A 69526-nucleotide genomic window follows, 5' to 3' on the forward strand; every position below is an offset into this window, starting at 1 on the left:
GCGCCTAAGCTACATAATATCTAAACTATTTCACATTTTACCTTTTTCTAAATCATTGTTTTTATTATATATTAAGGCATATAAGTTATCTATCTAGAAAAGTTAAAATGTTTTATAATTTGCAATGAATGGAGTTTTGATTTCTTCTCTCTTTTCAAATCTCTAGCCACACGTGCTGAATGTGTCACATGGCACTGACCATGGAATCATTGAGGTCAGCCGGGGTTTAGTGTTGAAAGTCAGTCAAGGCCGTGGGGCTAGGATCTCCACTGTTTGTGCCCTGGTTGATTCTCACTGCTCTATTATGGTCAAACAACGCGGCGGCACCGGATTATTATTCCTCCTTTTCGTTGATGGCAACTGCATGCGAACGCACCGAATCCATTCATATGCAACTTGATCCGGCAGGCGGCAGCGGATCCTTGTTTGTGACCGGATCCTCGACCTTATCTTGGCAGTTCCTCCGTCCTGCCCTGCAGCGATCAACCACAAGTGCACGAAGATATTTTTTTCTCTGTACACCACGGATGACCACACGAATAGCAGATATCAACACAGGAGTACAGGACACGCTCCAATCAGCCAAATCAGGCTCGGAGACTGCTGATTGCTGAACCCTGAAGACCAACCCCCTAACGAAATGCGGGCTGCTGATACCTGAAAACCCATCCTAACGAACAGTGATGGTTCTGATCTTCACAACCGAACATGGCTAAGTAACTGCACAGAATAAGTATGATGAAATCACCATCCCATCAGCCAAACTGGGTTACATGGCGTTTGCTTGCCTAAAAAGTTATGGCTAAAAAGTTATGGCTGAAAATATTGTTCAGTAATTTATGATTTATTGTGAGAAAAAACACTAAACAGAAAAAAAAAATAGCTTATAAGACAAACGAATTGAGGCCAGATATCCCCTCTGCCAAACTGAGCCGCACCGAGTAGCAACGGCAACAATGGTATGTACATCCAACAAAACGGTGTGAAACAAAAGAGGCGGCGCCGCGGCCTCAGGAACTCGCTACAAAATTGCTGGCCGTGTAAGCACAGCCGTACTAGACGTACGAACAACATCAGCGCAGAAATATTTACACAGCCACAGCACAGAAACACAGGCCTCTCTCTACAGCAGCGTCTAATGGTCAGACTCAAGCCATCTCCTCAGCTTGCAGAGTGCCTCCGGCGACAGGCTCTTGCAGCACCTGATCCTTCCAGCGGGAGCCGGAGCCTGCTCTGAAGAAGGCGCAGCTGCTGAGGCAGCCCCCGCGAGGTCAGGGACAAAGCACACGATGATCACAGTGAGGTTGTCAAAGGTCTCAAGCCTCTTCGCTTCCATGGCAAGCTCCCGAGCACACCGCTCAGGGTCATCGTGCCTCCGGAGCCCCTTTCGGACCGTGCTCACCGCGTGCTGGCTGCTCATCACGTCCCATATGCCATCGCAGCCAATGATGAGGAACTCATCTTCCTCTGTCAGGGTGGTCCAGTGTATCTCTGGCTCAGCGATAAGAGGCGATGGAGAGCCTTGGGGCAGTTTCATATCCCAGTCCCCTAAAGCCCGGGTCACAGAGAGTACACCGTTGAGGTAGCCATCCTCAATGTATCCACCACACTCGATAACCCTTTGACGCTCTGCGTCATATGTCGGCCTGTGATCCTTTGAAATCTCCACCGCTGTTCCTTTCCTACACAGGACTGCACGGCAATCCCCAACATTTGCTACTAACAATTGCCTGCAAGATAGGAACCACAGATTAGAATGGTTTACCACACCACATCACATCACTGAAACGACAATTAAGATCTCTACTAGAGGTTTGGGTTCCATTTTCAACTTACCTCCCGAGGACCAATGCTGTCAGCGCTGTGGTGCCAGAAGAACGGTTGATGACGGAATCATCAGCAAGAGCAAGGTCAGCCCGCAAGAAAGCTTTGCGGACTGAATCCTCAACAGATCCAGCATATATTTCATCTTCTTGTGATGTTTGAGGGAAGTCAGCATCTTCAAAGAACAACCTCATTGCATGTGTTTTCATGTAGGCTGCTGCATCTGAACCCCCATGACCATCAAACACCTAAATGGCAAAAGAGAAATCACTTTCAATTGGGTTCAGAAATTTAGGTCGTGAACTTATGATTATAATAATTAGCCTAACATCATTCACAGTACATACCCCATAGAAGGCGCTAGGTGCAGAGACCATCAACAGTGAGCCAAGATGACCAGAAAGATCATCAATTCTAATATGTTCGTCTTCCATGAACCGCCTAGGCCCAATATCAGCAAAGCTACCAGATCTAATGCTAGGGACAAATTGCAGTTGTTCTGCAGATACACTACTCCCAGCATTAGAAGCTCTCTTGAACTCCTGCATCAAGCACAAAACTGTTAGCTATGCTGGCGTCTTTGTAGTCACATATAATGTGATATAAACCTAGAATTTGCTTCTCTGATATGTTTAATTAACACAAAACACATCATGAACTTTTGTTCTGGTTCTAATTAAGAGCCACCAACTATGACGTATTGAATTGACCAAACAACTATCCTTTTTTGTTCTACACGCATAACAATCAATTGATTAAGTAGCACAACCAATTACAAAGACGAAGCCAGCAATACGTCACAAGAGGGTAGAATCTAAGATAACTTCAGCAACGAATTTAGGAGGCAGCTACACATTTCAAATATACAACTTATCAATATATATGCTACACAAATCGATATGAACAAACAGAAACAGCAACCCCCCCCCCCCCCCAAAAAAAAAGAGAGGAAAGAAAGCCCTGCTCCTTGGAAATTTAAGCAATTATCAATTCCTGCAATTCACCATATTATCGTACTCGAGAAGACATATTCGAAAGCAGAGCAAATACTACACGAAGTATAATTTCCTTTGGTGATCCAAGTAAAATTTGACCAAACCACAACATTAATTAATTAACAGAAGAAAAAAAAACCGAAACTTCTGCTCAGCTGAAATCGAAAACTCACCAGATCGGGCACCTCTACGGCAACCTCCACCACCGCCTTCGGCGACGTCGCCGGCTGCACCTGCCCAGGCGCCACGGTGACCACCTCCTCCATGACATCGACGCTCTTAACGACGCACCGGTGGAACGGCGGCTCCAGCAGCGGCACGACCTGATGCATGACCTCAGCCCCGGCTCCCATCTCCGCCTCTAATCCGCTCAACAAACCGATTTTTTTCCCCTCAAACAAGAAATCCTCCCAAAAATCCCTCGCTTTTTTTCCCGCAACCTCGGACCACAAGAACTCCCGATCCGATTCCGACTCTCTTCTTGTCTTGGCCTCAAAATTCCTCCACCCCAAACAGCTCGATCCGAACACCGGACGACTAATCTCGACGAGAAGCGCGCAAATCTCCTAAAGGAGCGGCCTTTCGACAATCCGAGAGAAGGACGACCCGAAAGAAACTCTCCTTTTTCTTTTCTTCTTTCTTCTTGTTAGGGGACGCAACACGGAGCACTGACCTGACCCGATCCGAACAGGAAAGAAATGGCGGAGAAGCAGAGAGGTGCTTTGCTATTTATCCGCGCGTGAGGTAAGAGACGCGAGAGGACGGCGGCTGCCGGTGGGCGACGCGGGTCTGTGACCGGCAGGTGGCCGTTGCGGGGGGCGGAGCCTAGGTACCGTGCGCGGGCAGGAGTGCTGGGCTACCGCCACGCGTGCGCGGTGCGAGGGTGGTCGCCGACCTCGTTTTGGGTAGGGCAGAATAAGCGATGATGCTTCAGATTTCACACCTTTGGCGTGTGGGAAACGGAGACGCGAGCGCCCGTTTTGGAATCTACACGGATATACTCCTATTTACGATACAATTTATTGGACGTTGTTTTCCATAAAGTGTATCGCAATTCAGATACCTTGTTTAGTTCACCCGAAATTCAAAAAGTTTTCAAGATTTCTTGTCACATCAAATCTTTCGACACATGCATGAAGTATTAAATATAGACGAAAATAAAAACTAATCACACAGTTTGACTGTAAATCACAAGACGAATCTTTTGACCCTAGTTAGTCTATCATTGAACAATATTTACCACAAACAAACGAAAGTGCTACAGTAGCGAAATCCAAAAGTTTTTCACATCTAAACAAGACCCAATTGTACCGTATGGTTGAGCATCTCTAAGATAACTCAGCCTTGTTTAGGCCTTGTTTAGTTCCTTTCTAAAATCTAAATTTTTTTAGAATTCTCTATTATATTAAAATTTTAGACACACGTATTTGGACATATGCATGGAGCATTAAATATAAATAAAAATAAAAACTAATTACACAGTTTATTTGTAATTTGCAAGACAAATCTTTTAAGCCTAGTTAGTCTATAATTAGACAATATTTGTCACATACAAACAAAATTGCTACAGTGCCCGTTCCCTAAAAAAATTTGGAACTAAACAAGGTCTTAGGCCGTGTTTAGTTCCTCAACAAAAAAATTTCGCGACACTATAGCATTTTCGTTTGTTTCTGGTAATTATTGTCCAACCATGGACTAACTAGATTCAAAAGATTTGTCTCGTCAATACAAATCAAACTGTGCAATTAGTCTTTATTTTCGTCTATATTTAATACTCCATGCATACGTCTAAAGATTCGATGTGACGGGAAATTTTGAAAAATTTTGGATTTTTGAGTGGAAGTAAACGAGGCCTTAGTTGTAAAAACCTTTTAGATTTCGCTACTGTAGCACTTTTATTTTTATTTGACAAACATTGTCCAAACATAGAGTAACTAGGCTTAAAAGATTCGTCTCGTGATTTACAGGCAAACTGTGCAATTAGTTTTTGTTTTTGTCTATATTTAATGCTCCATGCGTATGCCGTAAGATTCGATGTAACGGAGAATCTTAAAAAGTTTTTAGTTTTTGGTGGGATCTAAACAAGGCCTCACTATCTTAATATTTTAGTAAAAAGAGAAAAAAACTTTATTCAACAGTTTGGTAAAATAGCTCCTTAAAAATAAAAAATTATCAAATATCCTCCTTGTCGACGAAAGCTGGTCGGCAGTCTACCTTGGGGTATACCCACGGTAGTAGTTTATCGGTAGACGGTGCGCAAACTACGAACTCGATGGTGACGCAAGACACGGGCGAGCTTTTTATCCAGGTTCGGCCGCCGAGTTGACGTAATACCTACGTCCTGCGTCTGGTTGTATTGATTTGTGTTGAGAGAATAATCGTGTATGATCTTCTAGGGGGGTCCCTTGCCCCTCCTTATATAGTCCGGAGGGCAAGGTTACAGATCTGGAAACTAATCCTAGTCGGTTACAATTGTCATAGATAGTTCGATATCAATTCGAAACTAATCCTAGTCGGTTACAATTGCCATAGATAGTTCGATATCAATTCCTATTCTAACCGACTAGAATCCTGCTTGATCTTCACGGCTTGTTCCCTTGCGCGAAACTCTAAGCTGTCGGATCAAGCTTTGAGCTTGTCTCGTAATGGGCCAAGCCTCCTGGCCCAAGTCTAGCCGTAAGGGTATAGGAGTTTATACCCCCACAGCTAGTCCCCGAGCACCATGTATTGTGAAGTAACACGCCGTCTTGAGCTTCTTCGACCAGTGAAACTTGACGTCTTCAATCAACATGAAAGTTGCCCAAACAATTGCAACAGTATTTTGACCAAATCTAAAGATATTTGATCAACATCATCATCGGAGAAGCCAATTGTTCGAAGAATGCATGGTGCTCTTGAGAAAAAATATTTCTTTTTCAGTGAAGTGTGCCCACTTTACTTTTCTGAAAAGTACAGACCTTCAAAAAAGCAAGCAAGTTCACCGCAAGGTGAAGTGTGCCCACTTAGTCTCCGAGCCTGGTAGTAGGTGACGTAGGCACGTGGTGCCAGGGTCTAAAAAGAAAATCATCTTGAAATTTCTGATACTAACATGCATCGCTAGATGCATCGTACCGATTTAGTCCCCGAGCTTGCTGGAAGGCGAAGTATGAGCCTTGTAGCAAGGTCTAAAAAATTAAAATTACCTAGTCCAATTCATATGTAACTGAGAAAAGCAGTCCCCAGGCTGCGGTCGGAGAGTGATCGAAGCAAGTCTCGAGCACAGCGCAGGGAGTGATTGATGAGTCTCCGAGCACGATCGGTAGTCAGCACAGTCCCCGAGCACGACATAGAGACTGATCGGCCAGTCCCCGAGCGTGGTTGGGAATGTAAACGTGCTCGGTGGTCGGCACAGTCCCCGAGCACGGCGTAGAGACTGGTAGACAAGTCCCCAAGCGTGTTTGGGAACGTAAACGTGCTCGGTGGTCGGCACAGTCCCCGAGCACGGCGTAGGGACCGGTGGACAAGTCCCCGAGCGTGGTTGGGAACGTAAACGTGCTCGGTGGTCGGCACAGTCTTCGAGCACAGCATAGAGACTAGTCGACAAGTCCCCGAGCGTGGTTTGTCGACTGGGCCAAACTCCTGAAAAATAAATATAGAGAAAATAGGTAGTACATGATGTATAAATAAACTCTAGATAAAAAATCAGCACTGAGATAAGTTTTAGATTTTTTATTATAAAATTAGCACGAGTAGTTAATTCATCCTATAGCTTGTACCAGCTCTGGTCTAGCCAACAATCAGCATGAGGTGCGAAACCTAGGCACGCGTAGGATTGTCAGCCACGTCAGAGAGCTACTGCCGACCACCCGGAACGCAGAGGGCGGATCTCGTGCACGTGTAGGGAGGAGTCGGAGACAGTACCGGCTCTGGAAAGCTCGTGTAGGAGAAAAAACTAGTCGGCTAAAAAAGTTGTTTTGAAGAATAATAATATTAAAAATATTATGCCAAAAATAAATAAGATATTAGAAGTGTACTTATCTTTGGATGAAAGTCTGGTCGGTGACGACAAAATTGTCTGGCCCTCGAGCTTTTGGACTTGTTATCGTGACGGAGGTCGCGGTTGTCGTAGCGACGTTCTTTGCGGCGATTATTATTGCGACTCATGGTCAGAGCAAGTAGGCCAAACAACTTGGTTGATAGGCTGAGCAGGTCGGTGTCGTCGATCTGCCTCCCTTTGTAGCAGAGAAGCGGCGACGCGTTGTCGGCGTGGTCGGAGACGCTGCTGGTGTGGTCGAAACCGTAGCCAGCGTGGTTGGAGCCGCAGCCGACGTCGGTGAAGAAGTGATCGGCACAGATCAGATCTACGCCTCCTCTGCGGTCATGGCGGTGAAGCTGTTGAAGCCGACGATGAACGTGAAGCCGCCCGCCATGACCGCGAAGTCGGGGATGATGGCCATCTTGTTCGTCGGGAGGGCTGTACGCACAACCCCTACCTGGCGCGCCACTGTCGACGAAAGCTGGTCGGCAGTCTACCTTGGGGTATACCCACGGTAGTAGTTTATCGGTAGACGGTGCGCAAACTACGAACTCGATGGTGACGCAAGACACGGGCGAGCTTTTTATCCAGGTTCGGCCGCCGAGTTGGCGTAATACCTACGTCCTGCGTCTGGTTGTATTGATTTGTGTTGAGAGAATAATCGTGTATGATCTTCTAGGGGGGTCCCTTGCCCCTCCTTATATAGTCCGGAGGGCAAGGTTACAGATCTGGAAACTAATCCTAGTCGGTTACAATTGCCATAGATAGTTCGATATCAATTCCTATTCTAACCGACTAGAATCCTGCTTGATCTTCATGGCTTGTTCCCTTGCGCGAAACTCTAAGCTGTCGGATCAAGCTTTGAGCTTGTCTCGTAATGGGCCAAGCCTCCTGACCCAAGTCTAGCCGTAAGGGTATAGGGGTTTATACCCCCACACTCCTTAACTCATAAATTTTGAAAGTCAAGAAAACTTCCTATCTCTCCTTGAATCTATTTTTATGTCATTTCTCGTACAGTCCTTTGATCCGACCACCGCTAGTATATACCGACCTCTATTGCCACTGCTCTATAGGCCAATGTTATCACTCTATGCTTGCCTCTGTGGGTGTTACGTATGCTCATTGCTTGCATTGGCCGGAAGGCATGGATGCTAGACACGCCTTGCTGGTCATACAGATCTAGTACTCGCGTCAGTGCAGTGCCAATAAAAGATGCAATTTTCTTTTCAATTTTTTATAAACAACATAATAAACCAAAAAATTATTAAATGTGGGTCCTATTATAACTTTTAGAAAGTTATTATAGGAGAGATAGGACCAGCCCAACGTCGTGTCGTGCCATGTCGTGTCGCACATATATCGTGGGGCCGCCACGGGCCATCATGGCTAGCGGGCCACGCCTCTACGGGCTTCGTGCTTGGTCTTCGGCCCAAGGCACGGCCAGCGGGCCGTTTTTTGTGCCATGCTGGCCCATCAAGCACACCGTGTCGTGCCGGCCCACGGCCTATTAAATCGAGAATAGCTTATTTTCATCAATATTTTCACCAAATACTGAAATATTTTATCATTTTCACCAATTATTCATCATTTCCACCAATATAACAATTAACAGTACATATATACAAGTCATAATTACACCAACAGTTCATGTTCACCGGGCCGATTGCTGGATCGGGCCGTGTCCGTGCCATGTCGCGTGTCTGGGTGGCGGCCTAGGCACGGCCTGGTCCCTCGGGCCCGCTCGGCCCCACCCGGGCGCGGTGGCCACCGTGTCGTGCCGTGCTTGGGTCAAACCAAATCACCGGGCCATGGGTCGGGCCATTGGGCTGCGGGCCACATGGCCATGTATATAGGAGACTGTTGGAGAAGAACAAAGACTAGCTGGTAAAAAAATACGGCTTATAAAACAAGCGAATGGCTACGGTCCCGTTTGGCTTCTTACACAATGGCGGATATAAGACTAGGGCCAGTATGGTCTGGCCCTAGACATAAGAAAAGATACTAGAGCAATCCTTTTTGTTTTTTCTTGCTAAATCTACGTACTAATATTAATTGTCTATTAATATATAATCTGATATTGGTGGTTTATAGTATTGGCCTTAGTCATAAAAGTTCGTTAGCTCTGCCACTGTTCTTTCCTGTGGCTACGGAAGCGGTAAGAAAGCACAGCCAAATAGGGCTCATATGTAACCAAAAATTTTAAGTGCAGCCATAACTTCAAAGATTGACAATAGCTAGAACTTATAAAAATATTGGTTAAAAAGTTCTAACTGAAAATAGTTTTACTTTAAGTCTTGTTTAACACAGCCTCACCACTAGCTCCTAAGTTGTTTGAAGCTGTTTTTTTTCAAACATATCTTTTAAAAATAGCTTCGCCTATAAAGCTTCTTAAATCATACTCTACATTAAAATGGATAAGATCTCACATCCGTAGGTTCCAGCATGCCAAATATACGGCTTTGCCTCCGCTCGGGGAGAGAGCATATACACGCTCGCGACCACCGAGGCTCGTGACCATCAGGGCTCGCGGCCACCGGGCATTGTAATCATTTTGATATTTTGGATACCGCGTATGAAGCTGTTTTATTAAATGGGTCTCCAAACAGTTTTAGTTTTATGCCCTGTTTAGATTGTAGATGAAAAATTTTCGGACGTCATATCAAATGTGTCGGAAGGATATCGGAAGGGTATTTAGAAACTAATAAAATAACAAATTGCATAGCTCGTCTGAAAACTGCAAAACAAATTTATTAAGCATAATTAATCTGTCATTAGCACATGTGGATTACTATAGCACTTAAGGCTAATCATGGACTAACTAGGCTTAAAAGATTCGTATCGTGATTTTCAACCAAACTGTCGACGAAAGCTAGTCGGCAGTCTACCTTGGGGTATACCCACGGTAGTAGTTTATCGGTAGACGGTGCGCAAACTACGAACTCGATGGTGACGCAAGACACGGACAAGCTTTTTATCCAGGTTCGGCCGCCGAGTTGGCGTAATACCTACGTCCTGCGTCTGGTCGTATTGATTTGTGTTGAGAGGATATGATGTGTCCTAGGGGGGTCCCTTGCCCCTCCTTATATAGTCTGGAGGGCAGGGTTACAGATCTGGAAACTAATCCTAGTCGGTTATAATTGCCATGGATAATTCGATATCAATTCCTATTCTAACCGAGCAGAATCCTGCTTGATCTCCACATCTTGTTTCCTTGCGCGGAACTTCAGGTTGTCGGATCAAGCTTTGGACTCGTCTCGTAATGGGCCAAGCCTCCTGGCCCAAGTCCAGCCGTAAGGGTATAGGGGTTTATACCCCCACAGCTAGTCCCCGAGCACCATGTATTATGGTGTAACACGCCGTCTTGAGCTTCTTCGATCAGTGAGGCTTGACGTCTTCAGGAAAGTTGCCCGAACAGTTGCAACAGTATTTTGACCAACTCAAAAGACAGTTGATCAACATTGACATTGAAGAAGCAGGTTCAAAGAAGCAGGTTGTTCGAAGAATGCATGGTGCTCTAAATCAAAAAAGATTTCTTTCCTGGTGAAGTGTGCCCACTTTACTTTTTTGAAAGGTATAAACATCAAAAAAGCAAGCAAATTCACCGCAAGGTGAAGTGTGCCCACTTAGTCCCCGAGCCTGGTAGTAGGTGACGCAGGCACGTGGTGCCAGGGTCAAAACAAAAGTCCTCAAAGAAATTCTATAACTGAGATGCATCGCCAGATGCATCGTACCGATGTAGTCCCCGAGCTTGCTGGAAGGCGAAGTATGAACCTTGTAGCAAGGTCTAAAAAGTGGAATTTACCAGTCTGACTGCAATTGAATAGATTAATCGACCAGTCACCAAGCACCAAGTGCTTTTTAGAATTCTGTGTCGCTGTACTGTACGACCAGTCCCCGAGCATCGAGTGCTCGGTGGTCGGTGCAGTTTTTTAAAGCGTCTAGCTGATAGACTGGGCGACCAGTCCCCGGGCGTCGAGTGCTCGGTGGTCGGTGCAGTCCTTTAAAGCTTCCAGCTGATAGACTGGACGACCAGTCCCCGAGCGTCGAGTGCTCGGTGGTCGGCGCAGTCCTTTAAAACTTCCAGCTGATAGACTGGACGACCAGTCCCCGAGCGTCGAGTGCTCGGTGGTCGGCGCAGTCCTTGAAGTTCCGAGCTGATAGACTGGGCGACCAGTCCCCGAGCGTCGAATGCCCGATGGTCGGTGCAGTCCCCGGATTGTTGACTTGCTGGCGTATGTGTCTTCTTGTTTTTTTTTGAAAAGATCTTCCCAGTTAAAATTGACGTGACGAGGCCTCCTGACGGGGTGTCAGACGGATGCATGAAAAGTTGCGCCTGGCAACTTGTGCAACCGCCTTTGCATGGTTTGAGAAAAGGAAACCATCAATTGGTATGAAAAATCCGCCGCATTAATTGTCTATAATCATTGTAAACCGAAACGCCGCGTCCGCCGCATGGCCTGCCCACTTCCCGAGAATACAGAAAGTGGGAGAGGTGGAGTTGCGGGCTTATAAGAGCCTAATAGGTCCGCCTGTACCGCTTACCCTGCCATTGCCTTCAAACCTTCCGCTCTCATCTTCTCCAATCTCCTGCATCTTCCTAACTCAAGCCCACATTCGCACCTCTAATGGCGAAGAGCGACTCCAGGAAGAGGGCCGAACTGATGGCCAAGGAGTGGAAGAAGTCTCGCAGCACCACAAAATCTCTTGGTGACCTCGTCGATATGGGGCTTCTGCACGGCCCGGAGCTCGGCGGCTGGAGGGCACCGGAGGGGGAGAGCTACCCCGACCCTCGTGCCGGTGAGATCGTCGTATTTGAAGATTTCATTAAGAGGGGTTTTGGTGTTCCTGTTCATCCTTTTCTTCAAGGTCTTCTTTTGTATTATGAGATCGGGATTTGCAATCTGCACCCGAACTCAATTCTCCTCATTTCCACCTTTATCCACCTGTGCGAGGCCTATGTTGGCATAGAGCCGCACTTCGATTTTTTCCGGTATCTTTTCTGCTTGAGGAAGAAGGGAGCAGTTGGAGGCTCCAAGGTTGCAGGTGGAGTATACCTCAACCTTCGTGATAGAATGAAGAATCGCTACCTGCACTGCCCATGGAACACTTCCTTGACCGAATGGTACAGGAAGTGGTTCTACATCAGGGAGGAACCGGGCAGCTCCACGTTCTGCGACGTGGGATACATTCCTGAGAAGAGGACGAGCTGGACCGACCGCCCGGAGTTCGACGGTCCAGTGGCGGATCTCATGAAGCTGATCGACTGGTCGCGCCTGGACGGGCTTGGCGTGGTCGGCAACTTCATTTGCCGCCGGGTGATGCCCTGCCAGAAGAGGGTGCACTCGGCGTACGAGTATGCCGGAAGCGCAGACCCGACCAGGATGCGGTCGGAGATCTTGGAGAAAGCGGAGGTACAACAGCTGTTGAACGAGCTGTTTAACTTCGCGGATGGGGGCTTCATCCGTGGCAGTGATCGGGTGCAAGCCTTCAAGTTAGGACGACCAGCACCAAAGGTATGTAGCAGATTCTGTTTTAGCATTCGTATATCGTCTGCAGTTGACTCATCTCTGTTGCTTTTGCAGATCGGCGATGTCGACCGGTGCACAGTGTATGTATCACTGGCACCGGGGATGGAAAATCCTGCGGGAGAAGACCCGCCAGAGGAGGACGCTGCTCGGTGTACTCATTACACCAGCAGTGAAGAGGACCAAGCCCGCCCCATCCCGACCTCCGAGGAGAGGGTAGCGGGGAAGAGGCCATTGCCGGCAGATCCTTTGCCGACACCGGAGCTGCCGGCGGATCTTCCGGCGGAGAGCAGCCAAGCACCGAAGCGTCGTCGGCTCGTGCGGATCATTGACGACGACGACGACGACGAGGAGGCTGCGCCGTCGTTGGTCCGACGGCCCCGGGGTCGCCCAGATAATGCGCCGGCCGCTACTGATCGAGTGGCCAGCGACGCCCCTGCACCGCAAGTTGTCGAGACGGGGGCGCAGGTGCCGACCGGCCGGGCGAGGAGGAGGTTCACCGCCACCCACCGTCGATCAGACCTGTAAGTGTTCGACTTACGTATTTTTGGACTCCTCTTTGATTTTTTTTTTTGAAATTTGACTTTTGTTCCTGTAGTGCGGCATCGGATGTCGACCCCGGCCAAACTGCCAGACAGGGAACGGGCGAGCCTGCCCGCGGTTCTGGGGATGCGGCCCCCCAGACCACAGAGCAGCCAACAGCTGCAGTCGCGCCTGGGAGCACCGAGGGGCTCCCGAGCGCGGCACCGACTACGACAAGCAGCCCGACCAGGGCTGGAGAGGCTCCCCCAACTGACTCCTCAGAGAAGGGAAGATCTCCGACCGCTCCTCCTGCCGGGGGGAGTGAAGTCCCCACGCCGCCCCGAGCAGGAGCCTCTTCGGCTGCGGGCTCCCCAGGTCTGGTCCAAGGGCCAGTAATACCTGGGACCACCACCGGGGGTGACGCAGCACAGGAGGAGGAAACCCGGGCGGCCTCCGATGATGAGGTGGAAGAGATCGAGGGTCGTCCCCGTGATGGCCGCCAACACGTGTATGTGTGGCGCCAACGCGGGGATCACTTTATCGGGCATGAGGAGCTCGCCGAGACCGAAGAGGCCGCCAGGGTGGAGCGCGCGGCCAAGCGCCTCGTCGACGAAGTCAAGGTAAGCGGCTTTTTGTACTGCTGCACATTCTTTTGACTTGTCTTGCATGGTCGTTATATGCTTGCTTTGTAGGACGCAATGAAAACGGCGAAGTACCGGAAACGGTGCTTTGACCAGATAGAAGGCGTCATGGCCGAGAACAAGGCCCTTGCCGCGGAGGTAGACCGGTTGCGGGCGGAGGTCGGGGAGAAGGTGGTCGAGATGAGTGCCGAAAAGGAGCGTCGTCTCGACCTCGCTCGTCGTTTGGCCGACCAGTACCGGCTGCAAGAAGGTTAGTCCCACGCTCCGAGCAGCTTCGCGTACTTGTATAGTTTGCTTTGCTGACCAGTTTAGGATTCACGCAGACTTGGAGGAGGAGGTGGCGAGCCTCCGACAAGAGAAGGAGCAGCTCAGCCAACAGCTCGCCGGTGCGCTGGAATCCGGGCGGCGAGCAGGAGAGGAATTGGGTCGAAAAGACCGGGAGCTATCTGGTAATGGTTGCCGCCTTGTTCGTTATTGCCTGCCCCTTTTTTATGCCGAAAATAACGCTTCGTTTCGTTTGCAGTGCTCAAGGTGAACGCCAAAAAGCACCTGGACGATCTGACCAAGGACCGGGACTCCTGGAAGGTCAACTGTTGCAGGATCTGGAAAGGAGTGTCCCCGGTCCTAGACCTGATCAGTCCCGAGCTCCCGGAGAGCCAGCCCCGCGCGCCGCAGTTGACCCCGGTCGAGAAGGCGCAACGGGCGTGGGACTGGCTCCAGCAGTTTGTGAAGGACGCCGGGGAGTTTGCCGGCGCGCACGTCCTCAGCATGGTGCGCGCCCACTACCCCCTGGTCGACTTGAGCAGGCTGGAGAAGGGGTACCCGAAGGAAGTCGGCCCGCAGGACGCGGACGAGCTTCGGGGTAGTCTGCTGGACTTGTCGTCGACAGTGATCGGCGACATCAATCTGTGCGGAACGGCCACTCCTCCAGACCAGCCGAGTTCAGATAGGTCGGCCAGGGAGTTGTCGGGCGCGTCCGTTGCGGGAGATGGGCGGTCGACGCCTGCGGTCTCGACCAGCCAGGCGCCGGTGGCCCCGACCCCTTCGTCCGGGCAGCAGGGCCAGGCGGGTGATCAGCCCGAGCAGCTAGGCCAATAAAGTAGTCTGTAGGAATAGACTAGTGTCTGCCCGTCAGGGTATTTATTGTAAACTTTGTATGTAAAGTTTGTAATAAAGTTTACTTTTTGTCATGACTGTTGTTTTGAGCGCTGTAAAAATATCTGAGTGACGTGTCACCGTATTTGTCTTGGTTGTCGCTAAGAGCATCCATTGCAGGGGTTTTGCCGAGTGCTGTGTGTGACAAGGTATAGGCAAAAAATAGAGAATTTCATTATCAAAAATTATAAGATACTTACAAAAGAAAGTCATTAAAACTTTATGGATAGAAACGTCGCAGTTTGTCGATGTGCCAAGAGTTAGGCACTCGTGTTCCGTCTGGGTATGCCAATCTGTAGGACGTAGGTCGTGTGACCTCGGTCACCACGAAGGGTCCTTCCCAGGGAGTGGATAGCTTGTGCATCCCCTCCTGGCTTGTTTTCCATCGAAGCACCAGATCGCCGACCACGAAGGAACGGTCCTTGACGTTCCTGTTGTAGTATCGCCTGACTGCCGCGAGATATTTTGCTGTTCGGAGACATGAAACTAAACGCTTTTCCTCCATGCAATTGATTTCGAGTTCTCTGGCGTTGTCGGCGGTCGCCTGGTCGAAGTGCTCGATTCTAGGAGATCCGAAGTGTATGTCAGACGGCAGGACCGCCTCTGCACCGTATACCATGAAGTAGGGAGACACCCCTGTGTTTCGACTGGTCTGGGTTCGGAGGCCCCAGACCACTGCCGGCAATTCTTTCATCCATCGACCGGGTGCTCTGTCGTTTTCGGTGTACAGCCTTTTCTTTAGGGCGTCAACGATCATTCCGTTAGCACGTTCGACTTGACCGTTGGCACGTGGATGTGCCACTGACACATATTTTATGACTATGCCTCTGTCATCGCAGAAATCCCAAAAAGTGGTGCCAGTAAACTGAGTGCCCAGGTCGGTGATTATGCTGTTCGGGATGCCGAATCTGTGTATGATTTGATTGAGAAACTCCACAGCCTTCTCGGAGGTTGCCTTGACCAGGGGCATGTATTCAATCCACTTGGAGAACTTGTCGATTAACACGAAGACAAACTTGAAATTGCCCGGGGCTGGTTTAAATGGTCTGATCATGTCAAGCCCCCAGCAAGCAAAGGGCCAAGACGACGGGATGGTTTGAATTTCATGGGCAGGTACGTGGGTCCTCTTAGCGAAAAACTGACATCCTTCGCAATGCCGAACCAGTTTTTCTGCGTCGCCGACCGCGGTTGGCCAATAAAAACCTGCTCGGAAAGCCTTTCCGACCAGCGTTCTAGATGCGGCGTGATTGCCGCAGGATCCAGCGTGTATGTCCTCCAAGAGCTTGATACCGTCATCTTGGGGTATGCACTTGAGCAGTACTTCGGAGCTTGCGTTTTTCCGCATGAGTTTTCCGTCGACCAGGATGTAGTTCTTTGATCGTCGGATGAGGCGCTCGTTCTCTGTTTTGTCCTGAAAGCCTGTCCCGTCTGATATGTATTTGATGAACGGGGTACGCCAGTCACGTCCACCGGTTGTCGGAGTGGCGTCATCTATGAGCATTGCCTCGGTGGGTTGCTTGTCGACCAGGGGGGAGCTTACGCTCGGCTCATGGATGTCCTGGACGAAAATGCCCCGCGGGATTTGGGCCCGAGATGAGCCTAACTTTGACAACGCATCTGCTGCTTGGTTCTTATCCCGGACCACGTGGATGTACTCTATGCCATAGAAGTTAGTTTCCCATTTGCGAATTTCTTTGCAGTAGAGATCCATCTTCTCGTGTGTTGCGTCCCACTCCTTGTTGAGCTGGTTGATGACCAAAGCGGAGTCGCCGTAGACATAGAGGCGCTTGACCCCCAGTTCAACGGCTAGTCGTATGCCATGTAAGCATGCTTCGTATTCGGCGACGTTGTTTGACGCCGGAAAAAGGATCCGAAGGACGTAACGGAGTTTGTCCTTGTTGGGTGATACGAACAATATCCTAGCGCCTGCACCGTTGATGTTCAAGGACCCGTCAAAGAACATTGACCAGTGGTCTGAGACATCGGGAACGGAAGGCTCGTTGAGATCCGTCCATTCGGCAATGAAATCGACCAGGGCTTGAGACTTGACAGTGGTGCGACTCTGGAACTCTAGGGAAAATGGACATAATTCCATTGCCCATTTCACGATTCTGCCATTGGCGTCTTTATTGCGCAGGATGTCCCCGAGAGGAAAGCTGGTTGTCACCAGGACTCGATGGCCGTCGAAGTAGTGCTTCAGCTTTCTTGACGTTATCAGAATGGCGTATATAAGCTTCTGTATTTGTGGGTACCTGGCCTTGGACTCGTTTAAGACTTCGCTTATGAAGTAAACGGGTCTCTGGACCTTGAAGACGTGACCTGGTTCATCTCGCTCGACCACTATTGCCGTGGAAACAACCCTGTCGGTTGCAGCAATGTAAAGGAGTAGGTCTTCATTGGGCTGAGGCGCTGTGAGGACAGGTGGTGAAGTGAGGAAGGTCTTAAGCTGAGTGAACGCAGCGTCGGCTTCCTCTGTCCAAGAGAATTTTTCTGACGCTTTCAATAGTTTGAAGAAAGGGAGGCCTTTTTCTCCCAGCCTTGAGATGAAACGACTGAGGGCGGCCATGCATCCGGTTAGCTTCTGAATATCCTTGACGTTTTTTGGTGGTCGCATGTCGAGTACGGCTTTGACTTTTGAAGGGTTTGGTCGTATGCCGTCGCGACTGACGACGTTGCCGAGCAGTAGACCGGAAGGAACGCCGAAAATGCATTTCTTGGGGTTGAGCTTCCACTTGTACCTATTGAGTGCCTTGAAGGTTCGGTCTAAGTTGTCGATTAGGGTGCTCGCGTCCCTTGTTTTTACGACCACGTCGTCCACATAGGCCTCGACGAGGTCATCGCGAATCTCGTCGTGGAGGCATTGCTGGATGGCCCTTTGATAAGTGGCCCCGGCGTTTTTAAGTCCGAAAGACATGGTAGTGTAGCAGTATGCGCCGAAGGGTGTGATGAAGGATGTTTTGATCTGATCTTCTTCCTTTAGCGAGATCTGGTGATAACCAGAGTAGCAATCTAGAAAGGAGAGGAGTTCGCATCCGGCCGTTGAGTCGACCACCTCGTCGATGCGAGGAAGACCAAAAGGATCTTTAGGACAGTGTTTGTTGAGATCGGTGTAATCAACGCACATTCTCCATTCATTATTCTTTTTGCGTACAAGAACCGGATTGGCGAGCCAATCGGGGTGATACACTTCTTTTATGAATCCGGCTGCTAGAAGCCGTGTTATTTCTGTCCTAATAGCCTCCTTTTTGTCACGAGCGAACCGTCGCAGTTTTTGCTTGATTGGTCTTGCGGTCTTCGAGACATTTAAGGAGTGCTCGATCAGGTTTCGTGGGACACCGGGCATGTCTGCGGGTTTCCATGCGAAAACGCTCACGTTGTCCCTTAGAAACCTGACGAGCGCGTCTTCCTATTTTGGATCCAGGTTAGCCCCGATGAGGGCTGTCTTCTCGGGGTTGCCTTCGACCAGCTGCACTTCTTTGTACTTCTTGGATTTCGAGTTCTTCCTGGCTGTCTCCTGCTCAGGTAATCGGAGCTGGTCGGGAGGCAGCTGTGCGGCTTGGTTTGCTGTTTCCGCCATGCGGATTGAGAGGTCGATTGCCTCGGTGATCTTGAAGCTTTCTTCTTCGCAGGTGTACGCGGTGTAGACGTTGCCTCTGACGGTTAGGACACCCTTCTCCGTGGGCATCTTAAGGACTAGGTATGAGTAGTGCGGGACTGCCATGAACTTTGTCAGCGATGGGCGGCCCAGTATGGCGTGATAGGTCCCGTCGAAATCCGCGACTACGAAGTTGATGAACTCCGTCCGGAAGTGATCGGGTGTGCCGAATTGGACAGGCAATGTTATCTGTCCGAGGGGCACCGAACTTTGACCTGGCAAAACCCCCCAGAATTGGGCGTCGTAAGGTTTTAGTTGTGCCGGTGATATCTTGAGGGCGGGCAGGCTGTTGCGGAAGAGGATGTCGATGGAGCTTCCCCCGTCCACGAGCACGCGCTCGAATCTGATGCTATTGATGCAGGGATCAAGAATCAGTGGGAAACGACCCGGCTCTGGGATAGCGGCCCACTGGTCCTTCCTGCTGAACGAGATCTCCCTGTGGGACCACGCGGGAAATTTCGGATCTGCGATCAGCCCGTCCGTGCTGTCTATGTGTAATTAATTTATTTTTTTATCTACATTTAATGTTCAATGCATGTGTCCAAAGATTCGATGTGATGGATGAAAAATTTTTGGATGGAAACTAAACAAGGCCTAAAAAAAAGCTGCATGTAAAGTTGAAAAGCATCAGCTTCAGCAGTGAAGTTCACCTGTGACAAACGGAGGCTTTCAGGTCTTACACCAAAATCTAATTTTTTTTCAATATTTTCTATCACATCGAATTTTGCAATACATGCATTGAGCATTAAATATAGATAAAAAAATAACTAATTACACAATTTATCTATAATTTGCAAGACAAATCTTTTGAGTCTAGTTAGATCAACTCCAAGAGCTTGGCTAATCTTGTTGTGGAAGATATTTTAGAATTTGCATAGCAAAAAGTAGGCTCCAACAGATCTATTATCTGGTTTGTAAAATAGAAAGTTGGCTATTCTTTAATGATGGTCATATATAGTCAACCATTGACACTGGCTATCTGATTTTGTAAAACAACAAGACTGTTGTGGACTTCTTCTTTTTTAAGAAGTTTTCTATTTTACAAAGTTTCTAAACAATGGAATTTGACTACTAATTTTAACCAAACTTTTGGAGTTGTTCTTAGAGCATCTCCAAGGCCTTGTTTACTTTCTCCCAAAAACCAAAAACCTTTCAAGATTCTCTGTCACATCGAATATTTGGACGCATGCATGGAGTATTAAATATAGACAAAAATATAAACTAATTGCACGATTTGTCTGTAATTTGCGACACGAATCTTTTGAGCCTAGTTAATCTATGATTGGATAATATTTGTTAAATACAAACGAAAGTGCTGCAGTGTTCCGAAGTTTTTTCGGACAGCAACTAAACAAGGCCCAAGAGTCTTTGCAAATCTCACTCTCTAAATCATCATTTAGAGAACCATTTCCATAAAAATTACTTTCTATATTTCTTTACTCTCCAACAGCTTTTCTATTTCTCGTGTGCACTCGTCTTCTATTTTTAGCTAGCGAAAAATGCAGAATAAAAGATGACTATATTTGCATAACCATTTAGACAAGTTGTTGAAGAGTAATTTTTACCAAAATCTCTATTCCTAGCACTTAGGAAGGATTTAGAGAGTCTCTTGGAGTTGCTCTATGGTTGAATAATTGTTGCTAAATACAAACGAAAGTGATACAATACCCAAAAACTTTTCACCTAACAAACTAAACAAGGTCATAGTCTACGTTATAGCCTATTTTAAACTATCCAACTACCTACTTACTATATGTCTCAAAATAAATGATGTATCATTTATTGAGATTCTTTTCAAATTTCACCAAATATATATTCAAAAATACTAATATTTATGCTATATAATAAGCATTATTATATCATGGAATGAATATTTATAATAAACTTATTTGCCGATATAGATTTGGATACTATTTTCTATATACTTAGCCTACTCTAAAAAACCGTATAGTGCATTTATCCTGACGGAAAGGAGTAGGCTACAATAAGATCCAAACGAGATCTAAGTGGTAGTATATATAGTACCTTTTCATTCTGTGATACCATTTTCGTAATAATTCATCAAAACATAAAAGTCATTATTTTATGATTTCATCACATTTTTATCTTTTTCATTAGTTATTTTGATTAAAAACTCAAAGATCATGACCTCATCCACTTTTGATTACCTATTATAGTACTATGTTCGACTGTTTTCGCTCCTACTACAAATTAGAGAAGGATATACTCCAAAATAAAGTGTATGTCTCGCACTTTGAGGGATCATAAATTTCAAATTTGACTAAATTTATAAAAAATAATTTTAATATTTGTACCTCTAAATAGGATCATACTACAAAAACATATGATGTGGCTAATCTATTGATGATTATTTGATATTATAAGTTTTAGTATTTTTCATATATATGTTTTTGGCCAAACTTAAATTTATTGACTTCTTGACTGAGATATGCAATTTTTTGAGGTACTAGGGGCATGTTTGGATCCTGCCACCCACTAAACTTTAATTGGATAAATTTAGTTGCTAGCAATCCAAGTAGCCCAACTAAAAGACCAGTCAAAGTTAGTGTTGGAAGAAACAAACACCCCAGCTAAAATATCATGCGTAGGAATTAGGCCTTGTTTAGATACACCCAAAAACCCAAAACTTTACAAGATTCCCCATCACATCGAATCATGCGTGGAACATTAAATAGATATAAAAAAGATAACCAATTGTACAGTTTATCTGTAAATCACGAGACGAATCTTTTAAGCCTAATTGCTCCATGATTGGATAATGTTTGTCAAATAAAAACGAAAGTGTTACAGTGTCAAAATCCAAAAAGTTTTTGGATCTAAACAAGGCCTTAGGATCCGGGGCTGCCGCACTTTTGCATGTCTCACAAAAAGAGGGGGGCAAACTATGATTCGATGCAATGCAACAACATTCCTTCCTTGTTTAGTTTTAAAATTTTTTACAAAACAGACACTTTCATTTGTATATAATAAATATTGTCCAATCATGAGTTAACTAGACTCAAAAGATTAATTTTTTCCCTAAACAAGTGTGAGCGTGATCTGGCTAGCAATTGACGTTGGCGAAGCCGTCACTGGAGCTGGCTGGAGAGCCGGGAGGGAGACCTCGCGTGGTGGCTGCTGTCTTGCTTCGGAAGTGGAAGTGGCCCTGCTGCTGTGTGCTGTGGGCTGTGGCGGGGGGAACAGCGCGTGGCCTCCACGCCACCTGCCCGCGACGCCGCCGCCGCCTTTTGCCCTGTGGCCGTGGGAAACAAGTCAACGCGGAGGCAGCAGGCACCAGGCAGGCAGCTGGCAGCGTTCCCGTGGCTTCCCGCCCAACGAATCGAGCGGGCGCAAGGCGAATTCCGCGTTGCCTTCCTTTCCGGGCCTTGTTTAGTTTCGAAAAGTCTAGTACTGTAGTACTTTTTTTTTTTGTTTGTGACAAATATTATCCAATCATAGACTAACTAGGATCAAAAGATTCGTCTCGTGATTTACAGCTAAACTGTGTAATTAGTTTTTGTTTTCGTCTATATTTAATATTTCATGCATGTGCCAGAAGATTCGATGTGACGGAGAATCTTGAAATTTTTTTTAATTTTCAGAGTGAACAAAAGAAGGCCCCAGATCCCGTGGCTAGTCCACCGTGACCGTGCGACTGCCAAGCAGAAAAGCAGAGGGTCGTTTCTCGTTTCGTTGGCCACCGCCGGCGCCGCGTGCGTGAACCGTGACGTGCTGCTGCTGCTGCCCACCGAAAAAATAGCATCTGCATCCAGACGGCAGCGGCACACCGTCCTCCTGCGCTTGTACCTCGCGCTACAAGCCTACAGCTACAACTAGTACTGTACAACAACATCCTTTCCTGCTCCACCTCACGAAGGTGCGATCCAAATGAGTTCGCGGGCAGGGTTCGCAGCGCAGGATGCGGGCTGTGTTTAGGCCTTGTTTAGTTCCGAAATTTTTTTGGGAAATCGACACTGTGACACTTTCGTTTGTATTTGACAAATATTGTCTAATTGTGGACTAACTAGGCTTAAAAGATTCGTATCGTCAATTCCGACCAAACTGTGCAACTAGTTTTTATTTTCGTCTTTTCTTAATACTCCATGCATGCGTCTAAAGATTCGATGTGACGGGGAATGTGAAAAATTTTACAAAATTTTCTGGGATCTAAACAAGGCCTTAGTTGGTGGAGAGACACTGTAGTATTTTTTATTTGTTTATGATAATTATTATTTAATTATAGATTAACTAGGTTTAAAAGATTTATCTCGTAGATTTTGGTCAGCAATTAGTTTTTATTTTTGTCTATATTTAATCTGTATGTATATGTTTAAAGATTTGATGTGACGTAAAATTTTGAAAAATTTTAGATTTTAGGGTGAAAGTAAACAACGCCAGGCCCAAGTGTCTAGAGTCTGACGACCTCTCCTCTAGGTCTTTGCACCTTTTCGTTTTGGGCTGCCAGATTTTGGCCTTGTTTAGAGCATCTCCAACAGTTCCCTACTTCTCACTTGCCAAATTGTGAGTTTTAGCAAGTTGCTATAATGATTTAACAAGTTGAAAAAAGCTCATTTCCAACAGTTCTCTATTTCTCCTTGCCAAATAAAAAAAAAGAGGAGGCCCACCTCGTTTAGTTTGTTGACCAGTACTTTGCTTGGCCGATCGATACCGCTTCATCCATCGCGCGATCTCCTCCATCGCGCACGAACACGGCGCCTTCCTCACGCCGCCGCTGGAACACGTCGCCGTGGTGGTGAAACAGGACAACGGCGCCCCAGCCCCCCCTGCCGCAGGTCAGCATCTCTCCCTTGTAGCGCTAGTTTTTTTTTTATCTGTATGCCCGGTTATGTGATCTAGGTATTGATGTTGATCCTCTCTACTCGCGATTAGGAATCATGCCTAGGAAAAGATCCCGTGCTAGAAGAGTACTAGAGGAGTCATCATCCGATGACGATGAATTGCTAATATTATCGACTGCTCAACTTGTGCAAGCCGCCTTCTCCAATGAAAAAGGAAAACACGGTGGCTCTGTGAAAGGTCATAGAGTTCTTCACCGTGATAGACAAGGTGGACACGACAGGATGTTTCAAGATTACTTAGCGGACAATCCAACATACACCGATGAGATGTTCCGTCGGAGGTTCTTGGTCTTACAACTTTTCATTAATTTGTTTTACAAGCTGAAATCTTATTGTAGTTATGAACATTTTGTTTTGTTCTTCAGGTACAGGATGTCTAGGGACCTTTTCAAGCGCATAATGAAAGCTGTGGAAGAGCATGATGATTACTTTGTCCAGAAAAGAAATGCGGCCAATGTTCTTGGACTGAGTTCCTTCCAAAAAATCACTGCAGCAATGCGTATGCTTGCATATGGGGTTCCTGCTGATGCGACAGACGAGTATGTTCGCATTGGCGAGAGTACTGCACTTGAGAGCCTGCGCAGATTTGTTCGGGCAGTTATTGAAGTTTTTGGTGATGAATACCTCAGGAGCCCTAATGAAAAGGACATAGCACGCTTACTTGCATTGGGTGAGAAAAAGGGATTTCCAAGCATGATAGGGTCCATTGATTGTATGCATTGGGCATGAAAGAACTGCCCATATGACAAACAAGGTCAGTTCAAGGGGCATTGCGACAAGCCCACTATCATTTTGGAGGCTGTTGCTTTAGAAGACCTTTGGATATGGCATGCCTTCTTTGGAATGCCCGGGTCTCACAATGACATCAACGTTCTTGATAGATGTCCCTTGTTTGATAACTTGGCGGAAGGTATTGCTCCAGAAGTGAAGTTTACCGTTAACGGCCATGACTACACAATGGGTTATTACCTTGCAGATGGTATATACCCCTCATGGGCTACTTTCATCAAGTCCATCACTCTGCCTATGGGGAACAAGAAGCAATATTTTGCCAAAGCACAAGAAGCAGCGAGAAAGATGGTCGAGAGAGCTTTCGGTGTTCTTCAATCAAGGTGGGCAATTATTCGAGGACCCGGACGTCCTTGGGACAGTGAGACTTTGGCACTGATCATGAGGGCTTGTATCATCATGCACAACATGATTATAGAAGATGAAGGATACGTGGTTGATCCTCAGAAGCGTTTTGATTATGGTGGTGACAATGTGGAGCCTGAACATGGTAGAGCTCATCGCACACTTGAAGAATATATTGAAGCGCATAGAAAGATCAGAGACAAGGACACCCATGTGCAGTTGAAGGAAGACCTCATCGAACACCTGTGGAACAATCATCCAGATTTATATTCGTACAATATATGATTTCCTATTTTATATTGTTTAAGCACTTTAGTCTTAGCAAATTTATATTGTTTCAAGCGCAATGAACCCTCTATATTTTATAGTCAATTTTGTATGAAATATTCAAGTGAAAACATTTGTATTATTTCTATTTTTATAGTGCTTCTTGTCTGTGTGAAGGATATTATGAAAACATTAGCAGGTGATGGCGACAAAGTGCTCACGTACATGAAATACTAGAGCATGGCCAATTAACACAAAAGCAAATATTCGCCAAACATAATGATTTGGTAGCTGGTACAATATGTAAACTGAAATAGACTAATTGTTCATTGCATAAAAAACTAAATTGATAGCAACTTGATTTGGAAAAAAAGCAACTAAATTTCAGCTTGAGTTCCACAACGCTTGGCAACAATGTCCTCCTGCATCATCTTAAGCCATTGAAGCTGCGCCGGGTTTAGGCCATTGAAGCTCGCCAACATAATATCTTTCTCTTGCTTTAGCAACTCGGCTTCAGCTCTCTTCTGCTCAGCTTCAGCTCTCTTTTGGTCAGCATCAGCTCTCTTGAGTTCAGCTTCAGCCCTTGTCTTCTCTAGCGCTAGATTTTCCTTGTCAACCTCAAGGGCAGCCACAAACCTCTCTTGTTTTGACTTTTCTTTTTCCTTATCGGTCTCCTCCTTCTTTGCCCACATCTTGTCGATCGCCTCCGCGCATACTTCCGCACCACCTCCCCAAAGATTAGCTTTCACCTTCTTAATTCCATCTGACCTTTTCCTGGGCTGTGTTTCTGGCACATCAGCAGCTGCGGCTGATTTTTCAGAGCTGGTTTCTTCTTCATCCCTTGGCCTGGACTCCTTTGAGGCCTTCTGAGTCTTTTTGTTTTTTTCCAGTTTCTCAAGCTCTGCGATCTCTACCATCTTGGCTGCCCACTTGTCTTCATCCTTCAGTACGTTCCAACAAGGGATAAGAGTGAATTTCTTTTTGTCCTTGTCTTCCTCCATGTACAACTTGCATGCTACAGACACCTGCACAACAATGTACCAATTTATATATGAGTCACAAACAGATTAAAAACAGATTAAAAGCAGATTAAAATTTTTTTGGTAAAACAGATTAAAAGCACGACATAACTCTACCATGTCTGTGACAGTGTGTCCACTTTGATGCCTGCGTTTAATCGCCTCATAGCATCCGCAAAATTTGTTCACTTGATGCTGAATTGTGAACCACCGATACATAATGGAACTCTCTGTCCGCACAGTTTCAGTTTTTTTGTTTTGCTCAAAATAAGCATGAACTCGACCCCAAAAAGTGTTACGAGTTTGGTTGGCCCTATTGAGAGAATCCTTGCTAGCGTTCAACCAGGCGGAGCAAACAACTTCATCTTCCTTGAAATGAAAATTCTTGGAACGCTTGGTATGGTTCTTACTCTTGTTAGCACGACTTGTAGGCACGATTTCAACATCGGCATCTGGACTAGACTGTGTACCTGTAGCTGGGGAGACTGGAATGGCGAGGTCGTCCAAACCAACAACATGTTCGGCTTGTCCATTCAGGAGAATGCCCCCTAAGAAATTTTCTTCTTCCGTATCCATCATTCTAAACAAGTGCAATTTATCATCAGCAACATACTATGTGTACAATCATCAAAAACTTTGCAACCCCGACTACGTACCCCGACCAGCAATTTATCATCATCAACGTACAATAATAGAGTATCATCAAGGAACAGCTAGCAACATACTATATGTCCGATCATCAGCAAGGAATAAACAACAAAGTACCCATGAACGTATGCCGTAAAATTCAGAGAACTATCCTAAAATATTTGCATCAGAATTAGACAACTATCATCAATCTATGCAACAAACATACAGTACCATCAATCTAGACTATCATCTATCACTACATGCAGGAGGTTCACGCGAACAGATCGAATAAACACACGGCCATGAACTGATTCTACCGCGAGATCAATTAATCTACCAGCTGAACCCTAGCCTATCGATGAGAAAGGCATGAACCTAATCGCAAACCTGGATGGCGGCGCAAAGCTGAACCCTAGCCTATCGTGAGATCGAAGACAACGGGGAGAAGCACGTACCTGATCGCAAAACTGGATGTCGGCGCAAGGAGGACGGGCGCGATCCGCGATCACTCGTCCGGTTCCCTAGTGGCGGCACAAGGAGGACGATCGAGAGGGAGGACGTGCGAGAGGGAGGACGTGCGGGAGGGAAGAGTTTCACGCGGGAAGGAAAAGTCCGACGCGCGCCATCCACCCTCCGAGAACCGCGACGCTCGATGGCAAGGAGATGCGCGTGCGCATTTTTACGCACCGGGGGGCTCTCGATGGCAACTTGGCAAAAAATGGCAAACTAAATGGAGAACTGTTGGAGATTGAAATTTTGATGTTTTGCCAAATTTTAGAGGATGGCAACCCATATAGGGAACTGTTGGAGATGCTCTTAGTTGGTAAAAATTTTGGATTTTGGGTACCGTAGCACTTTTCGTTTGTTTATGGCAAATACTGTCCAATCATAGACTAATTAGGGTCAAAAGATTTATCTCGCGATTTACAGGTAAACTGTATAATTAGTTTTTGTTTTCGTCTAAATTTAATACTCTATGTATGTGCCGCAAGATTCGATGTGACTGAGAATTCTGAATTTTTTGAACTAAACAAGGCCTTTATTCATTTTCATGCGTGCCAGGTCCAGGTGTCTGGCTGTGGATTATCTATCTGCTGGTTTTCTGGGACACGCGTACGTCATCCTTGCACACCGTGCCCATTCACAGGACAAAGGTCTGCGTAACTCCCTCGGTTCAAAAAAATAAATAAATAAAATAGTACACTCCAAGTCTTTCAAAAAATCAACCAATTTTAAATTTGTTTCGATCTAAAAAAAGTAATCATGAATTTTATTTTTATAAAAATTACCTTTGGAGACTAAAATATCGATAGTATTCTTTTATAAATTTAAACAAATTTGAAATTGCTTGGGTTCTTAAAAACGAGATTTCTTTTTAAAAAAACGGAGTGAGGAGTACTCACTGTAAATCACGTTTCACTTCTCATAGTTTCCATGTAACCGATAATAATTTACTTTGATTATTATTTCTTATAAAAAAACTTTGTTTATAAGAAGTCAAAGAATCTTAAATTTGTTAAATGTATGAATGTGTAATAAATTATAAAATCAATTATGACATATATTTTTATACTAAAAAAATTAAAAATATGAATACAAATTTAGTGAATATTAAATTTGTTTGATTTTTTGAGAAATAAGACTTTTAATTCTTTTAGGTAAGAGGGAATATTGTCTCCACTGCGTGCTCATATATGACAACCGCACGAATCTTTAACACCTTTTTAGTCTTTGCATACCAAATTTCTATGAATTTTCTTCTATAATGCATATGTATCTAAATTTGTTATTTTGGTACTTTCTTTACACAACTAAAAGCTTATCCAGCGCATTGTTGCGGGAATTGTGGATTAGTAGATTGCATGGTATGGTAACGTAGACAACAAAATGCTTAGGTATCTTACTGATGTAGACATTATAGTTGCATGTGATATTGGACTTATAGTTGAACAACTTACATGTTGAGATAAATAGCTAGTTGGATTTTACTTAGTGGATTTAATTATATATAATAGTGCATTGTCTAGTTGTACAAGTTGCATGTTGAGATAAATAGCTACTAAGTTTTGCTTTATAAAAGCATAAGATAAGTTTGAATATCAAATGTTTTACATCTATAGATACGCTTGAATGTGCCTAGTTTTATTTTTTTTTAAAAAAAACACTCTTAGGCATGTTTTTCTAAAGAATTTTCATGATTTTATCGACAGAGAAATTACATTGAATATTGTCTTTTTTAAATAACGAACAACCACCGGCTAGTTTTTTTTACTTTCTTGTTTGTATATAGAATAGAGAAGTGATTCACTTGGATTACCTGATTACCTGAAGAAGTTTCGTTCTATTGTATTTGACAGCTGCTGAGTTATTCTCTTCGAGAATCTGCTCAATAGAGCGCTCCCAAACGGCCCTTCACAAGAGTCCATTCATCAGCTGCAAGTGGAATTGCTTTCTGGTGGGGCGATAAGAACAAACCTGTGCTAGGACACTTTGCTGCGGCAGTTTGCTTGCTCTCTTTCGCCCGTGCTCTTTTCTCCCCATTTCTCTAGGGGACACCTGTTGGTCTTCTGCGACGGCAGGCTGCATACGCGTACGTGACGACACGTAACTTGAAGGGCAGCGACACACGGCAATGCAGCGATATAGATAGAAAAAAGAAATACCAATTCATGGATGCAGCAACTTGCTCTGAACCCTTGATTGAACTGTAACCTGTCCTGTTTGACTGCTTTAGGAAAAGCAAATACTGATACTAACGTGACGAGTTTTCTTTGTTAGACTAGTGTCAAAAGAAATGCAACATCAAGTCCTTATCCTGTACAAGGCATCGTGCTAACATTTCCGTCTCACTTTAGTCTTCCCCTTTTATAAGAAAAAAAGTCTCTTGACAGATCATGGTTACTTAGCAAGTTAGGTAAATCCCAAATGTTGTAATTGCTCCTGTGAATTTTTTATTGGCCTTTTTTTTTTGCCTGTCTGAACCAATTGGACTTGCCAACAAGTCGCCCGTCAAAATCTGTCATACGGTCTTGGCAATCTTAGCCAAGAAATCAGATTCTACGATCCTCTTCAGTAGTCTCTACAATTTCATGTTTAAAGAATACAGGTAGAAGTAATCGACCTTTTCAAACTTTGGTTGCCGGTATGAACGCCAAAATCAACCTTTGGGGCATTGCAAAGGAATGGCTAAGGGTACGTTCGGATGAAAGGCCTCAACCCTCTAGCAACAAGGAACACCACATTCAAAATACGGGGGTCCTGATAGATACAGCCAGCCTTCATGGTAAAAACAAATGGAGTATAAGTATCTTCTGATATATATATGAACTGGATCTGTATATTGCCTCATATGTACAATTAAACAACCAGTTCAGTCCTTTTGCAGCTTTGTTACTCCAATTCAGCGAATACAAATAACGGTTAGCTAGATTGTGATGTGTGAACCGAAAACGAGAAGACGACAGGGAACTCAACTGCATAAAGCATCTGAGACCAATAATCGATGCCAACCAACTCAACTACTTTTGAAGAGAGCCTTGTATCATAGAAGTTAGTGATGGATGGACTCGAGCGGTCTTCAATGATCGTGCAACACTTCTTCCTTCTGAATATTCCTCACCAAGAGGCCATCTTGGCCGCAGCTCATACTGCACCACGCAAGAATTGATCAGGCAAAGAAAATAGGGAAGTAGTTTGTGAAAATTGTGACAGCAGTTTGAGATTCTCCAGTTAGTAGACACCTCCCACAACCAAAGGAATAGGCCTGATCCAAGAGCCAAAACTATCCGGCATGGTGCCATTTTAATTAAAGAAATAAGATGCCATGGTTCTGATTGTTGACAGTGCTAATCTACAGATTATCAAACTTCAAAATTAGAACAAATGCAATTATTTTGGGATTACTGGAAGTGTAATTGGATGCAACCTTAAAAACCAACATCACGAACTACCTCCCACTTAAATGACAATTGGATTGCTGTTTATTTGTCACTTGCCTTTCCCCCCTTTGCCACACCAATGTTTTTGACTTTTTGTGGTATATATGAGCATTCTTTGGTTTCAACAAAGTTTTGGTTAGTAACAAAGTTGACAAAATGTTCCAGTTATGAGTAATAATTCAGAGCGGCTAAAGTAACATGACAAGAATTGTGTCGTGTGGTCGCAATTCATTATTTCGGCAGTCATGCCAGATCTTCAAACAGTGAGAAATAAACATAAAAAATAAAGAGCCTGCTCAAGCCAGCCACTATAAATGATTGAAGAGGACGAAGTTCATACTAGTTAACTTAAGAAGTGACCACAGAAACTTTTGCAAGAAATAAATGCAAGCCAAGCTGCAGACCTGCTTGTCATCAGGCTCATTAGCAGCAGGTGGATCCTCAAATCTCCCCACAGCGAAGTGCTCAATCCCAGTCCAAGCAATCATGACGCCTATGCAAATGCAGCAACATAGTATAACTGATTGTTATTGATTATTCAGAATTATACAAAGAATGAAGACTATTGTAATGACAGCTAGAATAATTAGGTCACATACTTCAATTTGACAAACAAGCAAAAAAGGGAAAAATAATAGCATGGCCTAGGGTCTATAGTGAAAAACAAAGAACTGCAATGGGTTGTATAATAGTTGACTTTGAATACAAGAAAATTTGGTTGACAGACTAACTGTATTTTAGTATATAAGTTGCTAAGACTTTTCATTTAACTTATTACCATTGTCAGTACAAAGGCTTGGAGGAGGAGATACAAGTTGTAGGCCATTATTCTCAGCAACTTGATTCAAGCGAGTCCTAACATACTTGTTTGATGCGACACCTCCTGAAACAACCTTTTTATAATTGGATAAGTCAACACTGGATGAGTTGAGGGATTTGAATTTAGCCAACATCAAGATATCTGAGTTACAAAGTATTTGATGGAAGGTTCCATCTTCAATGCCCATTCAACTGCTCGCTGGCATCTTTCTTCCAAATGTAACACAGCAACTCGCTGCATAGGTCAAAATTATCAGAAAAACTATCGAAAATCCTCAGTAAACATTGAGTACATTATCCATCGTGTACAACCTGAAAAGAGGCAGCAATGTTCGCCCTTAATTGTCTGTCTTCCTCCGATGCGGACGAAATGGGAACATCCTCTGTACATCTATCACAATGTAAATCATAGGCCAGTTAAGAAACTAATCATATTATCATGACTACAAAGCCCTCCCCGTGAACATGTTCTCTAAAAGAGGAAAAAAAACTTTCATGTTTTAAGACAAAGTTACTAAACTTCATATATGATCACTTGCACAGGTTTCGATTTTTCCTACTTAAAATAAATATTTTCTAAGTGTAAATGAGACCTTAAACATGTTCATTTAGGCATTTCAAATGAAGTAGTTATCTCTCAATTTAGAACTTTGAACTTGAGGTAAATAGAAAGTGCCAAATACTACTGTCTCAAAAGGATACTAAATCGATGGTTCTACTAGAAACACCAGAAAACCAGTTCATATTTATGAAAAGGAGAGGACAAAAAGACCAGAAGGGATAGTATGTCCATACAAGTTCTTAGATTCAATTGCCAATCGAACTTGAGTCTTCAGGCCAGCATAAGAAAAATTGCAATCTTTGTGTTGCCGCATTGGAACCTGAAAATATATAAAAAGTTATAAACAATAACATCATGTAGCATAATCAAAATAAAAAACAGATAATAACATATACATCTTAATTTTGAAAAAAAAGAAAAATATCAGCAGACTTACTTTGAACTTAACAGCATTTGGATCACCTTCCAGAGCAAGCTCTTCAAGAGCAGGACCACCACCTTTCCGCATATCAAGGCCCAACCATCTAGCTGATTTGTCATATGCCTCACCAATCGCATCATCTATACTAGTCCCCAGTTGAATGTATTGCCCAAGGCCACGAGCAAGAACAAGAAGATTGTGTCCTCCTGAACATATTAACTTGTTAAGACACCTTAAAGCCAAAAGAATATTTCTTCTGGCCGGATTATTGCACAACTTTGCTGTCGAATTAGCAAATATGGTTAAGGAAATTAGGCTGAGGTAAGTTCTCCATTGAGTTACATGCACTTTGTCAACTGGTACTACATTTATTTTGTAAACAACTGAAATCATCTGCCATACATTTCATTTTAATAATTTCAACAGGATATAGGGCGAAATGTGGTAATCAGTTTAATAGCTTATGCATTGGAATAAGACGGAAACATTTAAGCGGAGAGACAACTAGACAAAGTGCAAATAAAGCAGCTAAGATGTCAGAAGTTAAAAAGGAACTCTATGATCATGGAATAATGTCAGAATGATCATCCAAGTAGAAAGGCACAGAAGAGTGTTTTTTTTTCCCTCGAACATGCAGGAGAGCTGCGTATCATTATATTAAGAATGGAAAAAAGTGGTCTTAAAGGCACAGAAGAGTTATAAAATATGATAATTATTTTGTGTTGAAACAGATGGGGGAAATGCAATTATGTTTCTGGCGTGTTAAATATTGTGCCATGGGCTTCTATCCTTGGAAACCACATCTTATGACAATTCTCATAGGCAAGTTAGGCTAAGTTTGGCACATCTTAGTTTAGTAAATGTGTATTCTAGACGCTCTAAATGTTTGTTTTTTCTGGTGGGTCCAGGCTCAACATCGAGGGCTGATCCCAATTTCAAAGTTGATGACAATCATATTAAGACATATTGATCCATAGAAAAGTTAAGCAAATAGTATTGTATCATATAATACTGAGGCATAATAATGTAGTTAGCACACACCTGAAATTAGAAGAGCCAGAAATGGGAACTCAAGGTCCTTATTCACTAGCCTGACAAGGATCAAACAACATCAACTGCGAGTACAATGCATGCATAAAGTTAGAAATATAGTGAGGCACTTATGCAATCTTTTGTTTAAGTTCATATAACATTGTCCTTAGGTTTAGCAAGTTTGGCATGCTCTAAGTAATGTTTTTTCTTGAACATGCAGGAGAGCTACGTACCATTATATTAAGAAGAAAAAAAGGGGAAGAACCCTTAAAAAACACACACCTACTCACACCAAAGACTTAAACGATATGCATGCCTTTTCTAGAACAATGCATAGCCTCAACCCCAGTCTAACAAAACTATGACACAAAGGCAGAGAGGTGCGAAACAACTCGAGCTCTGACCAAAACCCAGAGGTACACTCCTCACTGAAGGCCGAACTGGCCAACTGTATTAGATTGATTGAGATGATTACAGGGGGATACACACATATATATAGCAGAGTACATGGGCCTGAGGAGGCCAACAGCCAGCCCAATAGGGAAGGCGCAAGCTAATTCTAACACCCCCCGCAGTCAGAACGGTAGCTGGCTGGACGTTCAGACTGGAGCGAAAATCAGTGAAGACGGATGAAGGAAGACCCTTGGTGAAGACGTCAGCAAATTGGGATGTGGTGGGGACATGGAGGACCCGAACAGCCCCAATGGCAACGCGTTCCCGTACGAAGTGGAGATCGATCTCCACGTGTTTGGTACGCTGGTGTTGTACAGGGTTGGTGGAGAGGTAGACGGCGCTGACATTGTCGCAATAGACGAGGCAGGCTGATGACATGGGGTGATGAAGTTCCTGGAGGAGTTGATGTAGCCAGGTAGCTTCAGCAACGCCATTTGCAACTGCACGATATTCAGCCTCCGCACTGGAGCGGGAGACGGTGGGCTGCCGCTTGGATGACCAGGAGACGAGGCTGCTGCCGAGGAAGACTGCATAGCCCGAGGTAGAACGGCGGGTGTCTGGACAGCCAGCCCAGTCAGCGTCGGTGTAGACAGTGAGCTGTGACGGAGATGACCTCGGAATGACCAGGCCATAGTCCAAGGTGCCCTTGAGGTAGCGGAGGATCCTTTTGGCAGCAGTGAGATGAGTTTCTCGAGGGTCGTGCATGTGGAGGCAGATTTGTTGGACGACATATGTTTGGCCTGGTGAAGGTCAAGTACTGGAGAGCCCCTGCGAGGCTGCGGTATGCTGTAGGATCTGCAACAGAGGGGCCATCAGAGGCAGAGACCTTGGCACAAGTGTCGACCGGGGTGGAACAAGGCTTGCAATCACTCATGCCATTCCGGGTGATGATGTCCAAAGTGTACTGCCGTTGAGAGAGAAAGAGGGAGTTGCCCTGCTGCTCAACATGCATGCCGAGGAAGTGATGAAGTGGACCAAGATCCTTCATAGCAAATGCCTTTTTCAGAGCCTCAATAACACGGTGGAGGAGCTGCTGTGAGGAAGCTGTCAGGACAATGTCATCCACATAGAGGAGCAAGTAAGCTGTCTCGGTGCCTCGGTGAAAAATGAACAATGATGTATCTGATCTGGCTTCAGAGAACCCCAGGGAAAGCAGATGGGAGGCAAAGCAGCTGTGCCATGCCCGTGGCGCCTGTTTAAGTCCATACAGGGACTTGTTAAGTTTGCACACATGAGTAGGATGAGTAGAATCTACAAAACCAGTGGGCTGCGAGCAGTAGACAGTCTCAGACAGCGTCCCATGGAGGAAGGCATTCTTCACATCGAGTTGATGAATTGGCCATTGCCGAGAATGAGCCAAGGTGAGGACAGTACGAATAGTAGCCGGCTTGACCACAGGACTGAACGTCTCATCGTAGTCAATACCGGGACGTTGGGTAAAGCCACGGAGGACCCAGCGAGCCTTGTATCTGTCCAAAGTCCCATCAGCGTGAAATTTATGCTTGAAAATCCATTTGCCGGTGACTATATTTGCTACGTTGGGTCGAGGGACAAGATCCCAAGTGTGATTATCCATGAGTGCAGCGTACTCTTCTTCCATGGCCTGGCGCCAATGAGGATCAGTGAGGGCGTCGCGGCATGATCGTGGGATGGGTGAGATAGCCTCAGCATGGAGGCCAAGGCGAGGTTGCTGGAAACCAGCCTTTCCACGGGTCGTCATGCTGTGGGTGTTGACGAGCGGTGGGATGGGAACAACACCAACAGGAGGAGCAGCCTTCACGAAGCGTGGCGGGGAAGGAATGATGCTGGAGCGTCGAGTAGGAGCAGCAGGAGTCGGTGAAGGGGGGGATGCCGGTGGAGGAGCACGCCGCGTGTAGACATGGACGATTGGCGGCCGAGTAGGGGCAGCAGGGGCTGCTGCTGGGGGAGCGCGCCGTGTGTAGACGTTGACGACCGGCGGCCGCTGAAATGAGGCCGCTGGGGGGGCCAGCGGCTGGGACACCACCTGGGGCGTCTGGGGGACCAGTACAGCAGGCGCTTGCTGCACCGGGGAATCCTGGACTGCGCTGGACACAGCAGGAGCCCGTGGCATCCGTGCGCGCGTCCGGGGTACCAGGGGCACCTCCTGGAGTTCCTCCTGAGGCAGCGGAGGTGCCTGGATTTCCTGGGCTGGTGGAACAGGACCAGCACAGGGAGTGTTGGGGTTACCTGCAGGAGAGGAAATAGCTTGGACAGGAGCACCATTAGTTAGAAAATCAAGATCAGTAGGAGAAGGTGAGGGATGTTGGTGGGAAAAGGGGAAGGAGGATTCGTCAAACACAACGTGACGAGAGATGATGACACGATTAGTGGCTAGATCAAGACACCTATACCCTTTGTGATCGGTGGAGTAGCCAAGAAAGACGCACAGAGTGGACCGTGGGGCGAGTTTGTGTGGTGTGGTGGCAGTAAGGTTGGGATAGCACGTGCAGCCAAAGACCCGAAGCTCATGGTAGGAGGGAAGAGTACCATAGAGAGCAAAATGAGGAGTGGACATGTTGAGGGTCTTGGTGGGGAGACGATTGAGGAGGAGAGTAGCAGTGGTGAGGGCGTCAGCCCAATAAGAGGGGGGCATGGACGCTTGGAAGAGGAGAGTGCGAATGATGTTGTTGGTGGTGCGGAGAATACATTCAGCCTTGCCGTTTTGCTGCGAGGTGTATGGGCAAGACATGCGCAAGACGACACCCTTGGCAAGGAAGAAAGCGCGGAAGGTGGAGTTATCAAACTCACGACCATTATCACATTGAACTGCCTTAATAGTGCAGCCGAATTGAGTGAGAACGTAGGTGAAAAAATTAGAGAGACAGGAAAAAGTCTCAGATTTGAGACGAAGAGGAAAAGACCATAAAAAATGAGAGTAATCATCGAGAATTACTAGATAATATTTAAATCCGGATACACTAGGAACAGGGGAGGTCCACAGATCACAATGAACTAAATCAAAGGGTTTGGAAGCCCTAGACAAAGAGGAAGAAAAGGGTAAGCGAACATGTCGACCGAGTTGGCATGCATGACATAATGGAGCATCGCCAGGAGTGCTGCAGATGATGGAAGATGTCCGGGCGAGGCTCTGTAGGGCGTCCTTGCCAGGGTGGCCGAGACGACGGTGCCAGTCGGTCGAGGAAGGGGTGGTGATGAGGGCACAAGGTCCAGTAGGGGTCGATGGAAGCTGCAGGGTGTAGAGGGGACCCGAGCTGTTACATCGAAGGAGGGTGGCCCTGGTGCGAATGTCCTTCACAGAAATACCAGCAGGGTCAAATTCAATGGAAACATGATTGTCAGAAGTAAATTGACGAACGGAGAGAAGGTTTTTAATAATAGCAGGAGCAATGAGAACATTGTTGAGGCGAAAGGGACCCGGAAGGGTCGAGTAACCAGTGCCAACTACAGGAAGAGTGACGCCGTTGCCAACAACAATGGAGGAGGGAAAAACAGAAGAGGATGAGGGAGTGACCATACCAGGACTGGAGGCGATATGGGAGGTGGCTCCAGAGTCAACAACCCAGTCGGAGTTGCCCGGAGGGGTGAGTGTCACCGTGCTGAACGCGTTGGCGAGGGACTGCGGATCCCAGGGGCTCCAAACAGGGGGCTGCTGCATACCAAGGCCTGCTGGGGGGGAGCAGCATGTTGCAGAGGAAGTGGCGCCATGGCAGGGTGATGATGCCCAGCCATGAGGGCCTGCTGATGGTGCAGACCGGCCATGTGGGCCTGCTGGTGGTGCTGCGGAAAGCCGGGACGTGGAGAAGGAGCGCGAGGGCCACCAGGCCACATTTGGATGGAGCCTGTCCATGGGTTGAAGAGGGACGACCACTGGGAGCCGCCGTGCGAACTGTTCTGGCCGTCCTGGGCGCCCTGGGAACCACCTTGGCCACGCCCACCGCGGCGGCGCCGGCCACAACCACCACCAAAGGAGGTGCCCCCAGGGAAGGGATGGCCTGGGGGAGTGCGAGCGGGTGCTGTTGAGGAGGTAGGTGGCCTGCTAGTCGAGGAAGCGACGAGAGCAGAAGGAGGCGCCAAGGGCGGGGCCATGTTGAGCTCAGCCAAGCGAAGATCAGCATGGACGTCGCCGAAGGAGGGGAACGGGCGCTGGCGTGTGACGAGCTGAGCCATGAATTGAAAACGCTCGTTGAGGCCCCGCAAGACATTCAGCACCAGGGTGCGGTCGTTGACAGGTTCGCCAAGATCTGCGAGGGCGTCAGCCTTGCTCTTCATCTTGCGGCAGTACTCGTCGACGGAGAGCGCCCCTTGAGTGAGGTTGCGGAACTCCGCATCAAGGAGCAGAGCCCGAGACTCACGGTTGTTTAGGAACTGCTGCTCGATCCCGAGCCAGGCAGCCCGAGCAGTGGTGCCGCCATGTTCGTGGACGATGTCCAGGAGGTTCGGAGAGATGCTGTTGAACAGCCATGAGAGGACCACATAATCCATGCGCGCCCAGGCCGAGTCATCGAGCGGAGGGTTGTCGCTAAGGACATGATCCTTCAGGGCATACCGGCCAAGGGTGAGGAGGAGGTATTCGCGCCACTTGGAATAGTTGGAGGACTGGATGTCGAGGACGATGGGCACCAGGTTGCGGATGTTCTGCACTGCAGCAGCTTGGCGGTGCAGGTGGGCGACGGCTTCAGTTTCGGAGTAGACGGAGCGGTCGTCATCGTCCCGGAGAGCCTCGGCGCGAAGACGCTCGCGGAGGGCCGCTGCCTGCTGCTCCAGAGCGTCCGCCTGTGCACGCTCCGCAGCGAGGGCGGCAGCGGCGGCGCGAACGCGCTCCTAGGCAGCGGCAGCGGTCTTGAGGAGGTTAATTTCCTCCTGAAGTTGCTGGCGGCGCTCGACGTTATCGGTGTGGACGGAGGCGGCTTCTTCTTCTAGGATCTTGGCCGCGGCGAGGGCTTCATCGCGACGCTGAGCCGCAGAGGCAGCAGCATCTCCAGAGGAGGCGGGTGAGAGGGAAGAAGCCATGGAGGGCGGCGGAGCAGGGAGAAGGAGGCACGCGCGCGCGAGGGAGGCTGCGCGCGGCGATAACTTTCGCGGCGCGCGAGGAGTCGGGCGCAGCCCGAGGAGGGGGCGCGGCACACGAAGGGAGCGGAAGCGCGTGAAGGGGTCGCACAGGACCCGATCAGGCGATTGATACCATGAAGGCCGAACTGGCCAACTGTATTAGATTGATTGAGATGATTACAGGGGATACACACATATATATAGCAGAGTACATGGGCCTGAGGAGGCCAACAGCCAGCCCAATAGGGAAGGCGCAAGCTAATTCTAACACTCACTCGTGAGTAAAAGAGCTCTAGCCAAGTTTGCAGTCACACCATCAAACACACACTTGTTGCGATGGTTCCACAGACACCAAGCTCCAAGGATAACAAGGGCATTAAGGCCCTTTTGAATTTGATCATTAGAGGTAGCAGTAATTCTCTCCCACCAGTCCTCAAAACATAGCTTTGCGTTTCATTTCTTTTGTTCAATATAAGACAGCCATTAGCTATTAGGTGATTGATGTGGTATCGAGAATCAGATACTTATAGGACCAATTCCTCTTCTACATTAAACAAAAGATAATGTTTTTACTTTTCACAATGGGCTGAAAATTGGTTGAGGACTGAAAGTTAAAACTTAAAAGTTCGTTTGTTCGCAGCATATGCTACTACACCAGCTTAGTTTAAATATCCACACAAACTTGTAGATACTATAGAAGGATGCCAAAAAGTAGTAATGTCTAAACTAAAGTCTAAGCACATGTGCAAATTCTGATGTCAAAATTGATTAAAAAAAAGTAATACAAAAACACCAAATTTGCAACAAGTGACTTTGAACAAATCAATCCTTTTTCTTGAAAATAAAAAATACTAGATTTTATCCTATTTGATGATGAATTAACAAAATAACCTGTGCAGCATATACCAAAAAAGAAACCAAAGTCCATACAATTTAAGATCACGGTCAATTGAACAGCAAAGGGTCCTATTAGTTAAATACCTGGAAACTAATGCATGTGCTTCCATATGATGAACTCCAACAATAGGCAACCCAAATGCTTTTGCTACCTGTCTAGCTTTATGAACACCAACTGCAGTTTAGACAGAAAAATGTGCAACATTAGGGGGGGGGGGGGGAAGAGACATGGTAATAATGGAAATAGTAACAAAAAATTAAACTTCTGAACCCTGATAGCAATTATCCCAAAATTTGCCAAGGTACAAGTTATAGGTTGTCTCCAATAGGACACCTATTTGCGAACCCAAACCCAAAATAGGTTTCCAACACAATATCTATAGCCTCCAACAGAGTACCCATACAGAAGACCCATTTTGGGTATCAGGAGAGGCATAACCCAAATTTGGGTATCCTCTCTCCTCGAGACCCATTTGCAGAGAGTGTTGTCTTTTAGGTCTTGTTGTTGGAGAAGACTAAAAATAGGTATGAAACCTTTTACCTGTAGCGCTACCCAAAGAACAAATAGGTCTTGTATTTTGGGTGACGATTGTTGGAGATAGTCAGAAGCTAGTCAACAGCAATGTTATCCAGGACCAGGACAGCAGAACCAAAGCAGTCTTGTTTCTTAATTGGGCAATGGGTTTCTAGTCTGATCGAATTCAACTAATCTGAGCCATATCCATACTAGTATATCAAACTGGTAAAAGTCTCATTGCAAACTAACAAAGGAAAATCATGAACAGAAGTTCATCATCTCAACGAACGAAGGGGAAGTAAAAACACACCTCTAAGGCATAGACTAAGTCCCGGTCCAATGGTCACAGCGACTGCAGAAAGATCACTTTCTGACAATTCTGCATCGTCAAGGGCCTTTTGAACAACCTAGGCAGCAAATAAGAACAGGAAAATAGCATAGACGTCAGCACCACAAAAGGGCTGCAGAACATTTATTGATCTAAGAAGCCACCACACCTGGTCAATCACAAGGGCATGTGCTTCCTCGGCCATCTTAGGAGCGACACCACCATACCTTGCAAGCAAATCCGCCTTGCAAATGTTGGCCAACGAAAAGCAGAACCGGTCAGTTGCATAAGATGATAAGAAGCCAGCTCAAATTTACAGCCGGCATAAGAGGTCAGAATGCACTGCAGAAATAAAATTGAGCGGCAAATGACTTACTTGGGAAGATACCACTTGGCTAAGGATCTCGCCGTCACCTCTCACCTGCAACCAATCAGAGCCAAACAACAGAGAGAGGCAGCTCAGCCCAAAAACTTGACGCCTTCGCCGCAGGTAAAATCGACAGGAGAATCGAGGAAGAAAAGCACTAGTACCACAGCAGCCGCAGTGTCGTCGCAGCTGGTCTCGATGCCTAGCATGAGGAGGTCGCGGCGGGCCGGAACGGCTCGAGCGGCGGCGGTGGACGGCATGGTAGAGACGGGGCGTAGTCCAAGGGGAGGGGTTGCTGGACAGGAGGAGGAGGAGAGTAAGCGGCGGAGAGTGGGGGGTGGGTGCAGATAACGGGAGGGCTTCAGTGGGGCTCGTCGGAGGAGGAAAGCGGCGGCGGCGCGCGAGACGGGCGGCGATAAGGTCGGGAGAAGAGTGGCCGCCATTCTCTCCGGACTCCGGCTGGCTCCCCTCCGCTCTGCCTCTGCCCGGTGGCCAACTCCACCGAAGGCCCAGGGGATTTGAATCAACCGGTCGCCAACGCAGCCACAAAGCCCATGAACCTTTTTTTTTACAACAAAGCCCATAAACTGACTGGGCCATAAGCTAGAAACTACTCCCTCAATTACAAATTATAAGATTGGAAAATCAAAACATACTAAGTTTGACCAAAACAATAGTAAAAATTACAAAGATTTATAACATCAAATAGGTGTACTATAAAAGTATAATTAATAAAGAATCTAATAATATTTAGTTAATATCATAAATATTATTATCTTATTATATAAATTTAGTGAGATCATTTGACTGTCCAAAATTTTTAGAATGTCTTATAATTTAGGAAAGAGGGAGTATGAACCTTCTTCATACTACAAGGCAATCATATTATGAACCAAATTACACAAAGCTACACGCATTTATTCATCAATTTTCTCCTCTACACAGCATGTCACCTCACAGCACATCATACATACACCAATGTGCAGGAAAGGAAAATAACCAAGCTGACCATGGAAGAGCGAAACCCCATCGCTGAATCTCAAACCCAGCTACATAACCTTGCTCTTTCTCAAGTGCATCAATGCACATGGGTTGGAGTATCCATGCCCATGAGGTCAGCACGAAGGTAATCAACATCATCGGTTATCGGCTCTGCAGAGAGCTTCTTGATTGCGGACCGCATTGTCGGGCGGTTCGCTGGATTGGGATCCAAGCACTGGAGAGCCAGCGTGAGGAACACAAAGATTTCTCTTGCGGCCTCAGGTTCAGGGAGCGGGAGCCGGGTGTCCAACAGATCCTCCAGCGATGTGCTTTTCTTGTCTGTGCAGATGAGATCGGAAAGAAGATCACTGGGATGGGATCCCATGAACAGCTCAAGAACCACCACGCCGAAGCTGTAGACGTCGCATTTCTCCGTCACCCTCGTCATGTATGCAAGCTCTGTGGTATCAAACAGTTCAGTCAAGGTCTCTATCAAAAAAGAGTTCAAAATACTAACATAATTGATACAATATGTTTCGACTTAGTCACCACCATATTCCTCTAGGAATCAATAATCATGTATGACGACACATAATGAAGCAACATGACACAGAAAGAATAATAAGTTGAAACCAAAGCAAAATTTTATTTACCTGGTGCAAGATACCCAGTTGTTCCAGCAATCCTTGTACAACTTGATGCATCAAAGTTCAATATTTTAGCTAAGCCAAAGTCGGATACGCAGGCCCTGAACTCCATATCAACCAAAATGTTATTGCATGTTATATCTCGGTGGACTATTGGAGTTGAACAATCATGGTGCAAGTAATAGAGAGCATTAGCCACATCCTTAGCGATATCTAGCCTCTTATTCCAATCCAGCTCAACAGCACTTGCATTGGCCATGAGAATAGTTGACAAGCTTCCTCTCTCCATATATTCGTATACAAGAAACTTATCTTGATCAGTGCGGCAATATCCATAGAGCTTCACAATGTTCCGGTGTCGTATCTGCAGCAAGGCCACTATTTCACGGCTGAACTGTTCCTCGTTTTTCATGCTTTCATCCTCTGTTTTGCGCATCTTCTTTACCGCAAAAGTTTCTCCTGTTTGCAGTGTAGCTTCATAGACAGACCCATGACCTCCTCTTCCAATGCAATATTTTTCATCAAAGTTCTCTGTTGCTTCCACAATCTGCTTGTAGACATCTCCACCATCGAAGTTCCAGATAGAAAATAAATTCCCCTGTAATCTTAAAGCTTCATTTGCTTTATTATGTATCTTGGATTTCTTCCTTTGACATAGGCATATCAACAGTGCTGCGACACAAACTGCAGGATGTGCAGCAAGTTAGGAAGTTGCAACTTAAGACCATTACGAGCAACCTTTTATTTATACAGAAGAAAAGGACAATAAGAAACGTACCGAACAGCGAGACAGAAAACACTGCCATGGCGCCAGCAGTAAGGATTGCCTGCCTCTTGTGTGATTTCGACTGCTGGGTATTGGCAACACTCTGCTTGCACAGTGGGAGTGGAAACCCACACAAGCCAGAGTTGTTCTCAAACTGACTTGCAGGGAATGTGGCAAGCGACCCAAGTTCTGGAACCATCCCGCTCAGCCTGTTATTCGATAAATCAACCTCTGTTAGCGACATTGTCGAGAATGAGCTGGGTATTTGCCCCTCCAGCAAGTTGTGAGAAAGGTCGAGTATTTGGAGTAACTTGGCGCCAGCAAGCGCAGCGGGGATCACACCTGATAGACGATTGTATCCAAGGTTCATGATCATGAGGCAATTCATGCTCCCAAGGTCCTTTGGGATCTCTGAGTCAAGCTGATTAAACGACAAATCCAGAAATCTGAATGAAAAGCAGTTGATATTAGAAGTACTGACTAAGTACACTCTTGTGAAGCTGCAGGCTTTCTTACTTGGCATCCGACTCAAATCGCTTTGTCGAATGCCTGTGATATCAACCAAACTTCCTTTGCCACGGCATTGATAGGTATTCCTTTGTTCGCCATTGCGAAGGTATGCGAACTTTCTTGTGGAAGAAGTGATGGGTGCCATCGTCCTAGACTGCTTTGCAAGCTCAGATGGTATATGCCCTTTCAGCTGGTTACCACTCAGGTCCAGCCATAACAGACTCCTGCAGTCACCCAGCTCCGGCGGTATCGGGCCAGTGAAGGAGTTATTTCCCAGCCGCAAGACTTGAAGGTTGACGAGTTGGCCGAGCCAGGTAGGTAGTGGACCGGAAAGCCGGTTGCTGGCAAGTGACATCCACTTTAGCTCTGTGCAGTTTGCCAGACCTGAAGGGATGCTTCCAACAAGAGCATTGTAGTCAAGAATAAGATATTCAAGTGAAAGCATTCTGGACAGAGAGGCGGGTATCTCTCCATCCAGGGCGTTCTGCCACAAGACCAGATCACGGAGGCCCGGGAGCATGCCAAGGGATGAGGGAATAGTCCCATTGATATAGTTAAGACTGAGGTCAAGTGAAACAAGACCAGTGCAGCTGGAGATGGCCTCTGAGATGCCACCAGTGAGGTAGTTGTTCTGCAGGTAAAGAACTTGCAACTTGCTGCTAGTGTTTGTGGAACAGAGGGTACCTGGGATGATGCCAGAGAGCAAGTTGGAGCTGAGGTCGAGTATCTCAAGCTCCGGAAGCATGGTGACCACTTCTGGAATGGAGCCATCGAAGTAGTTGAAGGAGAGGTTAAGTGTCCTGAGCTTAGGTAGATGAAGAAAAGCATTTCCTGGAATCTCGCCTGAGAAATTGTTGTTTGATAGATTGAGGGTAGTAAGTGATTCGAGGTGTGAGATATCTGCTGGGAACGCACCAACAAGATGGTTTCCTGAAAGGTTGAGCGAGGTCAGGCTGCTGCAACCGGACAGGACTCCTACTGCCACGCTGCCAGATATGAGGTTGCCAGAGAGATCAAGGTACTCCAATCTGGAGCAATTGATGAATGCTGGAACTTCCCCAGAGATATGATTCCCGGAGAGGTCCAAAAAAGACAATTTCTCCCCGCAATCCACTCCCCGCAGCGCCGAGAACATGCCAGAAATGTTGGCGTTACGGACTGTTACCGACTCCACGCTGCTTAGCTGAAGCAGGGTACTTGCCACAGCACTAAAATCTGCGTTGAGCATGACACCGGTGAGGGACACTGACGTGACCCTGTGGTTCTTGCAGCGGACACCGGGAAAGCTGCAAGCACCGTGACTGCTGTTCCAGCCAGCGAGTGCCGTGCCATTTGGCACGGCAGCCATGAACTGCTCCAGCAGCTGCAAATCGTCCTGATCCAGCACTGCTGCTGCGGCAGCCACTGCAAAGAAGAGCATTAGCATCAGATACCGTGAAACCATGATGTGAAAATTGGATTAGTAGAATCCGTCTGACTGTGCTGGGAGATTTGAACGGTGTGGGAGGGCGGTAAGTAGTAGAGAATGCGAAGAGCAGAGATGTAGAGGCTGGCTTGTGATCAATTTCAACGCTCTGCGAAAGCACGCAGATGATGACCCAGTCGGCCAGTCCCATTGGCCAGCCTGCGGTCTGCAGGGACGGCATGACTTGGAAGCCGAAAGTCAAGTAAGTTAGCAAGGATATTCTTTTCAAGTTGGTCACCAGTCTGCTACTTGAACTACTCCGTAGATTTATAAATAAATAAATAAATAGATCACACGCACTGTGCAGCAATGAATATTCGAAAAATTCTATATGGTTTTTATTGAACAGATTATTCTTTTTGTTGACGAATAACAAGATAAAATTGCATTTACAAACTAAATAAAAATGAACACTACTATAATTTGCATCAGGATTATTGTACAGTATTATTTTAGAACTAATTGGGTGTTAATCAAGGAGATTTCTTCAGGCGACAAGCTTCCAGCCTTTTATGTACCAAGCACTCACCCAAATTGAAAATGGACTGCAGACACAAACATGTAGGAGCCTCGATTAGTGATTCATCCATCTTTTAAATCACCAATTTACCTGTAAGGATCTAAGACATCCACAATGTGAAGAAGCGAAGGCCAAAAACTAGACAATTTAGTCTTTGTGTATATATCTTAAAAAGCATATCTTTGACTGCGTATCATTCGATTGTCTCCTGGATCCCTGAAGTAACAAGTTCGTCACAACCTCGCTCAACCGTGCCACAACCTGCAAGTAAATAAGGAGCCATACAGTCACTGAATCATGCATTCAAAGGTAAGAGGTGTGGATATACAGGAAAACTACTATATTTTCAAAGAACAACATGTCAGTAAGCATGAAGAGAGTACACCATGGCTTTTGTCCCATCAATGCACCACTAACTATATAGCAAAGAAATAGGTGCTCCTGATTAAAAATTAGCATTCAACTCACCACCAGCAATGCAGCGGCAGCCACATTGGAGTGCCATGTGCCCTTCATAATAGATCAATAGCAATTAAAAATTCGAAAAGTCAACTCCTATACCATTCATTATCAATTCCAATAATAGTGTTATACATAATGGAAAATATGGGACTGATTGCATACGGAAATTACTTTATTTTGAATTAGGTCATGCTGATAACCAAATCCAACACTCTACTTACTTGTATATGGTTGATCAATTGTAACAAATGTTGACCTTGAATGTCGTATGTTGAGCCACCATTAACAAGTTATTTAAGCACCATGTATCTTATATTCCTATTGTCTACCATAAACATGACACAGAAGAATGTAAACTGCAATGACAGGTAACCTTTTGGAAGTCATGGTTGACCTAGACCAGGTGGTAGGCTTCTTGTCGGTGAATTATAAGTTTATAATAACTCAAGTAACTGAAGCAAGGAAGGATCCACGAAATGAAGATCATGTCACATTTGTAGAATGAGTGTCTCACCCCTCACCTAGTCACCATGGATTTGCTTTATCCACTTTCAAGTTACCAGTCTGCTACAAGAATGAGTTAACCGTGAACATGCAGGTCGCTTGGCTGACATGGTACTGCACTTCCCCTCAGCTGGCCCCCAAACCTCGTTCCGAGGCCTCAAATGTTTGGCAAATTGGCATCTTTCCACTTTGAAAGTTCCAAACGGAGGACTTAAATTTGCAAAGTCAAGATGATCCAGAATTCTAGTGAGCTGAGAGAATTCGAAAATAGAGATGGCTGAACGAAATTCTGGAGTCACTGAGAACTGAAGAAGAAAAGGGCAAGCAAACAGTCGGGCAATGGGACTACTACACAACGCAGGCCTGACTGCGCTGGGAGTCTGGGAGACGCTCAGCCGCAGTGTTGTAAAAAACCGATGCTTGGATAGGAGAGAGAAACTGGAGCACTGATTTTCCCACTGCACATAATGATGCTCAGTTATAGAAAAATTTGGAACCCAAGGATGTTAAGCATCGATTCTTAAGAGTAAAATATTTATTTAAGTTGGGTGAGTTGGTAGAAATTTAATTTGTCCCGCGTTCAAAAAAGAAACTGAATTTAACCGTTCAGCTAAAGGCTGCTGGGAATAGCCCCACATGTTTTCAGTATCAATACCGCCTGTCAAGAAAAAAGAAAAGCAAGTTCAACCAGCAGTGCTTTGTGTCAATGGATAACAAAAATGTTTGTACTCATATTATCAAAAAAAAAATGTTTGTAACCCCGGTAACACGGTGGTTGCTCTTACCGGGAAATTTGCTATTATAGGATCCCAAACGTGTGGGTTTTGCTATAATAGGATTCGAAACATCTTTTTTTGACTGAAACTGGAGGGGCTTGTCGCCCCTACAGAAATTTTATTAAAGATAATAAAGGAGAGTCAAGAGTGGGAAAAGTTACAGGAGTTTTTACAACAAGCTAAGAAACATAGAAACTAACAAAGTAAATAAAGCTGAGCAGCAAAATTACAACAGATTTTGGATCCATTGATCAAATAGAACTGAATCTTTAACCCTGGCCCTTAGGGATATTAACTGAATTTCTTTCATGTAGATTTCTCTGGCTCTGTCCACATCAGGATGGAAGTTTTTAAAGATGAAGTCATTCCTGACAATCCAAATCGCCCAAGACATTAAGATTGCCGAAATCATGAAGAACCTGTTATCAGACTGCGATTTTATTTGCAGAACAGCTTCTGCAATAGATATGTTCCCTTGAAAAGTTATGCCAATTGAATTCCAACAATCCTTTGCAAAAGGGCAGGTCAGAAATAGGTGCACAGAAGATTCTACCAGATTCTGACTGCATAGCACACAGTCATATGACTCCAACTGCATCCTTTTCCTTCTGAGGATATCTCTTGTACTGAGCCTATCATGTAGTAGTAGCCAAAAGAAGACCTTATGCTTTGGTTGACAGAAGCATTTCCACAACCAGCCAAAAGCTCTGTGAGTTTCAATGTGTCCAATTAAATATTTGTAGGCTTCTGAGGGAGAGTAGTTTCCCCAAGATGTCTCCCATTTGTCACTCTGCTCTGTCAGGGGAAAATGCTGAATCAAGGATTCTATAACTTGGGATTGCACAAAAGCTTCAGTTGAAAGTGGAAGGTCAAAGAGGTCATAGAGGGAGTGTTGCTGGTATACAGAAGCCGCTGAGCTCCATTTGTTCCTGACAAAGGAGAATAATTCTGGGTATTGCTGTATTAAGGGTTTAGGGTTTAGGGTTTAGGGTTTAGGGTTAAGGGTTTAGGGTTTAGGGTTTAGCGAAGCAGATGTCGTTATAGCCAAAAATCGAATCATGACTTTCAAATAGACAAATTGAACTCAAATCTCTTCAAATCATGGTTGAAACTTGCTGGCAGCAGCAAGCAGCCGGCAAGGTTGAGCCACCCGGCCAGGCAGCAGCCAGCCAGAGCCAGGCTACAGCCGGGCAGGCAGCAGCGCCGGCCAGCCAGTAGCCATGCAGCAGCCGCCGCCGCCCTAAGGGCAGTTCTGTGATTAAATAAAAATATTTGAATTTGAAGATATTTGAGTTCAATTTGTCTATTTAAGGGCCATGATGTTATAATAATAAAGTGTCAATGTCTCAAAGATCGTTATAGCAAACTAGATATTTGGAATCCTATTATAGCGAAACCCACACGTCTGAGATCCTATAATAACAAATTTCTCCACTCGAGCGATTTAATCGCTTTCTGTCACTCGATTGTGGCAGCCGTCCGATTCATCGGTGTGTCATCTGCGTTGTTCTTTCTTTCTTATTTTGCTCTTTGTCTGACATGTGGGGCCATCTTGTCGGCACCTACTATTCGATTTTTAGGGTGTCGCGCCTTATATTCTGGTTTGGACCAGATGTAAGGTCCAAATGGCTAGAGGGGGGTGAATAGCTTATTTAAAATTCTACAAGCTTTACTAAACAAGCGACTTAGTAAAATAAGTGGCGAAGCTATTCTAGCACTAGCACAACTAAGCTATGCAAGCCACCTATACAAGTCTAGCAAGAAGGCTAAACACTAAAACACAACAACTCTACACTAACAAGAACTAAGCTACACAAGCTAAACTAATAAGGTAGGCAAGTATGTAAATAGAGAAGAGTGATTGTTATACCGACGTTGTAGAGATGAGATATATCCAATCAATCACGTACACAATCACAAGAGGAGAGACCTCGGCAAGAGATGACACAAGATTTTTTACCGAGGTTCACTTGCTTCCTGACAAGCTACTCCTCGTTGTGGCGATACACCCACTTGATGGATCACGAGCTAATTGGCAATCCAAAGCCAAACCCTCAGCGGGTGCCGCACATCCACTCACAAGATGGGGATCCTCCAAGCCACGAGCAATCCACTAGAGTAGCCAATTGTGCTAACACCAACAAGTGTCCACCACCATGTACATGTGTGTTAGCTTTTCATAACCATTTTCATCAAAAGAGTTAGGTTAGCACTTTACTAGATCCTAATGCATATGCTCAAGATATGGACCTAGTAGCACTTGATTCGAGAGATGACCATAATTTCCCCTCTTGATAGTCGGCTATCTATCCTAAATCTGGTCAATCACTTCTTTATTCAACTAAGACCGGCAAAAGCAAAACCCTATGTTTATACCTTTGCCTTGATCACTTTACTCCTCGTCTATCACCATGATCTCCACTTCATGCTTCATCCCTTTGTGATCATGTGGCCACCTTTCCATGCCACCATGCACCTTCATCACATGTGTTGCTATGCCTAACTCAAATCACTTAGACACAAGGCATTAGCAACTTTGTGTCATTAATTACCAAAACCAAACTTGGGCTTTCAATCTCCCCCTTTTTGGTAATGATGACAACCATCACAAAGATATGAAATTAGATCATAATAAACTTGAATTGCTTGTCCAAAGCATTTTGATCATGAGACAAGATTGGACAAACACTTCAATTTCGGTTTTGGTAGTACTAGCTCCCCCTACATATGTGCTTCCATGAGTTTGGTTCTAGTTTGCACATATGCATGAATTGGAGTTTTGGGAGATTTATTACTACCAAAATGATGCTAAGGTATATAGAATGGACCTTTAAAGCGTGATACCAATTGGAGTTGCCAGTATACCATCCTTAGCACCAATGTAGCTAGACATACATCAAAAACTCAAGATACCTCGTGAGATCACAATATATGTCTAGATGCCACATGAAAATAAAACTCTATGCTAGAATTCAAAGCATCATTCAAGTTCTATTTCTAGCTAGCACCAATCAAACAAGAGTAGTATAATTAAACTTGCAATGCAACACCTCATTATGTTAGTGCACATTTAAATGCAACAAATGGTTCATGAGCTTGCTCCCCCTATTTGTGTGCTCAAGTTTAAAAAGTTTTCTCTTCTTTTCTCTCCCTATCTTTGTTTCTCTCCCCCTTTTTGAATTTATCTTTGTTTCTCTCCCCCTTTTTGAATTTATCTTTGTTTCTCTCCCCCTTTGTCATCAATGACCACAAAGCTTCAAATTTTAGTGAGAATTAAGTCAATCAATGTGATGGTCAAATTATGGTTCAATCTAGATCACTTGCCTAAAACATGTAATTTGGTTTGATCCAAGGACAAGCTTTTTCACACCTCATAAAGTATAAGGGTTATCTTGACCATGTTGAATTACACATCATAAGCTCATATTCTAGATTCAACACTAGGCTTGCAAGCTCACAAACATGTCATATGCTACCACTAGATCAATCAAACATAGAAGCAATAGTGGTGCCATACATACATCAAGATCTTTTGATTTTCATGAATGAGCCTATTTGTCATGCAAACATGTCTATATGTTCTAATAATGTCCTTAGCAAAGTATGAATGTTATGTCAACCAACTTTACCTTGCTTTGTTGGAGGAGAGGCATGTCAAATATAGATGTAGGGGTGCACTCATCTCAAGTTGGAGAAGTCAACTATGTTCAATTCATTTCTCAACTTGCAAAATCTCTTCTCATCAAGTGGCTTTGTGAAGGTGTCGGCTAGTTGATCTTCGGTGCCAATGCTTTCAATGCTAATATCACCTTTTTGTTGATGATCTCTTATAAAATGGTGCCTTATGTCAATGTGCTTGGTTCTTGAATGTTGAATCGGATTTTGTGTCATCTTGATTTCACTCTCATTGTCACATAGCAAAGGCACATTCTTGAATTTGATTGCAAAGTCATTCAAGGTAGCTTTCATCCAAAGCAATTGTGCACAACAACTACCGGCACTAATGTATTCGGCCTCGGCGGTTGATAGTGTAACACTATTTTGTTTCTTTGCTGACCATGAAACTAGAGATCTTCCTAGCAATTGACAAGTGTCACTCGTGCTCATTCTATCAATCTTGCATCCACCATAATCGGAGTCCGAATATCCAATCAACTCAAAGTTAGACCCCTTGGGATACCATAATCCAACATCATGAGTGCCCTTGAGATATCTCAATATTCTTTTGGTTGCCTTCAAGTGACTCTCTCTAGGTGAAGCTTGGTATCTTGCACATTTGCACACACTAAACATCACATCCGGCCTTGATGCAGTGACATAGAGCAAACTTCCAATCATGGACCGATATAACTTTTGATCTACCATGTTGCCACTAGCATCACTACCTAATTGATCATTTGTTCCCATAGGTGTGCTCATTGGTTTGGCTTCTTGCAACCTAAACTTCTTGATCATGTCCTTGATGTACTTGCCTTGACTCACAAAAGTGCCATTCTTCATTTGCTTGATTTGAAGACCAAGGAAGTAACTAAGCTCTCCAATCATGGACATCTCAAACTCATTTGCCATCATTCTTCCAAACTCTTCGCAAAAGTCTTGATTGGTTGATCCAAAGATGATATCATCAACATATATTTTCAATACAAACAAGTCATTGTCTAGTTTCTTGGTGAAGAGGGTAGTGTCAACCTTTCCCATCTTGAACCCTTTAGAGAGAAGGAAATTTCTCAATCTCTCATACCATGCTCAAGGTGCTTACTTCAAACCATACAATGCCTTCTTGAGCTTGTAAACATGGTTGAGTTTCTTATCATCTTCAAAATCGGGAGGTTGTTCAACATAAACCAACTCATTGATGTATCCATTGAGAAATGCACTCTTCACATCCATTTGATAGAGCTTGATGTTGTGGGCACAAGCATAGGCTAATAATATTCTAATTGCCTCCAATCTTGCAACCAGTGCATAAGTTTCTCCAAAGTCAAGACCTCCAACTTGAGTGTAACCTTGTGCTACTAATCTTGCTTTGTTTCTCACAACTACATCATCTTGATCTTGCTTGTTTCTAAAGACCCACTTTGTGCCAATCACATTGTAGTTCTTTGGCCTCTCAACAAGCTCCCATACTTGATTTCTTGTGAAGTTATTCAATTCTTCATGCATGGCATTTACCCAATCAGAATCTTTCAGTGCATCTTCTATCTTCTTTGGTTCCTTAAATAAGGCAAATGAGTAGTGCTCACAAAAGGATGCTAGTATTGATCTTGTTTGTACACCACTTTGAATACCACCAATGACTTGATCCAATGGATGATCCCTTGCTATGATTGTAGGTTGGAGTATTGGGAGTTGATTGCTTCCACTTGCTTGACTTTGATTTTGATCATCATCATAAGAGCCACTAGTACTAGCTTGATTTGTATCAATTTGCACTTCTTGATTGATCATGTGAATATCACTATCATCATCAACTTGCATCGGCCTTATGTCACCAACATCCATGTTCTTCATTGCATTTGCCAATTGATCTCCTCTCACATCATCAAGATTTTGAGCTTCACTTTGAGATCCCTCGGTTTCATCAAACTCAACATCATGAACTTCTTCTAATGTGCCACTTGCCAAGTTCCAAACTCTATATGCCTTGCTTGTGGTGGAATAACCAAGTAAGAACCCTTCATCACATTTCTTCTCAAACTTGCTCAATCTAGTGCCTTTCTTGAGAATGTAGCATTTGCAACCAAACACTCCAAAGTATGCAATGTTGGGCTTTCTTCCATTCAATAGCTCATATGGTGTCTTCCTAAGCTTCCCATGGCAATAGAGACGGTTGCTACAATAGCAAGCCGTGTTGATAGCTTCACTCCAAAATGAATGGCTAACATTGTATTCACTAAGCATTGATCTAGCCATATCAATCAAGGTTCTATTCTTCCTTTCAACTACACCATTGGATTGAGGAGTGTATGTTGGAGAGAACTGATGTCCAATGCCAAGATCATCACACAATTCCTTAATTCTTGTGTTCTTGAATTCACTACAATTGTCACTTCTAATCTTCTTGATAGTGGTTTCAAACTCATTTTGCACCATCTTGACAAAAGACTTGAATAGATCATAAACATCACTCTTGTCATAGAGAAAGAACACCCAAGTGTATCTAGTATAATAATCAACTATCACAAAGCCATACTTGTTGCCACCAATGCTAGTGTATGTTGTTGGCCCAAATAAATCCATGTGCAATAACTCAAATGCCTTTGATGTGCTCATTTCACTTTTCTTAGGATATCACGAAGCCATACTTGTTGCCACCAATGCTAGTGTATGTTGTTGGCCCAAATAAATCCATGTGCAATAACTCAAATGCCTTTGATGTGCTCATTTCACTTTTCTTAGGATGTGCATTTCCAACTTGTTTTCTGGCTTGACAAGCACTACATGGTTTATCCTTCTCAAAAGTGATGTCCTTCAACCCTCTGACTAAGTCATGCCTCAATAGTTTGTTCAATTGTTTCATTCCAACATCACCAAGCGTTCTATGCCACAACCAACCCAAACTTGATTTGCTAATTAGGCAAGATATCAATTGAGTGTCACTATCATTGAAATCAACCAAGTATAAGCTACCATGCCTAAATCCTTTGAATATCAAGTTTGATCCATCAACACTAACCACCTCAACATCATCACTACCAAAGATGCACTTGAAACCAAGGTCACAAAGTTATGCAATTGACAAGAGATTGAAATCAAGGCTCTCAACTAGCAACACATTTGATATGCTCATGTCATTTGAGATAGCAATTTTACCAAGCCCCTTGACCCTGCCTTTCTTGTTGTTGCCGAAGGTGATTGAATCAAAGCCACCATTTTGACTAGTATCAATTGATTTGAACATACAAGACTCTCCGATCATATGTTGAGTGCACCCAATATCAAGCACCCAATGCCTTCCTCCAGCTTTGTAATTAACCTACAAGACAAGATCAATTCTTTTTAGGTACCCAAGCTTGATTGGGTCATCCAAGGTTAGCAACTAAGCTCTTTGGTACCCAAATGGCTTTCTTCTTTGAGCCCATCTATGGTGCACCAATGAACTTAGCATGAACACCTTTTGTATCCTTGGTAAGCATGTAGAAAGAATTAAGCTTAATTGAGGATACATTAGCTTTGGATTCTTGTTCATGTATTGTTGCTCTAAGTGACCAACTTGCTTGCAAGCTTTGCAATACCGGCCATTGTTCTTCACAAAACGTGTCTTGTGAGGAGCAAAGGCGGCCTTGCCTTTCTTGAGGTTATAGCCTAATCCCTCTTTGTAGAGAGAAGCTCTTTGGCTACCCAAGCACATAAGCAAGCGGTCCACACCACCATAAGCCTTGGCTAAGGTGTGATTGAGCTCTTTCACCTCCTTCTTTAGAATTTCATTCTCAACTTTTAGTGTGGTGTCACATGTGAAACCATCACTACTAGATGAGAATGATGTAGATGTGCTACATGAAGGGTTAGTAGAAGCAACAACAATAGGCTTACTTAAGATATCACATGTTAGGCCTATGTTGCAAGTTTTAGCTTTCTCCATTTTGGTTGGCTCATTTTCACACTTGTTAACTAGAGAGGAATGAGCTTCTTCAAGCTTAGTGTGAGCCTTTTTAAGCTTCTTATGGTCTTCCTTTAGACTCTCATAAGTTGCTCTAAGCTCATCAAGTTCTTGCTCAAGGGTTTTCTTATCCTTAAGCAAGGCCTTGCACTCCTTTCTAGTTTCTTTATAGTGATGAGTGCAATCTTCTAGCATAGTGATTAGTTCATCTGTAGTTGGTTCATCATCATCACTATCACTATCACTATCACTATCACTATCACTATCACTATCACTATCACTATCACTATCACTATCACTATCACTATCACTATCACTATCACTATCACTATCACTATCACTATCACTATCACTATCACTATCATGGTCACTCTCATCATCGGATGATACCTTAGTGGCCTTAGCCATGAAGCATGATGGAGTGTCGAAGATGGAGCTTTTTCCTTGAATTGCAATGCTAGCATGCCCCTTCTTCTTGGTGCTCTCATCATCACTTGAGGAGTCATCACTGTCCCAAGTTGTAACATGGGCATCACCCTTCTTCTTGTTTGAGCCTTCCTTCTTCTCTTGCTTCTTCTTTTGCTTCTTTCTTTCCTTCTTAATAGCATCTTCATCATCATTATCATAGGGACACTTGGCGATGAGATGATCCTTGCTATGGCATCTAAAGCACCTCATGGAATGGTCATTCTTCTTGGAGGAGCTCTTCTTCCTTCTTGCCCGATAGCCCTTCTTCTTCATAAACTTGCCAAATCTCTTGACAAGAAGAGCCATCTCCTCATCTTCATCACTATCACAAGAGCTTGCTTCTTCTTCACTTGATGATTCTATCTTGGCTTTGCCCTTGGATGAGGAGGCCTTGAATGCCACACTTTTCTTCTTTTCATCATCCTTCTTCTTCTTCTTCTTCTTGATCAACTCATCCTTCTTATCGTCTTCTCTATAAGCATCATCGGTCATCACTTCTTGGAATACTTATTGGGGAGTTGATTCACTAAGAGTTGTCTTGACTAGCACGGTGATCAATGTGTCAAATCTCTTGGGCAAGCTTCTCAAGAACTTTATAGAGAATTGGCTATCTTTTACTTCTTCCCCAAGTGCCTTGAGTTCATTCACTATGACTTGCAACCGGTGAAACATCTCCGGCACACTTTCATCGTCTTGCATCTTGAAGCTTGAGAACTTGGAGGATGTATGCCTTGGCGGTCTTGGTTCCCTTGGTACCCTCAAATGTTTCTTCTAATTTTGCCCATGAATCATGAGCAATCTAAATGTTCTTGATTTGCTCAAAGGTCTTGTCATCAAGAGCTTCATGAAGGGCACTAATGGCAATATCATTGCATTGTAGCTTCTTCTCTTCGACCGGTGTTGGTGCATTCTCATTTGCAACCTCAAACTTTGTTTTGGTCACCTTCCAAACCTCTCTATTGATTGACTTAAGATGAGCGGTCATCTTGACCTTCCAATATGCATAATTGGTGCCATCAAAGAAAGGTGCCTTCTTGGTGTTGTTGATATGCAAACTTAGAGTCATTTCTTCACTGTAGGTTGTTAAGCCTCAAATAAACGCTACCTCAGCTTTGATACCACTTGTAAGGTCCAAATGGCTAGAGGGGGGTGAATAGCCTATTTAAAATTCTACAAGCTTTATTAAACAAGTGAGTTAGTAAAATAAGTGGCAAAGCTATTCTAGCACTAGCACAACTAAGCTATGCAAGCCACCTATACAAGTCTAGCAAGAAGGCTAAACACTAAAACACAACAACTATAGAAGGCAACACAACAACTCTACACTAACAAGAACTAAGCTACACAAGCTAAACTAACAAGGTAGGCAAGTATGTAAAGAGAGGAGAGTGATTGTTATACCGACATTGTAGAGATGAGATATATCCAATCAATCACGTACACAATCACAAGAGAGACCTCGACAAGAGATGACACAAGATTTTTTACCGAGGTTCACTTGCTTCCCGGCAAGGTACTCCTCATTATGGCGATACACCCACTTGATGGATCACGAGCTAATTGACAATCCAAAGCCAAACCCTCAGCAGGTGCCGCACATCCACTCACAAGATGGGGATCCTCCAAGCTACGAGCAATCCACTAGAGTAGCCAATTGCGATCTCCCACGGGGAAGGCTCAAGAACCCCTCACAAATCACTTGGTGAGGCTCGAAACATTCTCCAATCATGAGCTCAACACGACCAATGCTCCAAGCCGTCTAGGGCGTCGGGAAACACCCAAGAGTAACATGAAATCCACAGCAAACTCAAGAATCAAGTGCCACTAAATGCAACTCTCAAAGCAATGCACTTGAATCTCACTAGGATTAGCAATCAAGCAAGGATATGAGTGGAAGGAGTATTCTCTAGCTCAATGTATTTCTCAAATAATCAAATGTGCAAGAGAGAACCTCCCAAAGCCGGCCACCTTCTATTTATAAGCCCCCTCAATAAAAGAGCCGTTGGCCACTTTCACCCTGCGTCCGGTGCTCTAGGGTTGGCCACGTGTCCTCCTTTGAATCTCGCGCATCAATCTGTAACGGTCACCTGCGGACCACCGGACGTGACCAAGTGAGCACTGGACGCGTCCGGTACTCACCGGACTCATGCGTAGAGAGTTTGTAAAACTAAGATCTCACCGGACTCGGAGCACCGCACGGTCCGGTGCTCACCGAACTCGTGCGCAGAGAGGGTTGCAAAACCCCCTCACACCAGACGCACACCACCGGACACACACAGAGTGTCCGGTGCTCTCAGTTAGACACCCTCTGCTAAAGACAGGCCACACCGGACGTATGAACAGGGAACACCCTGCGTCCGGTGCCTCCACACATTGCGTCCGGTGAGAGAGAAACACTCCCGTGACTTCTCCAAATTTCCCACTAGCGCAATAAAAAATATACACTTAATTTTCTCAAAGGCGCTCCACCTCCTTTGCAAATGTGCTAGGAACTCCACCTCCTTTGCAAATATGAACAGGGAACCCACACCCCTCTCAACCCTAGGAACTCCACCTCCTTTGCAAATGTGCTAACACCAACAAGTGTCCACCACCAAAGTGCATGTGTGTTAGCTTTTCACAAACATTTTCATGAAGGGAGTTAGGTTAGCACTTTACTAGATCCTAGATTCGAGAGATGACCGTGATTTCCCCTCTTGATAGTCGGCTATCTATCCTAAATCCGGTCAATCACTTCTCTATTCAACTAAGACCAGCAAAAGCAAAACCCTATGTTTATAACTTTGCCTTGATCACTTTACTCCTCGCCTATCACCATGATCTCCACTTCATGCTTCATCCCTTTGTGATCATGTGGCAACCTTTCCATACCACCATGCACCTTCATCACATGTGTTGCTATGCCTAACTCAAATCACTTAGACACAAGCCATTAGAAACTTGGTGTCATTAATTACCAAAACTAAACTTGGGCTTTCACCAGAGTCCTCACGTCCGCTGCTCCTTTTATTTCCTAGATACATTTCGGTTGTTTGTCAGTGGAGCTTAGAGAGGGCGACTCAAGGCGATGCGAGGCTTTTGAGCTATTCCGCGCTAGGGTTCGTGATTTGTTCATCTATTCTTCCACTTGGATTCATGGATCTAAGGTATTTGAGTTTTTTGCTTGTATTTTGAATCTCTTGTGTTGTCTTTCTCATCTGTCAGTCGATCTCGAAGAGGCGATTGGAGTTGACGTGAGGTGTATCAAGGGATTGTGCGCTAGAGTGCATGATTTCTATCTTGATTTCTTCTTTAGTTCCATGGATCTAATCTATTTAAGTTGTACGCATACACATACATCCTAAATCTCATGTATTATTATATTTTCTTTGATTTGGACGACGTTCGGAGTTTGTTGCTGATCCGGAGTTTGGTTCGTCCATGGTGCTAGGTTCGTTCATTTGTGTTGTTAGTTTTGTTATTTTTGTGTCGGATGTGGCTTGTGTTTGTGTATATTTTAATCTGACCAAATTTCCTTGTAAATGTTTGTGGTTTTGTCGGTCATTTTGGAGCTACGATGTCATGTTCTTCAGTGTCCCTATTCATCTGAAGATTTGTTCGGCGTCCGACTTAAGGTATTTTTTCCTCTGTCATTTTATATGTTATTCAAAGTTTTGTTCAGTGGCTCTATGCATTATTCAACATCAATTTAGTTTAATGTGTTACAATTTTAGGTGATTAGAATCTATATTTAGTTGTAGTTCAGTTTAATAGAATATGTTTTTAGTTGAATCAACTTTCAATTTTGTTCAACATAATCCATTTTTAGATTTAGGTGATTAGTTATTTAGGTTAAGTTTCTTCAATTGAAGTACAAATTGTATTAGGCTTCATAGTTTTAGTTTATACTTTAGTTAATATTCTAAGTTTCAGTTTTTAAAAATTATAGTCTTATATCATGCTTTTTTTGTTCGTTTGTTTTACATGATACATGTTTCTTTATATGTAGATGGATACTAGAGGTCGAAAAAAGCGCCGAGTTGAAGATGTTTGTTCTCAAGATGATTTTGTTGATTTAGAAGGCAGTGAGAGTGATGATGTGGTCTGTTCTCAATATGCTAATGATGATTCTTTTCCTAATAAATCAAGTTCTGATGTAGAGCTATTTTCTGTGGTAAGTTATATATTCAATTTGTTCGTTTCTGTTAATTTATTTTATATATTTGTACTTAAACTATTTTTTTCTTTTCCTTTTCTTTTAGGATTTTTCATCTGATGATTCAGGTCCTCAAAGGTTTAACAAAACTTTGTATAAAGAGTGTTTGAAAGATGTATGTATCCTTCTATCATATTTACTTGTTTCTATTTCGTTTCTTGTTTCTAATTTCTTCTTTGTTCATTGTATGTGTTTTGCTGCTACCTGTATATTAGCTTTACATCTGTATGATTGTGATGCTTAGCTTCAGTTGTTGCCTATTAGTTGTACTTTTGTATTTCAATTTACCTTTGATATGTTTGTTCCCCATCTTTTGCTGTTATAGTCCTCAGTTAGAGTTTAGTCATGTCAGTCTTCATTTATCCATCTTTTGACTCACTTATTCTGTAATTGTTTACTGAACTTTTGTTTTCTAATTTTTTTTTCAGTTTTAGTCTCAGTTTATGGAATTCAATATTTATTTTGTTTTATTCAATCAAAGTTGCTATCTTTTTTAAGTCTTGTTTGAATTAGTATTTTTAGATACTATTATTTACTTTCCTATGTTTTAATTCATTTTAAATAATTTTTATTTATATTTTGTTGTTGTTGTTTCAGTTTAACAGGATCAGAGTCTTAAAGCGTAAAATGTATCTAGCTTTGGTATCTCAGGTATGATTTCTTTCTTAATTTTATTTTATATATTTAGTTCTGTATATTTTATTTATTTCTCCTTTTATTTGTTAATATAGTCCAAGAAAAAGAAATCTTCAAGTCATTCATCTGATGGGTTCACTAGGCAGTCTGTCAGCAAATTTTATACTGTCATTACTTCCATGTGTGAAGCTAAGAAAGATGTTATCAGGAGATATGGATTTGGTTCACTGCTGCTTTTTGACAAGTGCTTTGTCCCTAAGAAGTCTACTAAGTGGTTGGCTTCTCTTATTGAGTCTAAGTCTGGAGATCTTATTGTTAATGGAAAGGTTATATCATTGACTACAAAATCTGTGAATCTTGTTCTTGGTATTCCTGTTGGTGGTACTCCTTTTCCTTCTAATTACTCAGCAGACAACTATTGTTCTATCTAAGATTGATAAGACTTCTTTGCCTCAAGTTTCTTTCTTTGCTGATAAACTGACTGCTGATGATCTTACTGATGAAGTGGTGCTGATATGTTTTTTGGTTGTGGCTTTGCATTGTTTTCTTTGTCCCAACTCTAATCGGGTTCCAAGCCCTCGCTACCTTGGTGTCTTTGAAGACCTTGAGCATATCAGTTCTTTTGACTGGTCAGGTTTCATTTTGCGTTGGTTGCTTGATGGTGTTAAGAGTTTTAACAAAGTTAAGAAAGTTGGTCAGAAAAGTTCTGATACTCTTGGATGATGTATGTTCTATCTTGCTGTAAGTTATCTCTTTTCTCTGTTTTGTTTTTCTTATTTATGAATTCTTTATTTTTGTCATTATGTTCAGATTGTTTTGTTTATTGTTTGTTAACTTTTTTATTATTTTGGTAGGTTATTTATTTGGATCATGTTGACTTCTCTCATCGCCGTGTATCTGAATCCTTTCCTCGAATTACGGTTTGGAAGCAGAATATGATCAAAGATTTTTCTGATCTTGATGTAAAAGCTCCATCTGGTTATGGAATGAGGCTTTTGAAAAGACATGCTATCATAAGGTAATGTTTGGTCATATTTCCATTTTTGTTATGTTTGTCTTTATATATTCATTGATTGATTTATTTTTTGTTTGGTAGGCTTTGCATTCTCATCAAGAATCAGGTGCTGAATTTTTTGATGGTGCTGAGTTCTTGACTAAGCTCGAAGAAGCTTGTGGTTGTCATGTGCGTGACAGTTTGAAGGCTAGTCTGTTGAAAGTGATTGAAGATCATTGCAATCATTGTCTTCCTTCTATTCCTATTGATTTGGTATCTCTTGGTGCTCTTCCTGTTGAATTGAAGACAATGTTTTCCAAATTGATGAATCATGTCTATTCATTTAAGCAAAGTTTAGAGGAATTAGTTATTAAGGTTTTGAAGGAGTTTGCTGATTATGAGAGTTCTTCTGATCCTCCTACTGTTTCTCCTGTTATGTCTAGTGCATCAAAAAATGTCAATGCTATTCATGAACTCCATGATTCTCAGGTATTACTTATATTTCTTTTTTTATTTGTATTTCCTTTTTTGATTCATTTGAACTGTAGGTTAATGATGAGAAAGATAAAAGAGCTTCTTCTTTGGCAAAGGATACTGGTGAGCTATCATCTTTTGCCCATGCATTACCGATCCATTGTCTTTTGTCATGTTTTAGTACTGATCTGTTGATTATACTTTTTGTTTGTGTGTTTCTATTAGTTGTTTCTCCAGCTAGTTCTCCATTAGGAGGTTAGGGTGCTGTGGGTGTTGCTCTGAGTTCATCTTCCAAGTGTGAGTTCTTTATATTTTTCCTTTGTATTTTTGTATCTTTTTTAAATATTTACATTTTTAAATTTTATTAGGTGTTCCTTCATGTTTGAAGAAGCAAATTAAATTTGGTTCAGATGTTGCTCCCACTGATATTTCTCAGCCATATGATCTTTTGCCTAAAAGTGTTCAACCATGTCATCTTGTTGGGAAATCTTCTTCTAATTCTTTGCCTTCACATGTGAAAGGTCCTAATATGGCTAGAGGGGGGGTGAATAGCCTATTTTAAAAAAATTCTACAAATTCACTAGAGCAAGAGGTTAGTAAATAACAAAGCGAAGCTTTTTGCTCTAGCTCTAAAAGGGTGTTTGCAAGCCACCTATCCAACAATTCTAGTTGATATAATCTCTAGGCACACAAGAGCTATGTCTCTACTTACACTAGAGAGCTACCTAAAGTTTCTATACAAGTATGTAAACTACTCTAGTTTGCAAGAAAGTAAGAGAGATGGTTTGATCTTTATACCGCCGTGTAGAGGGGATGAACCAATCAATAAAATGAAGTCCAATCACCGGGAGAAATCCAATCAACAAACAAAATGAAGACACATGATTTTCTCCCGAGGTTCACGTGCTTGCCGACACGCTACGTCCCCGTTGTGTCGACCAACACTTGGTGGTTCGGTGGCTAAGAGGAGTAGCACGAACCTCGTCCTCACTAGGACACCACAAGAACCTACCCACAAGTGAGGTAGCTCAATGACACGAGCAATCCACTAATGTTGCCTTTGGCTCTCCGCCGAGGTAGGCACAAACCCCTCACAATCACCGGGAGATGGCCACGAACAATCACCAACTCGTGCCAAAGCTCCTCCGCTCCTCCAAGCCGTCTAGGTGGCGGCAACCACCAAGAGTAACAAGAAAACCGCAGCTAGAACGATCTCCAAGTGCCACTAGATGCAATCACTCAAGCAAATGCACTTGGATTCACTCCCAATCTCACAAAGATGTTTAATCTATGAAGGAGATGAGTGGAAGGTGTTTGCTTAGGCTCACAAGGATGTCTAGTAGTCAAGATTGCCAAGAGTGTGAGCCCCAAGCCGGCCAAACACGTATATATAGCCCCTCAAACAAATAGAGCCGTTGGCTCTTTCACTGGGCAAAACACGGGGTCACCGGACGCTCTTAAAGGGGCACCGAATGCTCAACACCTGCGTCCGGTGCTCCAACGTCAGCCACGTGTCAGAGTCTAACGGTAACCTGCAGAGCACCGGACGCTGAGCAAGTTACCACCGGACGCGTCCGGTGCACACCGGTCCTAAACTCAGAGAGGTCTGCAAACGCGCAAGGTCACCGGACGCTGAGCACTGGACGCTCCAGCCTGCGTTCGGTGCTCACCGGACTTAAACCCAGGGAGCACTGCAAAACGCGCGGACACCGGACTCAGAACACCGGATGCTCCAGCCTGCGTCCGGTGCCTTACCCTAGCTGAGCCAGGCACTGACTGCACCGGACGCTCAGACTCAGCGTCCGGTGCTCCAGAAGCCAGCGTCCGGCCAGTGTTCCTCAGCGAGAAACACTCCCGCGACTTGTCTAACTTTCCCACCGGCGCAATAGAAGATATGCACTTCATTTTCTCGAAAAGCGCCGAATCAAACTCCACCTCCTTCTCAAAGTGTACCAACACCACAAAGTGTGTACCAACAAATGCACGTGTGTTAGCTTTTTCACAATCATTTTCTTCGAAGGAGTTAAGTTAGCTCACTAGGTTCTAAATGCATGAACATGAACAATGACACCTAGTGGCACTCGATAACCGCTTAGCCAAAGAATTCCCCTCTTTATAGTACGGCTACCTATCCTAAATGTGATCACACCCTCTATGGTGTCTTGATCACCAAAACCAAAACCCTAAGCAATACCTTTGCCTTGATCTCCATAGGGTTTTGTTTGTCTCTTTCTTCTTTTCCATGTTGAGCACTTGATCATCTTGTGGTCATCACCATCATCACCATGATCATCACTTGCTCCATCACTTGGCATGTACCAACCTCATTAAGTCTACACACACTTAGTATAGAGGTTAGTACTAGGGTTTCATCAATTATCCAAAAACCAAATTAGGGCTTTCAACATGTCGTTGATGATGTAATTGATGTTGCTAGAGATCATGATTCTGATGTCTTAGCTGGTGCAAATAATTCTCAAGATCATTTGATTCCAGTAAGTTTGTTTCTATTTTATTTTGTTTTCTTTTTATTATTGCATTTGAATTTGTTTATTGTATCTGTTTGTTTTTATATTTTTTCAGGGTCATATTGTTATGCAAACTCTACCTTTTACTAATGATGAATCTCCTCATATAACTCCTAAATTGTCAAAGAAGTTGCCTCCTATTTCACAGCTGAAATCTTCTTCTAAGGCTGGTTCTTCAATTGGTCTTCCTATTAATGTAATTATTTACTTATTATTTTATTTTCTTTTTTAGTTTTATGTTTAATTGATGTTTTCTCTTTTTCTTTGTTTGGTAGGTGTCTTCTCCTAAAGTTACTATTGTTGGTTCAAGATCTCTATCTCAGAAGCTTATGTCGATGGGAAAGAAATCAAAAGCTTTGTATGATTCAAAATTGTAGGGTTCACGTTCTGGTCTCATTACTCCTCGTCTTTCTGATTCGAAGGTTCATGGTTATCCATCTCTGATTGGCAATCAGTTTAGTCGATCTTCTAGTAAATCTAATTTCAAGATTTCAGAATCATCTACTGGTGGTAAGGTTCCTCTTCATGGCCCTAGTGTGGGGGTACAAAACCCTATACCCTTACGGCTAGACTTGGGCCAGGAGACTTGGTCCATCATGAAACAGTTCGGGGTTTGATCCAACTGCTCGGAGTTTCACGCAAGGAAACAAGACGTGGAGATCAAGCAGGATTCTAGTCGGTTAGAATAGGAATTGATATCGCATTATCTATGGCAATTGTAACCGACTAGGATTAGTTTCCACATAGGGGTGCAAAGGGGTAACCTTTAGGTGCACCTCCAAACCTCTTTAGTTCAAATATTTGTACTACTTCTTAATTTTTTTTGGAGAAGTAGTATAAATATTTAAACTAAAGAGGTTTAGAGGTGCACCTAATCATCACTCATTTGCACCCCTATTTCCAGATTTGTAACCCTGCCCTCTGGACTATATAAAGAGAGGCAAGGGACCCCCCTTAGACAACTCAACTCAACACAATTCAATCCACAGCAATACAATCAGACGTAGGACGTAGGTATTACGCCCACACGACGGCCGAACCTGGATAAAAACCTTGTCCGTGTCTTGCGTCACCATCAAGTTCGTAGCTTGCGTCGACTAGCTTTCATCGACAGTGGCGCGCCAGGCAGGGGGTGTGCGTACAGCTTCCCAGACGAACAGGATGGTCATCATCCCAGCTTCCGCTGCCGTGGCCCAAGGTCTCACGTTCACCGTCGGCCAGATCACTTGGACGACTCACGATGGCGGCCTTACGACCACGACCCTAGAAGAAACTCAGATCCAATCTGGAGCAGCAGAGGTGATGGTCCTGATCACGCCGACCACGATCACAATGACTTCGAGGGCCCGACCTCCACTTCCTCGCTACAAGGGAAAACGAGTCGACAACTCGGATCTTCTTGAAGCCATCGATGGCGCCGACCACAAGCTTCTCGAAGCCTCTAACCTGGTGGATTTGATTTCATGCAAGCCTGATCAAGCACCAGCATTGAATTTTTCTGACTCCCATCGACCAACTCGTGTTACCACACACGAACGACTGGGGATGTCCTTGACGATAACATCGACCACCGAGGGACGAACTGTCAAGCTCAAGACAGCCTCGCCAGACGAGAACTTCCCTTATGGTCTGAGAAATGCGGCTGATCAGTTTTCATGGCATACCCACTCCCTATTCGGGAAGATGGGCTTGTCGCCGAGGCAAACCGGGCGAACAGCCCGTCACTTCGTCAATATGTTATCCATCCACACTCTGCCAGAAGATAGGATCGACAGTAGAAATTGTAGCACAGGCTCCATCCCTACCGAGGTTTTACAACCCGAGGACAAAGATTACGATTTAGATCTGCCACCCTACCCCTTGGGTTTTTCTCGCTTCCCAGTCTTTCCACCTCGACAAGGAGATCTGGTTTTCAACATCAGCAATGATGAACCAGTTGTGGATGGCGAAACCGACGAACATAGACAGCAGCGCGAACAGCGCAACGCCGACCGTGCTCGATGACGAGCAGATGAGGAGTGACAACTAATCCCAAACAACCTTGATGATGCTTTCGACATGGTCGGAAATCAGCAAGTCTTCAAGACATCAAGCGCCAATGTGGCCGTCACCATGGCAAACCTTGATCGACTCCCCGACACTCCAGAATATCTGGACGTCCGATCTAACATACGAGCATATCTCATCGCCGCGATGGGACAAACCACTACTCTGCTCAAAAGGGTCCAAGCCGTCTCCTATACGGAGGTTTCCTCTGACCAGACTCATCGCAGCCGAACTTCGCCGTGACTCGGCGGACATCGTCGTAGCCGTTCGCCCATCAACGATCGCAGGAAGGACACCCATCGTGACAACCGTGGTCTGGATGCTGGCAATTACCACGAACAAAGACGTGGACGTGGCCAGGAGGTGAACCAAGATCGGGACCTGCGACAAAGCATCCCTCATAGGGATGCCCGCGAGCGCATCAACAGGCGCATTACTGAAAGAGCAGTACACGAAAACATGCGACGCGTCGAGTATGATGCAGCACATGGCCCCCCGACCTAAGACAGTTTTTCTCACACCTTCGGCAAGTCGTATGGCCCCGCAACTTCAAGCTCGAGAAGCTTAAAAAGTACGATGGCAAGGAGAATCCCGAAAACTGGATCACTCTTTATGAGATCACAGTCCGATCAGCAGCAGGAGACGAGCACGTCATGGCAAACTATTTCTCAATCGTGCTTGACCAAGCTGGCCACCAATGGCTCCTCAGTTTACCCGAGGACTCTTTTGATTCTTGGGAGAAATTGTGCCAGGCATTCATCGATAACTTCATTGCTACCTACGAGCAACCTGGAAACAAATACGACCTTGAGAGGATAAGGGACAGGAAGAATGAGCCCCTGCGCGACTACATCCGACGCTTCTCGGATATGCGCCTCAAGATTCCAAAAATTTCCCACGACGAGGCCATATCGGCTTTCATCAGAGGCCTACGCTTCCACGAAGCATTAAGAAGCAAACTACTACGCAAGAGGCCGACCACAGTCGCCGAGCTTCTCGCCACAGCCAAGAACTACGCCGATGCCGATGACGCAAAGAAGCTCATCCAAGAAGATGTACGAGGAGCCGAGCAGCCTCCCCGATGAGACGACAACCATGGACGCTTCGACATCCAGAATCCCCGCCGCGGTGACAATCGCAACCATGAGAAGGGTGGGACAGGCGCCGCGACAATCGTGACGATTTCAGAGGCAAGCGACCTCGCGACAGCGATCACGAGGTAAACACAGTCAAGCGTCCCAATGGACGGCGGGACTTCCAGGAAGACTACAACAAGACGCTGAAAGGACGGTGCCAACTCCATCCCAAGTCCAACCACATGATGGAAGAATACCATGTCCTCAAAAGCATCTACACACAGCGGGCCGCTCAGGGAGATACCGCCACGAAAAATGGGAAACAAGACAGACGCAGTCAAGAAGACAAAGACGACGACCACGATAGGGACCCACGACATCAATACGTCAACCCGACCGATGTAGTACATTCCATTTTTGGAGGGAAGGTCTCATTCGAGTTGAAACGAGAAAGAAAACTCTTAAATATGGCTTGCCTCAATGTGGACAATGCCGATGGTTCGATCGCCAATCCTAAATTCTCTCCCTGGTCGCACCGAGAGATCTCCTTCAACAGATAGGACCAATGGGCTGCCATCCTAGAGCCAGGATGCTTCCCATTGATCCTGGACCCGTGCATCAACAGCGTCAGGTTCGAGCGCGTGCTCGTCGACGGGGGCAGCTCCATCGACATCCTATTTCGCAACAGCTTGCCTCCTCTCAAGCTAACTCCAGTGTAGTTGAAACCATATGACGCTCAGTTCTAGGGCGTCCTGCCAGGACAAAGCTCAGTACCCCTTGGCCAGATAATGCTGCTCGTCCAGTTCGAAATGCCAGACCACTTCCGCACAGAATTCATAAATTTCATGGTCGCCGACTTCGACGGGACCTACCACGCTATTCTAGGTCGTCCTTCTCTCACCAAGTTCATGGCAGTCCCGCACTATTCATAATTGGTCCTCAAGATGCCAACCAAGAAGGGCGTCCTGACCGTTAGAGGCAACGTCTACACGGCATACACCTGCAAAGAGGAAAGCTTTAAGATCACCGAGGCAATCGACCTCTCGATTCGCATGGGTGAAACTGTGACACAAGCAACACAAATCTCACCCGACCAGCTCAAACTACCCGAGCAGGAGATTCCAAGAAAAAGCACCAAGTCCAAGAAGCACAAGGAAATCCAACTGGTCGACGGCAGCCTAGAGAAGACGGCTCTCATCGGAGCCAATCTGGATGCCAAATAGGAAGACGCGCTCGTCAGGTTTCTAAGGGACAACGTAAGCCTGATCGAGCACTCCTTAAACATCTCGAAGACCGCAAGACCTATCAAGCAGAAGCTATGGCGGTTCGCTCGTGACAAAAAGGAGGCTATTAGGACAGAGATTACACGACTTTTAGCAACCGGGTTTATTAAGGAAGTGTATCACCCCGATTGGCTCGCCAATCCGATCCTTATAAGAAAAAAGAATAATGAATGGAGAATGTGTGTTGATTACACCGATCTCAATAAACACTGTCCTAAAGATCCTTTCGGTCTTCCCCACATAGACAAAGTGGTCGACTCAACGGCCGGATGCGAACTACTCTCTTTTCTCGATTGTTACTGTGGTTACCACCAGATCTCGGTAAAAGAAGATGATCAGACCAAAACCTCCTTCATCACTCCCTTCGGTGCATATTGCTACACCAGCATGTCCTTCGGACTAAAAAATGCCGGAGCCACCTATCAACGCGCTATTCAGCAGTGCCTCCACGACGAGATACGTGACGACCTTGTCGAGGCTTACGTCGACGACGTTGTCGGCAAAACCAGGGACGCTAGCACTCTGTCGACAACCTAGACCGCACATTTAAAGCGCTAAACAAATACAAGTGGAAGCTTAACCCCAAAAATTGCATTTTTGGGGTTCCCTCTGGTATACTGCTCGGCAACATCGTCAGTCGCGACGGCATACGGCCAAACCCTTCAAAAGTCAAGGCGGTGCTCGATATGCGACCACCTACAAACGTAAAAGACGTTCAAAAGCTCACCGGATGCATGGCTACCATCAGCCGGTTTATTTCTTGGCTAGGAGAAAAAGGGCTTCCTTTCTTCAAACTACTAAAATCATCCGAAAAGTTCTCCTGGACAGAAGAAGCTGACGCCGCATTCGCCTAGCTCAAAACTTTTCTCACTTCACCACCTGTTCTCACTGCGCCTCAGCCTAACGAGGGCCTACTCCTCTATATAGCAGCAACCGATCGGGTCGTCTCTACGGTGCTCGTGGTGGAGCGGGATGAACCAGGTCATGTC

At 44.7% G+C, this 69526-nt stretch overlaps 4 protein-coding genes across 4 annotated transcripts; 1 reads left to right on the plus strand and 3 right to left on the minus strand.

Moving 5' to 3' along the window:
• On the minus strand, nucleotides 881–3740 carry LOC8078159 (probable protein phosphatase 2C 2). The gene is made up of 4 exons (XM_002457667.2): nucleotides 2993–3740; nucleotides 2172–2366; nucleotides 1837–2072; nucleotides 881–1730 (listed from the first exon to the last, which is right to left on the minus strand). Exons 1-4 carry the CDS (start codon nucleotides 3170–3172, stop codon nucleotides 1136–1138), a joined length of 1206 nt encoding a protein of 401 aa, XP_002457712.1. The 5' UTR covers nucleotides 3173–3740; the 3' UTR covers nucleotides 881–1135.
• Nucleotides 23228–24610, plus strand: LOC110433631. Its single transcript, XM_021456131.1, has 3 exons — nucleotides 23228–23472; nucleotides 23557–23861; nucleotides 23946–24610. The coding sequence occupies exons 1-3, from the start codon at nucleotides 23228–23230 to the stop codon at nucleotides 24608–24610; spliced, it is 1215 nt and encodes a 404-aa protein (XP_021311806.1).
• LOC8078160 (probable tRNA N6-adenosine threonylcarbamoyltransferase, mitochondrial) lies at nucleotides 29526–41109 on the minus strand. Its single transcript, XM_002457668.2, has 13 exons — nucleotides 40771–41109; nucleotides 40616–40660; nucleotides 40409–40483; nucleotides 40222–40318; nucleotides 39479–39569; nucleotides 33023–33072; nucleotides 31997–32187; nucleotides 31794–31879; nucleotides 31311–31389; nucleotides 31150–31233; nucleotides 30958–31072; nucleotides 30584–30672; nucleotides 29526–29888 (listed from the first exon to the last, which is right to left on the minus strand). Exons 1-13 carry the CDS (start codon nucleotides 41047–41049, stop codon nucleotides 29760–29762), a joined length of 1410 nt encoding a protein of 469 aa, XP_002457713.1. The 5' UTR covers nucleotides 41050–41109; the 3' UTR covers nucleotides 29526–29759.
• On the minus strand, nucleotides 41545–44757 carry LOC8078161 (brassinosteroid LRR receptor kinase BRI1). Its single transcript, XM_021457924.1, has 3 exons — nucleotides 43013–44757; nucleotides 42241–42918; nucleotides 41545–42046 (listed from the first exon to the last, which is right to left on the minus strand). Exons 1-3 carry the CDS (start codon nucleotides 44736–44738, stop codon nucleotides 41685–41687), a joined length of 2766 nt encoding a protein of 921 aa, XP_021313599.1. The 5' UTR covers nucleotides 44739–44757; the 3' UTR covers nucleotides 41545–41684.

Source organism: Sorghum bicolor, chromosome 3 (assembly GCF_000003195.3).
Source record: "Sorghum bicolor cultivar BTx623 chromosome 3, Sorghum_bicolor_NCBIv3, whole genome shotgun sequence".
Lineage (NCBI taxonomy): Eukaryota > Viridiplantae > Streptophyta > Magnoliopsida > Poales > Poaceae > Sorghum > Sorghum bicolor.

Excerpts from the sequence above, each read along its gene's own strand:
- LOC8078159 (XM_002457667.2), bottom strand. The coding sequence starts at position 3,172 with ATGGGAGCCGGGGCTGAGGTCATGCATCAGGTCGTGCCGCTGCTGGAG. Across the intron at positions 2,367-2,992 it reads CCGTAGAGGTGCCCGATCTG|GAGTTCAAGAGAGCTTCTAA; the intron begins GTGAGTTTTCGA and ends TGCTTGATGCAG. Across the intron at positions 1,731-1,836 it reads ACAGCATTGGTCCTCGGGAG|GCAATTGTTAGTAGCAAATG; the intron begins GTAAGTTGAAAA and ends CCTATCTTGCAG.
- LOC110433631 (XM_021456131.1), top strand. The coding sequence starts at position 23,228 with ATGCCTAGGAAAAGATCCCGTGCTAGAAGAGTACTAGAGGAGTCATCA. Across the intron at positions 23,473-23,556 it reads GATGAGATGTTCCGTCGGAG|GTACAGGATGTCTAGGGACC; the intron begins GTTCTTGGTCTT and ends TTTGTTCTTCAG. Across the intron at positions 23,862-23,945 it reads AGCACGCTTACTTGCATTGG|GTCAGTTCAAGGGGCATTGC; the intron begins GTGAGAAAAAGG and ends ATGACAAACAAG.
- LOC8078160 (XM_002457668.2), bottom strand. The coding sequence starts at position 41,049 with ATGGCGGCCACTCTTCTCCCGACCTTATCGCCGCCCGTCTCGCGCGCC. Across the intron at positions 40,484-40,615 it reads GCCAAGTGGTATCTTCCCAA|GCGGATTTGCTTGCAAGGTA; the intron begins GTAAGTCATTTG and ends AACATTTGCAAG. Across the intron at positions 29,889-30,583 it reads ATGAGCCTGATGACAAGCAG|TATGAGCTGCGGCCAAGATG; the intron begins GTCTGCAGCTTG and ends TGCGTGGTGCAG.
- LOC8078161 (XM_021457924.1), bottom strand. The coding sequence starts at position 44,738 with ATGCTCAACGCAGATTTTAGTGCTGTGGCAAGTACCCTGCTTCAGCTA. Across the intron at positions 42,919-43,012 it reads GTTTTCTGTCTCGCTGTTCG|TTTGTGTCGCAGCACTGTTG; the intron begins GTACGTTTCTTA and ends CACATCCTGCAG. Across the intron at positions 42,047-42,240 it reads AACTGGGTATCTTGCACCAG|AGCTTGCATACATGACGAGG; the intron begins GTAAATAAAATT and ends TTGATACCACAG.